The 60,948-nt window shown below is 38.9% G+C and overlaps 3 protein-coding genes across 3 annotated transcripts; 1 reads left to right on the top strand and 2 right to left on the bottom strand.

Annotated features, from left to right (window-relative positions):
- Positions 1 to 9,156: 9,156 nt before the first annotated feature.
- LOC131958533 (trace amine-associated receptor 4-like) lies at positions 9,157 to 10,003 on the bottom strand. Its single transcript, XM_059323619.1, has 2 exons — positions 9,392 to 10,003; positions 9,157 to 9,252 (listed from the first exon to the last, which is right to left on the bottom strand). The coding sequence occupies exons 1-2, from the start codon at positions 10,001 to 10,003 to the stop codon at positions 9,157 to 9,159; spliced, it is 708 nt and encodes a 235-aa protein (XP_059179602.1).
- A 996-nt stretch (positions 10,004 to 10,999) lies between these two features.
- LOC131958532 (uncharacterized) lies at positions 11,000 to 12,390 on the top strand. The gene is made up of 2 exons (XM_059323618.1): positions 11,000 to 11,063; positions 11,999 to 12,390. Exons 1-2 carry the CDS (start codon positions 11,000 to 11,002, stop codon positions 12,388 to 12,390), a joined length of 456 nt encoding a protein of 151 aa, XP_059179601.1.
- A 7,644-nt stretch (positions 12,391 to 20,034) lies between these two features.
- LOC131958531 (D(2) dopamine receptor-like) lies at positions 20,035 to 36,377 on the bottom strand. Its single transcript, XM_059323617.1, has 6 exons — positions 36,134 to 36,377; positions 35,551 to 35,665; positions 23,182 to 23,401; positions 21,756 to 21,849; positions 20,450 to 20,504; positions 20,035 to 20,095 (listed from the first exon to the last, which is right to left on the bottom strand). Exons 1-6 carry the CDS (start codon positions 36,375 to 36,377, stop codon positions 20,035 to 20,037), a joined length of 789 nt encoding a protein of 262 aa, XP_059179600.1.
- Positions 36,378 to 60,948: the final 24,571 nt, after the last annotated feature.

Raw genomic sequence — 60,948 nt, 5'->3', positions numbered from 1 at the left:
AGCATGTCTGGTCACTGTCACCAGGAATAACTGTACAAGGGTTGGCTGCTACTGTCTAAACGGAAATTCTGATATTTGCAAAATATCTCGCACTGTCGAAGTTATCTGTGCGCCCCCCCCCCCCCCCCACTTAATTCAACAAAATAAATAAAGGAAAACACACATTCATAATTTAAAAAATCTATTACATAATAAACTTGATGTTTTAAAACCAAATTTTTCATAAGTAGCCCAGGGGCAGTCCATAAACAACGACACACCCTTAGCATTTCAAAAAATATTGTTAGAAACTGAATGCTAAAATTAGCCGTTATTTCTCATTTTTAAAATACTTTTTTTTTTTTTGCAAAATGTAATTAAAATTGATTAACCATATTATCAGAGATGATCGAACTCAGTAAATATTTTTGCAAGAAGTCGCTGGTTATGAAAACCTTGCACTGCAATTTTAAGGGAATCCGAAGCTGATTTGTGACGTCATTTTGGATGTAGGGTTAGGGGTGGTGGTCTAACTTCTTCATTGTGATAATGTTTGTCGATGGGGTGGAGGGGAGGTAAAAGTCATGTAGGAATATTTAAAAAAATTCAGCAACTCTATTTCTACAGCAATAGTTAGTTAATGTCAATGTTTGGATTGTCGCTAGCTACATAGACATGTCTTTTGTTCCTTGAAGGCCAGCTTCAATGTCACTCGGTGAGCGGGTATTCTGCTACAAAATCTTCTCTTCATTCCCTGCATCTTGGAGAAGCAAAAATAAAAACAAAACATTTCTTGAAGTTACTTTTCATGTAATATTACATTCTGTTTTATTGCCAATAAAAATACCACGGAACTTTTCAAAAAGGTGTATTACGAAGCTATTTTAGCCTTCAGTTTAACTGTTACCTTTTATTATGCCAATGTCAACACTAACTCAATAATACAACACCTGCAAACACCCCTATTTTGGAATCGTCCAAGTCGGACATGTGGCCTGTATGAGACTGATATGAACTTTCCCTTATGCCAAGGCGTATAGATATAGCCTTATTCAACTATTGTGGCTATAATAGACTTAGAGTGCTATAGGCCACCATGCAACACCCTTACCATGACAACTTTAGCGTATGATATTCAGTTACCTGTTCGCTAAACTTTGCTTAGGTAAACAAACGGAAGTAAAACGAGGACCTATAGGACATTTAAAAAAAAATCTGCGTGTATTATAGTGGGAGATTTATGCGAAGTGTTAAGATAAAAAAAAATGGGATAAGAAGACATTTGTATAACCTTCTTCCGTCGTATTTCTCCCGGTTTAAAATAGAACTTTCCGGGGAGGCTATGGGAGGTGAGGAGGGCATAGGACTTCAGGGACGAGGGTGGAGGATATGGTTTTATAAGATGCGACGTCACTCTTGAAATTTTTATAATTATTTTTAAAACTGTATATAGGCCCTAATTTACAATTGATTTTGGTTTTGTAAAATGTAATATAATCTTTCAGAGGACAGAAACAGACAGCAGGCAGAAAAGAGAAAATTAACTCTGGCCGTTGCCTATCAACCAGTTTCTTCCAGGCATCTCTTCGGTCTACCGCCCCTCCCCCCCACTAACGAAATGGAATTCATATAGAAAACATATACTTTTACCAGTGTCCGCCCCCCGGAAAATGTAGACCGCCCCCCCCCCCCCGAAAATATCAAGTGCCCTCCTCCCCCCCACCCCCGGAGAAAAAAGTCTGTAAGGGATGATTGATTTAATATAATTTTGACCCAACTCAATATGTTAGAAATAAATTACTATTTAGAAAAATTCAGTTAAAGGAATGGGGGGGGGGGGGGTAAGCTGAAGAAAGACGTGGTTTAGGGGTTCTGACTTTTTATACCGAGGGGGGGGGGGAGGGGGGGGGGGGGGAGGGGAGGGGGAGGGGAGGGGGGCTAACGAAACGTAATGACAACATAGATTTTAAAAGATATCTAAACAAAAGGGAGAGCAGAGGCGTAGCGACCCTTCCCGGCGCCCGGGGCGAACTTTCAATTTGGCGCCCCCCCCCCGCTTATATATATATATATATATATATATATATATATATATATATATATATATATATATATATATATATATATATATATATATATATATATATATATATATATATATATATATATATATATATATATATATGTGTGTGTGTGTGTGTGTGTGTATAATTATGTGTGTGTGATAGTGTGTTTATATATAAGCTTGTGTGTGGGTAAGAGTGTATTTGTGTGTGTAAGCGTGTGTGTAAGCGTGTATGCTACAGTCCGGACAAGGTTTAATAATTACATTGTATGATTTTCATTCCTTAAAACTTTACAACAATTTAATTCCCATTAAGATGCGTTTAACTTTTTTTGCGAAAGATTAGTAATGTCAGTAAAAAAAAATAAGCCTGATCTGTGTTAGAGGGTAGTTTGTAGCTAACGCTAATATGTTTAGACCAGCCTTTTATGTTCTAGTTTTGAACGATCTCTGTTGTGATATGGTACATATTGGATTCGAAGTTTGTTAGAGTAAGGACACACAAGTGACATACAAGAAGAAGTTATCAGAAATATTTATTGTTCACATTGGAATACGACATGGGTATTTCGTTGATTGGTTGATGGTATGACAAAACAAGCTAGAGAAAACAAACTGGAATCCAACGGATGTTAACAGCTCGTAGTCTTGGATTTCGCAGATTTGCCCTGCCTTCTCGCACACAGTTTTTTCCAGGCATCTTTTCGGGGGGTCGAAGCCCCCCGGAAAAATTTTTACGCCCCCCCGAACGAAATGAAATTTATATAATTTATATATAGAAAATATATACTTTTAACAGTGTCCGCCCCCCCCCCCCCCCGAAGAAAGTTTACCGCCTCCCCCCTCCCCCCGAAGATTTCAAGTGCCCCCCCGGAGAAAAAAGTCTGGAAGAAACACTGATCAAAAGTATCTGATCTCTCACGTTGAAGTTGAGAGAATCGTAAGAATCTTACAAAGAACTAGTCGCGTCTTTTTTTTTAACAAAACTGGCTATTGAAATTGTACATTACGCGTTAATACACTTGGTTTCTTTACTAAGTGTTAAGAGAGTTATCTACTCACCAATCCAGTACAAATACTTGCGATTTTTGTTAGCGAAAAAAGCGCCCCCCCCCCCACCCCCACACACACTCATCACAACCATCTTGGACAAAGTTTGTAGAGCGGTTTTTAACGTAACTAACTTTTTTTTTAAAAATGTTACACAATTATACAATGCACAGTACAATTCGTTTCTTTCTGAGAGCTAAAGGTTGTTTACTCAGAATCCTGTGTAATTTTGCTATTTTATTTAGCCTAAAAGCGCCCCCCTGCACCATCTTGATAAAAGTCACTAACGTATTTTACAGTTCAACAATCGTACAATACGTTTTAATACAATTGGTTTCTTTTAATAGTGGTAACGTTTATCGACTCAACAATCTAGTGTAAATTCTTCCGTTTTAAGTCTCGAAAAAGCGCCCCCCCCCCCATCTAGGAAAAGCTTCAAAGCGGTTTTGCCGGTCACTGTTTCTTAAGAGTATATGTTTTACATTAAGAAATCAAGATAGAAAACAGTTAAATCAGTATGTAAATGCGTGTAGCCATTATATTTCTTAACTTAGACAGTTTATAATTCAAAACTGCAGCATAAAATCAGCTTTAAAAAAATTTTCCCACCCCTTTTGGCGCCCCCATAGGGTCGGCGCCCGGGGCGGCCGCCCCCCCCCGCCCCCCCCTAGCTACGCCTCTGAGGGAGAGTGAGATAAATAGAGAGAGAGAGTGTGTGTGTGTGTGTATGTGTGTGTGTCTTGGTAACTGGTTCTGTATTACTCAGGCCATCGAAACAATAAAATAAATGTTTACCATACAACGCAAAAAAAAGGAAGGGTCACATACGGAGTAGGCCTAACGATATGTGCAACCTTAGTACTAGTCGTAGAGTTATTATTGTTTAGTGTCTCGTTGGAAAAGATAAATAGCTGTTAATGAACACAGTTCACTATAGTAATACGTGGTTATGTTTGTTTATTAACTTATAAAAAGCCGCGAATTTAATAAACTAGCTCATGCTACAAAGGGCTTTGTAGATTCACAATTTAATAAATAGCAAAGCATTTAAAAATGATCAACCCCATCCTATTTTATTTTTAGCCTTTTTGAGGTCAGAAAGAGGCTAGCCGGGTCTTTGTGGTCCAAAATGCCGCTCACTGCTGAAATGTAAAAAACACGATTTTTAATTTTGTCTGCATTGATTTAAGTACGAGTTAAACGACATAAGTCTATTCGGAACTGTAAAGCTATGAATGACTAGCCCTTACGTTGAAAATGTATAAGTTATAATATTTTTTAGAATTTCACAAATGACCTATTTGTAGGTCATGACCTACAAATGCGCAGCGACTGGAAAACATTCGAATCTTTAAATAAAATGGCGAACTGGTTATAACGTGTTTGTAACGGAAGGTCACCGCTACAAAGCTAGCGTTATACCTAGGCCTACCAAAAAATTCACGAGAATGAGAATTATTTCCATACTTTGTTTGTAGATTTAGCAAGAAGTAGAGCTTCAACTAGGATAATCACTCGTTAGTAAAGACATATTCGTCATAAACGATCGAGTAGGCCTATAGTGAACTAGCTGCATCCCGTGCTCCGCCACGGTAAATCTTTTTAAAATGTACCAACTTGGGAACAGAACAAAACTAAACACAACACAAACGAACGCAAAAAAAAAAAAAAAAAAAAAAAAAAAACGAACAAACAAACACAACACTCATAACATAGACACAATTTAAATGCATTCATACAGGCATATTGCTCACAGTCTAGCCCGTAGCGCCAAATCGCGCCCTTTCCGGTGATTTGCATCCCCCTCAAACTTTCGATTTGCACTCCTTCCCCCCCCTCCCTAAAACTTTCGATTTCCACCCCCACCCCCCCTCGCACATTTTTTCCAACCCACTTTGGCGCCCCCTAAGGTCGGCACCCGGGGACATATGCCCTCCCCTCGCTACGCCTCTCCTATAAAACCCCTAACTTGTCCTCAAACCGAAAGATAGAATAATAATTAGTAAACAGTATAAATAATAGGCAGTATTTAAAATATCCGTGTTTCACCTAAATATTTCACTTTATCCATTCACGCATTTTTTCCCCCAGTACTTTAAATTTTAAAAATTTACAATAGAGTTTCATAACTAAAACCATTGCGCACCATCCACCCAATGAAGGTGATGACGCGCCTATAATATTGCGGAATAGTCGATTAAAAATTATAAATAGTAAACAGTAAATTCAGTGAATGAAATAAATAAAAGATTGCCTTTTATCAATCCATGCTAATTATAATTTTCTAACAATCCGCATCCGCACAATTTGCATTCACATTTTGCTAATTATATTATTGCAACACTAATTCCTTCTAGTACGTCCGTACATTTGCATTCACATTTTTTTTATTAGCGTGAGTTAAATTTATTTTTGAATTACCTCCCTTGTCAAAATTAGAAAAAAGAGTTAAATTAATTTGATTTTTCTAGCCTACTGTTATTACATTATTAAAATGTTTCCACCTTTCTCAGGCATAAAAAAGAAAACAATATTTGACATTGATCCTTTTAATATGTTTTAGCAATGTGCGTGTATTTAATATTCTCTTTACGTTATGCAAAATTGTACAAACAGTGGAAATTATAAAATAGCTCTATGCCGCTATATAAACAAACCCTACTCTAATACTTATAATAAGACACTGCGGTGCACTGAAAAGCACAGCATGGTGCGTAGCTTACTTTTATAGTCCCAAAATCCATAGCGATGACGGACGGAAGGACACGCTCAGCCCGATTATATTATAGACTAGCTGCATCCCGTGCTCCGCCACGGTAAATCTTTTTTAAATGTACCAACTTTGGAACAGAACAAAACAAACAAAAATATAACACAAACACAAACAAAACACAACCACAACACAACACAACCACAACACAACACAACAAAACAAACAAAAACATAACACAAACACAAACAAAACACAATCACAACACAACACAACCACAACCACAACCACAACCACAACACAACCACAACCACAACGACAACACAACCACAACATAACCACAACACAACACAACCACAAACACAACCACAACACAACCACAACATAACCACAACACAACACAACCACAACATAACCACAACACAACCACAAACACAACCACAACACAACCACAACACAACCACAACATAACCACAACACAACACAACCACAACACAACCACAACACAACACAACCACAACACAACCACAATACAACCACAACACAACACAACCACAACACATCCACAACACAACCACAACCACAACCACAACACAACCACAACACAACCACAACACAACACAACCACAACACAACCACAACAATAGAATCACCAACGAACAACACGCTTTTCTTAGGCATCCGCGCCCAGAGAGAGCCTTTCCAGCATTCTCTATACTATAATTCTAAATTTTCACCATCTGTTAACACCGAAAAACAAAAACAAAAAAATAGTGATTTTGAGAGATCATAGTCTAATTAGAAAATAATGTAAATAATCTTAACATTTTTTCTATTTTACTTAACATATAATAATCAATGTGGAAGTAATAAAAAAAATTAACTTAATTTATTGAGAGTGAGTTGAATATTTAAAAAAAAAAACATTTTCCCATACGTCCGCGCACAGAGAGAGCCTTTCCATTATTCTCAAAAAGTCTAATTTCACCATCTGTTTTCATAACACCGAAAAACAAAAGCAAAAATATAGTGATTTTAGAGAAATCATAGACTAATTAGAAAAAAAATAAATAATATAAATAATCTTAACATTTTTCTCTTTTAATTATGAACATTAACATATACTAATCAATGCGGTAGTAATACAAAAAAAGATTAGCTTAAATTATTGTTGAGATAAATATATTTTCAAATTACCTCCCTTGAAAAAAATTACCACAAAAAAAAGTTGAATTAATTAGTTTTTTCGACCTACTTTTATGGAAATGTATCCATTTTTTCTAGGAATATAAACTAAAATGATATTTGACATTGATCTTTTTAATATGTTTTAGCAATGTGCGAATATTTAATATTTTCATAACGTTATGCAAAAAAGTAAACACAGTGTCATTTATAAAATAGCTCTATGCCGCTATATAAACAAACCCTACTCTAACACTTATAATAAGACACTGCGGTGCACTGAAAAGCACAGCATGGTGCGTAGTTTACTTTTATAGTCCCAAAATCTATAGCGATGACGGACGGACGGACGGACAGAAGGAAGGAAGGACAAGCACAGCCCGCTTATATTATAGATATAGAATCTATATTACTATATTGGGTTTGATTTGCTCGAGTAATTACTTTTTAGAAAGAAAAGCTTAGCTATTTACAATATGTCAAATTTTATATAACAAACATATTAAACTAGTTTAAAAAAAAAAATTAATAAATAATCAATCTACGTTATTGGTCTGAATTTTATTTAAAAACATTTATGTAAATACTAAGAAAAATAACTGGTATAATGTTCTGAAGTCTTAAGAATCATGTGTTACTTCCCCTTTCTCTTTTTATACGCGCTTAATTAAAAAAAAATACAAACAGTAAAAATTGCAATGAATGTTTCATATGCTGCAACTATAATGTAACAGGCAGTTTTTGTCACATAAAGAGCCCCATATGATTGTCAATATATTAGGGGTAATCCGTTTATGGCACAAAAAACATATTTGAAATTTAGACACCTATTTAGCATTAAATTAGTCGGATAATATTTTAAAAAAAATGTTTTTCAGAATTCGAGAAAATTCCCCATGTTTACATTCCATCGTGTTGATTTAATTACAATAATACTTCTTCACAATAATAGTTAACACTTGCGAGGGAGGGGGGTGTGTTGACAAGATCCCCTTATACTTATGACCAAGAGGACTACGTCTGGCTTTAAGTTTAAGGAAGTCATCTCCGTTTATTCTCTGACTTGAGTTATCTGTCTTGATCCAGGCCAATTCTCCACTAACAAACTAAATACGTACTTTCTCTATCAACACCACCGCTTTCATATAATGCACTTTTATTGAGCACTTGATTTTTGATGATTATTTTGTAGTGACAACTTTTCCGTTCATTCTTCGATTTTTTCCCCAATTAAAAACGAATTTTTGGAAAACACTTGGGTGTTGTGATTTTGTGAAATAGGATGAAAAATTTAAATCTATTCCTAACACCTAAAGTTACTAATTCAACCCGTAAAGGGAGAAAACAAATACATCTACACAAATATTTATAGCTTCTCTTTGATAGGAGAGTTGTCGATCTTTATATATATTTTAAAAAAAAAACTTACGTTCTACAGACATTAACAATAACATGTTAAATCAATCAACGGCTATTCAGTGCATACTATTTCGATCATCTGTCAACATAAACAAATCAGACCCGGACAGATGAGGCTCGTTAGATAGGCGTAGACTGACTGTGTCCAAGCGGCCTGGGAAATAAATAAAATCGGTCCCTGCCGACTAAATTATTCACAGTGCATATTTTTTCATCAAAGACTGGGGTCCGATGCCTATCCATAGTCGTTGGTCACTTAACAATTTGCTATATAAAAAAATAACAAAACCACTCATATGTAGCGTTAATTAAATATAACCAGTTGCGTAGCGAGGGAGGGGGCGGGGGGGGGAGTGGTACATATGTCCCCGGGCGCCGACTTTAGGGGGTGCCAAAATGGGTTGGAAAAATAAATTGAAAGATCGAGGGGGGTGCAAATCGAAAGATTGAGGGGGGGGGGGGTGCAAATCGAAATCTCGAGGGGGGGGGGGGGTGGGGTGCAAATCGAAATCTCGAGGGGGGGGGGGGTGCAAATCGAAAGTTTGAGGGGGGTTGCAAACAAATCGAAATCTCGAGGGGGGGGGGGGGGGTGCAAATCGAAAAGTTTGTCCCCGGGCGCCGGGAAGGGTCACTACGCATCTGAATATAACGCATTTCAAACGTAATATAACACCGATCCTGGAGGCCCACAGCGATTCCCCCCCCCCCCCGGTGTCCCGGCGGCCAGCCCACTCCCGACAACAACCCATCAAGGAGAGACAACTGCAAAATCAAACAACTGCTGCAGCGCAGATTTTTCTTTGAGGACAAAGGCTATGGAAGCAAACACTGAAGGAAAATCAGGCTGGATTAGTAGTCAACGGAGCATAATACTTAATTTTGTTGGAGGAATGCACCTTCGATATTACAATTAAGAAGATTAAATAAAAATCTAGAATATAATGCAAAGTTTGAATGTGTTTGTCTACGTAGCGTCGTCATACACTTGGCGAAGCGTGATTGGCCAGACTTGCTTTAGAAGCGCGAGTTCTTTTTCTCGTGACGACCGCCTTGAAAGCTTTGCGAAACTCGGGGCTGCTGAAGTTGTAGAGAAAAGGATTGAGGGTGGAGTTGAAGTAGGTCAGCCAAAAGGCGAATTTGTAGGCGAAATCCGGGACGATCTGGTCGCCGAAGGACGAGATGTCGAAGACTAAATGGAATGGCACCCAGCAGACTAGATAACCGACGATGATGTGGGTCAAGGTCGCGAAGACTTTTTTTTCGCGGTTGTTACGCTGTTCCTCTTGGGATTTGACCGGTGGTTTTTGAACTTTTTGCGACGCTGTCACCGGCACTTTTAAAAAAGGATTTGTTTTTAAGTTTGATGCCGGTTTGTTCGCGACCGTCAGGGAGGATTCATCCTGAGGTCTATTCTGGATTAACGCGTGGTCCTGCGCTACAGTAGATACAGATAGTATAAGGCTAGGAGCCTGCTGGACGTTTTGCTGCGGTGTTGCTGTTGGCATGACGAACCTTGATGCTGCTGTGATCGATGGTGCTGCCGATGTTGCTGCGTTTGATGAAGCGTCCTCAAACTGTTCATTATCTGACTCCATTTTCGTTGTGTTAGCCGAAACCTCTGTAATGAGAAACCAAAACAAATTAAACAATGTATTTACACGTCGGTGTTTCTTTCAGGCCTTTTTCTCCGATAAGGGAGGGGGCACTTGAAATTTTTGGAAGAGGGGGGGGGGCGGGCATTAATTTCCGGAGGTGGGTGGGGAACTGTTTCAAGTGTGTATTTCTATACACATTATTTTATTTTTCTATTTCGTTAGGGGGTGGGGGAGGTGTCTAGCAATACAATTAAAAAAAAAAGAAGAAGAAAAAGAACCAGTTGTTTCCATGCGTGGGCGTGTTCAATAAATTAAAATATAATTTTTTTTATAGCAAGCAATGCATTTGAAATAGAATTGTAAAGAAATAAGTTTATATAATTTCCTCCCATCTTTTGATTATCGAAATCAAGGGAAACAACTTATTATTTAAATGCCAAACTCGTCGAAAACGAAAACAGTACAAAAATCACAAAACTCTTAATGAATATAGTGACTTTTGATAGAATTAAAAGTTTTACATTTATTTTTACAGCCAGAAAGCACATTTACTAAACTGGTATAAACTGATATAGATATATACCTTTAGTTTTAAAAAGCATTTTAAAACATATAGCAAATTGAGGCTGTATTTTCTAGACTATTGAAAAAAACTTTTTGGTTAATATTCAGTTCTCATTTTAGACTAAACCATTGGGACTTCCACATGTTGAACTTTAGGTCGCAGTACTAATTTTAAATAAAGACAACTTTAGATTCTACAATAAACATCACGAAAAGTAAAGTACATGTCTGTCAAACAAAAAATGAATGAAGAGTCTATACTTAGAAGTAGCGATTTCTTTTTTCAAGGCTTCCTAACACTGTAGTAGTCGCACACATACAGAATATATATATATATATATATATATATATATATATATATATATATATATATATATATATATATATATATATATATAATTTCTGTATATATAATAAACATAAGAGACAAGCATGAAATATCGATACAAGCCTCTGGCTGTAGCAAATATTTTGACCAATGGACGCAGTAAACCTGGTTGGGTCATTGGGTGCACCCCCTCCAGTTATTTTGTTGATGAATTATTATGGGAGTTCATTCCTCATTATTCAGTTTTGTTGTTCAGTATGGAGTTGAGTTAAAACCCGGGTTATAGGACTTTAAACTTGATATTTATTGCTTTATACCAGGGCTTTATACTACGGCCCGCGGGCCAGATGCGGCCCGCGAGGTCCTCTCATCCGGCCCTCGTAGATATTTTTGTCCACGGAAAAAAGCGTTTGTTGGTAATGGCTGAGGGACTTTGACCAGAAAAATTAAAGACATGCCAGGAAGAAACTGGCCCTAGAACTGAAATTTTATAGTTAATGCGGCCCTCGGACTGAAAAGTTTGGAGACCCCTGCTTTATACTATAGCCTAGGGAAAGCTACTCACTTTTCGTCTCGGGTTAAATTTTGATGATCTGCTCTTGTTAAAAGCCAGCACTCTCTTTAATCAAACTTTAATGTAAAGTACGGGTATGCTATTTTATAAATTAATAGCTAATTAATTATGAATTTATTTTTATGAAGTTTTGATAATGACATATCTTTGTGCAATATTAGTCTATCTAGTTATTCTAAGAGGGAAAATCTTCATCGCAGCGACGTATAGTACATTGGTCCCATACAGTGCATTCACCATGATCTTAAGCGCTTTGACAACTTATTGATTGGTTGTTATTGATTAGCCACACCCACTTGATCGTATATTCAATATAATGGTAACGTAGCTTGCTCAGGGCTAGGATTAGGATTGGGTGAGCGTTTGGATTAGTCAATGAGATATAGGAGGGTGCCTGGATTAGTCATGAGATAGAGGAGGGTGCCTGGATTAGTCATGAGATAGAGGAGGGTGCCTGGATTAGTCTTGAGATAGAGGAGGGTGCCTGGATTAGTCATAGAGCAGGGTGCCTGGATTAGTCATAATATAGAGGAGGGTGCCTGGATTAGTCATGAGATAGAGGAGGGTGCCTGGATTAGTCATGAGATAGAGGAGGGTGCCTGGATTAGTCATGAGATAGAGGAGGGTGTCTGGATTAGTCATGAGATAGAGGAGGGTGCCTGGATTAGTCATGAGATAGAGGAGGGTGTCTGGATTAGTCATGAGATAGAGGAGGGTGCCTGGATTAGTCATGAGATAGAGGAGGGTGCCTGGATTAGTCATGAGATAGAGAAGGGTGCCTGGATTAGTCATGAGATAGAGGAGGGTGCCTGGATTAGTCATGAGATAGAGGAGGGTGCCTGGATTAGTCATGAGATAGAGGAGGGTGCCTGGATTAGTCATGAGATAGAGGAGGGTGCCTGGATAGGTCATGGTTTGTAAAAGGTTGTGTGGCAGGGTTCATGGGCTGTTGTTTGATATGTGGTTAGGGTTCATGGGCTGTTGTTTGATATGTGGTTAGGGTTCATTGGCTGTTGTTGGATATGTACTTAGGGTTCATTGGCTGTTGTTGGATACGTGGTTAGGGTTCATGGGCTGTTGTTGGATATGTGGTTAGGGTTCATTGGCTATTTTTTAATGTGTGGTTAGGGTTCATGGGCTATGGGTGGGTCTTTGGTTAGTAGTTATAGGATACGGGTGTATGTGTGGTTTAGGTTCGTAAAGAAATTATATTTACCCCCCCCCCCCCTTTCCATTCCAACGGTCACTTATTACACGAAGCCAGATCCCCCCCCCCCCCAAACTACGTGACAAAGATTTTGCCTCTCCCCCTTCCTCAATCATGGTAACGAAAATTCTGGACAACGTTTGATTTTTGTAGAAATAAAATTACAAAAAATAGAGAGAAACCTTGGGTCATGCCTACCAGCGTGCAATTCAAATCACCGGCTTTGAACTTAACATAGACAATGGAAAATTAAAAAGAAAAAAAATACGATAAAACCATGCTATCAGATACAATATTTTGAAAATGCTATCGAAAAATTAGCGAAATCGATCGGTGAAGAAATCAATAGTTCAGCTTTCATGTAAGGTTCGAAGTAGTTTTCGGTGTAATTTTTGGTTTAATGTTTGGTGTAATGTTTGGTGTAATGTTTGGTGTAATGTTTGGTGTAATGTTCGGTGTAATGTTTCGTGTAATCTTTGGTGTAATGTTTGGTGTATATAAAGTTTATACTTGCTATGGTGCTGACCAAATATAAAGTTTATACTTGCTCTGGTGCTGACCAAATATAAAGTTTATACTTGCTATGGTGTTGACCAAATCATAAACACGTTTTTTAAAGCAAAAATTTGCTATATTGTATTTGAAGTCGACTAAAACGTAACATTCGTGTCAGGTAAATAGTACCTGCGTTATAATTTCTTGACATGTTTAGTAATTACATTATCAATAGTTATACAAACGTGTTATGTGTTTTAATAAGTACACTCCTTCCCATTCCTCGCTATAATTTATTTCTTCACGAATAATGGGTTTCCTAAATATACATACATATTTTGTTTTCCATATATATTCAATAGGTTTTTGTATTATTGCTTTCATAAGACGGACAGGTTTCTTAAAATAAAAACAATTAACTCCTACAGCTGTAGGGTTTGTGTTCAGAGGCGTAGCGACCCTTCCTGGCTTTTCGATTTGCACCCCCCCCCCCCCCCTCAAGATTTCGATTTGCATCCCACTTCAAACTTTCGATTTGCACACCCCCCCCCTCAAGATTTTGATTTGCACCCCCCCCCCTCAAGCTTTCGATTTGCACCCCCCTCAACCTTTCAATTTATTTTTCCAACCCATTTTGGCGCCCCCTAAGGTCCGCGCCCGGGGACATATGTCCCCCCCCACCCCCCTCGCTACGCTACTGTTTGTGTTCAGATATTCTTTCGCGTACCTCCAAGGCTGTGGCGTAGGCAAGGGGGGGGGTGGGTTAGTTGGTTATAACCCCTCCCATGGACTCACACACCTATATATATATATATATATATATATATATATATATATATATATATATATATATATATATATATATATATATATGATTTTATACATATGGAAAAATATTTGAACCCCTCCCATGACCAATTCCTGGCTACGCCACTACTCCAAGGGGAGGGCGCGGGTGGGCGGGGCAAGTCACTATCCTTCGCCTGAAATTTTCAAGTCCCCTACCCGGAGAAAAATATCTAAATGTTTGTATGGATTTTTAAAACTTCCCTTATTTAGACGTCATTGGCTGAACCTAATCAAAGTCGGAAGAACTAAAGCGTGGGAGAGTTCAGCTATATCTTTTACAAACAATGAGATCTGTCAAGCACATCCTGCAGCTTATCAACAAGACGTTTCTATCGTTTGCTATCACAAGAAAGGACCGGATAAAGTCTGGAGTTGGGTTTCAGTTCGAGGCATCAAACAACTTGTCATATGTTAAAATAATTGCAAGGAAAGATGAGCAATCTCTTTTGGTGTTGTATAAAAAGGCAACATGCATTGAATTAGCGGTAGGCTGAATCTTTATCAATTGCCAGGGCCTCAGGTTCTAACTAGAAATACATCGTGGATTTTGTGACAATGTTGAAATACGTTCACTTGAAGCCAGAGAAATGTAATATAGATAAAACTAATTTGTCAACATTTGAACGAGTGGAGGCAATATTTAACTCAACAACTAAGCCCGTAGAGCTAAAATATATTGCAACTTGAAAGATGATACAAAGACCAATAACTGTATACACATCAACATATTAGAGCTAACAAATTACCTTCATACCCCCATATTACCATATACTTATTCAATGATGTTATTCCATGATTTACATCATTCATCATCATCTTTTCCCGTTCGTGCCCAAGACAAAATGGGGCAGATGAAGTAGAGTTAATCTGTTTCAGAGGCTTCAGCGTATGAAGGGGCAGTGTGGTCAGCACTAAGCCCTGCCGCCTTATCTTCCCTTAAGGTGAGTTAGGTACCCATCAGAGCTGGATGGACTCATGGAATCCGATTTCGAACTCGAGACTTTCGGGTTAGCATTCTAGCTCTCTGCCGCTAGGCCACCCCGTCCCATTTAGCTTCATTGGTAGTACGATTTTGGACCCCTGTTCGAGTAGGCAGAAATTACTTTTTTAATTTCTGTTACCTGATTAATGTGCTCTTCTTTTATAAAAACCAATCATCGAAGTCAGGATTTTGTTTTTTTGTTGTGGTTGACAACGTAGATTTCTTCAAAGTAAAAGTAAAATTCTTTTTTGTTTTTTCAAAAGTATTTTAAAAAATTAATTATTGTGTTAGGGGGTACACACAGAGGCGTAGTGAGGGGGGGGGGGGGGGGGGTGGACCGCACCGAGTGACACCATTTAGGGGGGGGGGGTGACATCAAGGCAAAAAATAGCAAAATATATAGAGAAAAGTGATAATTCCACTTATTTAGGTGATTAATTCGAGTTTTAAATCGTATTTTAAGAGGTGCAAACCGAAAAGTTTGAGGGGGGGGGGGGGGTTGCAAATCAAAAGTTTGAGGGGGGGGGGGGGGTGCAAATCGAAAATTGAAAGTTTGTCCCCGGGAAGGGTCGCTACGCCTCTGGGGGGTGACACCATTAAGTGCCGCACCGGGTGACACCCGACCTCGCTACGCCACTGGGTACACATTACTCACATTCTCCATACTACCACCAATGATCTACACCCCTCCCCCTCCTTTCACGTAGCACATTCTAATAAATATAATACACCCATCTCCAAGGCATGGTACGTTATTTATGGACTATTCTAATTGGTAATACTTGCTAATTAGAATATGCAATCCCTGCTAATCGACAAGCACTAACTAATTAGAAATGTATTAATTAGGTTACAATTAATTAACCCACGAAGGACCAATTGAATAACTGTCAAGCTTAAATTAAGCCTAAAAGTTAATTTTATTATAAGCCTAATTGGCCTTACGATACGTGGGCGTATTTATAGTTAGGAATTTTCGAACAACGATAATCATAATGTTTAGTTTCATGACAGGGATATAAATCAAATTCTTAATTAAATAATCACGGAACGCTAGAAATATGTGAATTAATGACGGGTAAGGTTACTTAAATTTCGAACGTTTAATTAGTAATGGCTCATTAATTAAGTACACTACCAGTAATGATGTCATTAAAGTTGGTTGCACCCTCATGATTGAGGCATCTGATGAGCTATCAAAAACAAATTAATTAAGAAACCGGATACGTAGAAACGTTAATTAAATACATAATTTACCGATTACGCTTAATGATTGTAATTATTTTAAATTTCTAGATCGTTTCTTTAATTAGTTATATAAATTTGCTAAAGTTAGGAATACATTTTAATTTTTTTTTCCATTTTGTACCAAGTCACACAACCCGTTAAGTAAAAAAGAAAAGATACAAAAATAATTTTAAAGTTACTCGAAGGGCACTGCATGGATTTTTAATTAAGATAAAAAAAAAATAAGTTAATTTATTTCAAACTCGTTATGCCCTAGGTTACGTTACTTTAAGTTAACTAACACCGTCGCATAAACGTTTCGCCAATAATTTGTTGACTTTTTATAATACAACGAACGTCCAACTGTACTGAGTGTTGCCAATAATTTTAAAAAGTTTTAACCAATTTTATTTATATTTTAAAAAAATGCTGACATTTCACACTGCACCGATTGACCTTTGAACACCAAGGTTTAATTTTTTGTTTTATTAGCTCCAATTTACAGCCACTAAAAACAATTTAGTGCGACCCTAGGTGATTTCGTTTAGAAAAGACCAATTTCGTTATTTCGTTCGATTATTGGTTAAAAAATAAATATGGCAGAACCATTTAGTTGTTGTTAACTTCCGAAGTCAGAGAGTGAAAATAGGGGAATTAACTGGTCATGTTGCGTCTTATAATGACATCTATTTATAGAAAAAAGTTTATCCCATCACATTTATTAAGAAAAAATGTTACATATTGGCACTAACAAATTGCTATTTTTTGTGTCAATTAAAAAAAAAAAAGCTAAATCGTACCACACCTAACAAATAGTAATTTATTTATTGGAAAGTTAATTCAGTGCACCCATACCGACAAGCCTGTTAAATTAGTTTATTGGAGTTTTTAAGTGCTCTAAAAAAAAATACTGAGGGGAGTAACAGAGGCCGGGGTAAGGGGCCGGGGGTGGGGGAGGTTGTGAATAGCAGGGAATTAGTAGCTGTAGCTTGAATGACGACGTGTGTGATGCTTATAGTTATAGCAGACAGAAACAGAGGGGCTGGATCCTGGTCTGTGGTGCAAGTACATGTGGCGTCGCTAGGTCGGATGTCACCCGGTGCAGCACCTCATGGTGTTACCCCCCCCCTCTTAACTTGCAGTTGGTGTCACCCCCCACCCCCGGTAAAAGCTTTAACACTAATGATGTTTATCTATAGTCAGTTGTTAATACATTTTGGTATAGCATTTGTTTTCTCTATAGTTTGCTTGTTTACGTCATGGTGTCACCACCCCCTCCCCTGTCGGGATCATAATTGTGTACTTAAAATACTTTTTAGCTCTAATTAACCATTCATTGAACTGGCAAAAAAAAATATTTATTCTATAAATCTTGCAGTTCTTTTTGTCTTGGTGTCACCCCAAAAAAATTGTGTCACCCGGTGCGGTCCGCACCCCCCCCCCCCACCCCTCGCCTCGCCTCTTTTGCTCGAGCTGGTATAAGAGTAGCAAAAAGAGACAGACAGCGTGAGTCAGAGAGAAACAGAGTGAGAGAGAACGTGAGAGAGAGAGAGACAGAGAGAAATAGAGAAAAAAACTGTGGTAGAGGAAGGGGACAGATTTATATACAGAGAGCAAAATAGAGATAAAACCAAGCTGAAGGCTGAAGGAGGGGTTGGGCCCAGAGTTTCTTCCAGGCATCTCTTCGGGGGTGGGGGTGGGGGGGGGGGGCGGAGTCCCTCCGAAGAAAGTCTACTGCCCCCCCCCCGAACGTAATGGATTTCATATAGTAAACATACACTTTTACCAGTGTCCGCCGCCCCGAAAAATGTTGACCGCCCCCCCCCCCCGATAATATCAAGTGCCCCCCCCCCCCCCCCCCACCGGAGAAAAAAGTCTGGAAGAAACACTGGTTGGGCCGAGTTGAAAGAAACACTCGAGATAGTGACTAAGATAGATACAGAGAAAGAGTGATAGCACCACATGCAAATAGATATCTCTGTATCTGTCATAGATCAGATCACTGAATAACACACAGATTTAGCAGCAGTGAGTTCGATTATAGTTTGAATAATTCAATGATCCCACGGCTATTTATAAACCTTTACTCCGACTCGGGGCATTTAAAAAATCTAAAATCTGGATAATGAAGGAAAAGAAACAAAATTTTAAACTTATTTCCGCCATTTTAAAAAAAAAACAAATTTAGTATTTAGCCTGCAGTTCACGACACATCGCACTCTGAGCGTGGCATAGGAATTGAAATTGAATGTTTTAGGTTTAATGCATAGATCCAGTGCTCTTGTTTAGTAATTATTGCATTCATATAAAATAATAAAGTATTACCCAAATATTAGGCTAGGTCTAAATATATATTTTGTCATAATGCCTCCTAAAAGAAAGTTTGAAAAATTTGTAGAAGCGGAGGTAAGAAAGTATAATTTAGTTTAAGTTACTAGAGTCTAGATTTAAATCTAAACCTATATCTAGTTGAAAACGTAGACAAACTAAACAACATTTTTAAAAATATTAGGTCTTAAGTACGCCATAGTATATAGGCCTAAACTACATAGATATGAAATCTTATATTTTATTATTTACTAGGCCTACTTTAAATGCGTTAATCATCATTCCTTATGGTTTGTGAAGCTTGTGGACAGTGATACTCACCACATCTCTTCATTGTACTTGGCTTTAGTTAAACTTATTACTATTTATTAGTGTTAATAGCCTAATTCTAAATTTTAACTTGCTGATTAATTTAAAATAGCAATTCATGTCATATTGATTCATAGGACTATTTTCTTTAAATTAAAATACTGGGCCTATTGAAGTTTAATTGCTTAGTTACTAAAGGTAAGCCTAATTGCATTATATTTATGAACACATCCTCTATAATTTAATATGTTACAGGAAATACCCGTTATAGTACGCTGCAGTGTTGCAGGGGGTCGTCTAAAAAGAGTCTACCCACTAAAAAGAAGTATAAAAAAAGGATCAAACAGATATGTCAAATCTGATACATTTGTTGGAGACTCATATGATTGGGATTGGAACCTTACTAGATCTACTATTACTACAAGATGTATTGATTCGGAAGAGAAAGAAACTGTCCTGGAATCCACTTACAGTAGTAAGTATTTATAAATTTGATAAACTGTCTTGTAAAATTTAAATTGCAATTACTACCGTAAGCAAATAATTTGTGGATATTTTCTTTTACTTTTGAAATTTATATCAATATTAGATGGTGAATTTTGAAATTTTGAACAGTTCCAGAATTTCTTTTCTCTTTTGTTTTTTGCAGATCAATCTGTTGAAGCATTGATTCCTGGGCAGGAATCTGCTGCTGGGATGGACATGAAAGATTCCAGAGAATCCAAAATTAAAGCTGTGATTCCTAATATTGTTGCAACTAACAGCAAGCAAGGTAATTTCTAGTTATCTTTTTTAACATGACACTCTTTAAAAATGAGACAGCGAATAGATTTTGTGGTAATAAGTAATTGTTTGCAATTTACTAAAAATTTTATACTTGAATAGGCCTATAATGGGGAACAATGGATTTTAACTATTATTTTTTTTTAACATTATGGTCTTGGTGGAAACATGAAGGATGAAAATGTAATCTTTCATATTGTTCATGAACACAGATGGTAGTTGCAGTCAAGTTTATGCAAATAGTAATAGTATTCTCACAAGAATGTACTATGGCATTCTTTTTAAATATGCCTGCTTTGTAAATATAAATGATTATTTTTTAATACAATAAAGTATGTAATTAATGAGCCCTGAGTTTAATAGAGTAGTTGAGGGATAGAGGAGATTATAATTTCAGGACATGAGTCAGCAGGACATCCATGAGTTTACTTAAATTTCTGGAGACCCTAATTGGGGAAAGTAAAGATAACTGAACACAGCTCTTATTCCAAGGTCTTAGACAGAACCTCTTAAATGTTTATGAAGAAAGTGTTATTTTAGTAGATTATTTGTATGAGTTTCAAAAAAACTGTTTGGTTTTAATAACATATATTATACACCTAAAAAAGTCTTTGTTGATGAAATGATAAAAAAATATACAACAAGCTAAAAGTAATTCTAAAGTAAAGGTAATTTCTTTTTTTTCTTTCTAGCTTACCTCAAAAGTAACTGATTATTGTTTAAAATTCATTAAAGCCTTGTAATTTTATTTTCTTCAGGTAAAAGATACACAATAGAAGAAAAAAAAACAAAGTATTAACCTAACCATGGCAGAAACCATGGGCATCAAAAGAACATCAGAGGAGTGTGCTGTTGCTGAATAAACAATTTTGAAATGGAAAAAATAAATAAAACTAAACTATCACCTGTCTTCTGTTTATGACTAACTACCGATATTATCTATATTAATGTTAGGGACAATATTATTCTTTCAATTAATACTAAGGACCATACTATTCTTTCAATTAATGTTAGAGACAATACTATTCTTTCAATTAATGTTAGAGACAATACTATTCTTTCAATTAATGTTAGAGACAATACTATTCTTTCAATTAATGTTAGAGACAATACTATTCTTTCAATTAATGTTAGAGACAATACTATTCTTTCAATTAATGTTAGAGACAATACTATTCTTTCAATGCAATATAAATGTCTCCAGTGAGACTGCCAGCCTTTCTGTCTGCCTACCAGTGTTTCTTCCAGACTTTTTTCCCCGGGGGGGGGGGGGGGTGTAGTAGACTTTCTTTGGGGGAGGGGGGCTTAGCCCAACCGGACGAGATGCCTGGAAGAAACTCTACTGCCTACTTATCTACCTACCTACCTGCATAACTGACAACTTCCCACCTGCCTGCCTACTTTACCTACATACCTGCCATTTTCCTGCCAAATTGCTTGCCTCCCAGTCAGCCTGCACAACTCTCTGCCTGCGTAGCTGCCTACTATCAGCCTGTGTTTCTCCCTGCCTTCATATCTACATACCTTACCCACTTACCTGTACACCTGACAACCTGCATACCTACCAGCCTACTTACCTTTCTATGTGCCTGCCGTCTGGCACGCCTAAACCTACCTACCTGCTTGCTAACATTCCCTCTAAGGGGAAAAAGGCTAGTGTGCAACTTGCATTTTGTGTGCGCGGTGTTCTAAGAGTCTTATATAAGTATATACGTATTTTACAAAAGGACTGTGGCAGGTTCAAAACTACTGCGCGGCCGCGCAATCGCGCAGGTTAGAGGGAACACTGCTGCCTATCTACCTGCCTGGCCTACCTGCCTACCTACTTTACTCATACCTTTCCGTATAGACCCCAAGTCAAGCTGACGTATTCACAAAATTTTAAGTAACAAAACGCGCTATATAAATATAACTATTATTTTCTAAAATACCATTTTAAATATCCCTGAAAATTGTTATCAATTCGATAAATTACGCTGAACGCTTTGTTAAATATACTACTTTGATTACATTTTTCTTGTATGATAAAGTCTGTCTATAGGGAGAGAGACCAAGAGTTAGAAAGCGAGAGAGAGAGAGAGTGAGAGAGAAGATGGGATAGCTTACCAGATGTTGCAGGGAATTCTGCAGAAGATTCCATAGCGTCTGCGAATTTGAGTTGTTCGTTGTTGTTCTGTGGTGCTGGCCACACCTTGGAGTTCTGGAACAGGAAGCACATATGAGTAGGTGAGAACATAAACAGGAAGCAAATATGTGGAGGTGAGCACTTATATCAGCATACAGAGTTGGTGTTGTCACCAACCTTCCCTGTAAGGGGAAAAGCTTGTGGTTTGTGTGCGCGTTGTTATCAAAGTCTTATACAAGGATTTAAGTATTTTACAAAATGACATGTAACTGTCAAACTGATCTTCTGATTTGTCACTGTCACAGTGATCTTCTGGCATGTTAAAGTGATCTTCTGACATGCTATATAGTGGCGTCACTAGGTCGGGTGGAACCTGGCTTAGTACCTCAGAGTGTCACCCCCGTCCATAAACGACTATATTATCTGCTCTACTAAAACAATAGGGAATTCGGTGTCACCCCAATCCCTGGAGGGTGTCACCCCCATCCCGGATTGTAACATCCCGTGTCTTCTGGTGGATAACGTTTTTAAAATATATTACACTAAATAAAGAGCATGCTTTCTCATTTAAATATGGTATTTGTCACTTTGGTGTCACCCTTTTGTGTGGTGCCGCCCGGTGCGGCACACCCCCCCGGCACCCACCTTGTGACGCCACTAATGTCACCAAAAACATAAATCTTTCCGACATGTCACAAAAAATCTGATATTTAATCTTAACAAATTACAAATGAAGAAAAAAAGCATGTCTAAATTCGTTTCATGCTTACTTTCTGTAGTTTATGGTAAGAACAATCCTGCGCTAAATGCTAGACGCTACAATGTTGCAACATATACACAAAGATAAAACTATAATAAAAACATTTTTATAACACATAATTTTGTTAGCTATTAATGTTAATACAATAAAGCTAAAATTACCCCCCTCGCTATAATTATACTACAATAGCAATGAAACCATAGAGATCTACATTTCTGCTTCGCTTAAACCATAACCGATAGTCAGTCAATTTGATTATAAACAAAATTGGCACAGAGGCATTACATTGTCATGTTGTCAATTCTTTTCCGATGTAAAAAAATAAATAAAAATAAGCCTAGCCGATCATGCGTAAAACGGCCCATTTCTGTTTTTAAACTGATCGTTATGGTTCGTTATCCAAGGGAAAGCAAATCCGAAGCCACATAGTTACGCTTCAACGTAGGATAATAATCGGATTTAACAAGGCGGAAAAAATAAAAAAACATTTCATTAATGATGCTGTTAATTTAGAATTAAAATTAGATACGGGAGATTAATAAAACAAAAAAAAATATATTTTTAATTAAAATTAAAAATATTTTAAATTAAAAAAAAAAACAACTAAATTTAAAAAATAAATAAAAATAAATAGAAATCGAATATACCTGTGTTATCGGTTTCACCTTGACCCTGGTCTTCAAACAAAAGAAGACGCCGACGTAGAAGAAGAGCATGGTGAAGCAGGGCCCGTGGTGGCCGACAATGGCGATGACCACCACAAACTCACGGTTTTCCGCGGGGTCCCACATGCAGGTACCCGGGGGCTGGATGTGGTGGATCCTGTCCAGGGTCAGGCCCGGCACCCACAGGCACAGCATCAAGATCCTGTCGTGAGAGGGGGTTGAGTTAGGTTTTTTTTTGTTTGGCGTATTCGCCTACTCAGGGGCGTAACGTCCCCTTCCAGGCGAACTAGCAATATCGCGCAAAACCAGTTTATATAGTTATTAGAAATAGAGAAAAAGCGCCCTCACCTCCATTCGCAACGGTCCGTGGTGCTTTTTATCAGTCACTGTCTCTTAACCTTTATTTATTTTTTTGTCACACAATTGAAGTAGAAGACAGTTAAATAAGCCCGTAAAGCCAAGTAGTAGTATATTTTCTTAACTTCGACTGAGTATAATTCAGTAATGCAGCTCAGAGTAAGCTATTTAATTTTTTTACCCCCGTTTGGCGCCCTATGGTCGGTGCCCGTGTCGGTCGCCCTCGGCTAGTTACGCCTCTGCGGCTATCTGGAGTTAGGGTTACGAGAGTTATATCCACGTTTGACATTTCTTCCTGGCAAATCACTGGATCTTTAGGTGATCACAGGTTTTTTTTAAAGAATGACCTTGACCTTCTTCCAAGCCAATATGCTGTTTATCTCCCACGATCTGTCAACATCTCACGCAGTAGGTTATTGATCAAAAGTCTAGCCCGGGCTCAATCGCTTCATTAACTTACGTGATTAAAATTATTAATTTCTTCACTTGAGTTGATGAGATAGTCTGAGCTTATTACAGATTTACAAAAAAAAAAAAAAAAAAAAAAAAAAAAAAAATCAACGACATAAAAATGAACAAAATCAGTAGTATTTCTAAAAGTATTTTTCAAAGTATGCAATGCAATATAAACAACGCAGATTAAGGTTTAGAATCTTCTTCTTCTTCGTTCTTAACTTTTAGTGTTGGAAGGGATCGAGCCTTTATCTGCCAGAGGGTTTGAACTCGAGACTTTTTCGAATTTATCAACCAAGTGCTTTTTGCCGACTCGACCACGCCTCCATCACGGTTGGGGGCCATTGACTCCGATTTCAGCCTGCTTTTCTTTTTGGATATGCTTCCATAGCCTTTGTCCAACCAAGAACAAACTACAAGGCAGCAGTTGTTTGATTTTGGGGTTGTCTCTTCTAGAAGAGTGGCTGTCCCCAGATAACAAACCTCATCTGCCCGAGGGTTCGAACTCGAGACTTTTCGGATTAGCAACCATGAGCTTTACCATGTCGAACCCCGAAGGTTTAGAATGTTCTACAGGTATTTACATTTAGGTAGTTATTATAAATAACTGTTTACTGCCAATATTGAATTCAAAACGGTTTGACAAGGTACCCAACACAGCAGTTTGTCAAAGGACAGGACAAGGAAAGGACAGGGTGCAAAAAGTTCGTCAAAGAAGGTGTAGCTGATAGGGCATAGGTTGAGGAAACAGGCAACACGTATTTCTAGACAATTTAACCCATAAATAATTTGTATGAAAAGGTCTGTATTTTGGTACCTTTACTTTAACCATAACCATAACACTAACACCAACCCTCACCTCAAACCCAACCCCAACCCTAACCCTAATGGCCGATAAGGAATTGTTTTTATTACTGCGTGTGTTTAAATATTCAAATGTCTAGACATAAGAAATATGTACCAAGTGGCGGGGGTTAACTTTTAGCCAGAGCACTTTTTACACCTAACCTTATCTGGACAAGACCCAAACTAAAAATAACAGAGGACAGAAAAGTATGGGTGATGTAAATAGACTATGCTAAACTGGGAACTTTAAAAAGTCGAAGAAGAAGAATTATAAATGTATTAGATTATTAATTAAGTTATTAATTTTAGGTCTAGTGTTTTTAGTTTTAAAACAGCAACTAATTTCTGTCGTGCGTAAGGAAATTTAAACTATTTTAACCCTTGAAATCGATGTAATCGGTGATGTATCGCCGTGTCATCTTGTTACCAATAATTACTAGCTAGATGGTCTTAAAGAAAGTATCAATTAAAGAAAGAAGACCAATAATCATTAGATATGACAGGCTATAGCAGTAGAAGCTGCCAGCACTAATGGGGTGGGGTGGGGTGGAGAGGTGCGACAGATGTACCAAGAGAACCCCATATATATATACATATGTATATATATATATATATATATATATATATATATATATATATATATATATATATATATATATATATATATATATATATACACACGCACATTTTACCTATGAGCATTTTAATTAACCCTATGAATTCATTATCTTGTGACAAACCAACGCTTCTACCCAGAAGAGAAATGGACAAAAACAAAGTCTCTACTTTATTTTGAATTGAAATATAGCATCCCAGTTTCCCAATTCGTCAATTATACAAATACGTTTTATGACTGGAATAAAAGATCGGCTGAAAGGCTTCTTCGACACGTTACCCTCCCAGACAAATAATCAACGTAATCAATAATTTTTTTAATTGTAGGTCACGCCATCCCCCATGTTTAGAAACGGTGTTTTGATGTTATAGAAAACTAAAGTACGTTTCACGACTCCATATTTCATATGCAGGCGATGTTTGTGATATAATAGTTATTTCAGCGTCTAACAAGACACACGTACATATAAGTTCAGGATCCGTTCCTAACGACACCGAATATTTGTATCGCCAGCAGACACCAAGGTAGACGTACTAGCGATCTGCCTAATCAGCTTCCAATTAAATGAAGAGTTTATGCTGAGATTATTTCCCCTTGATACACCGACGTAAAAGGTTGAGCTTTCATCTCTAAGATGTTAACTGTTCCCCACGATCTTTATACCAACAAAAGCACTTCTTCGAGTTTCCATTGCGCTTATTATTGAGTGGAGTCTAAAGGATCGCCACTTAGGTCTAGATGGTTCTTAACACAATTATGATACGTGATGTATCAGTACGAAGAACAAAAAGTATAACTTGTGTAGTAAGATATTTCGTTTATGAGCAAGATGTAGTGGCGTCACTAGGTCGGGTGTCACCCGGTGCGGTAACGAATGGTGTCAACCCATCCCTCTTATCTCTTATAATTTAGCATTTTCGGTTTGGTGTCATCCCCCCCCCCTTATTGGGCAGATAAAGTGGAGTTCATATGTTTCTTGACCTCGGCAAAATAATATGGTCAGCGCTATGCCCAGCCGCCTTTTACTGTATCATTTTCACTAGAACAACAAATTGTTTTGACTGTAAATTTTATGCTTTAAGTGGTGCCCCCCCCCCCCCAATATGATGGAACCCGGTGCGGACCTAACCCCCCCCCCCTTACACACACTCCCACGCCTTGTGACGTGACTGACAAGATAAGGGCAGGTTTCTCCAAATTTTAAAAATATTCTTCTCTAATGGAATATTAGGAGTATTCTTTAATATCGGTTAGTAGTTCCCTTGTATTATTATATAGGGTTTAATATTAGGACTAAGATTAGGGTTAAGGCTGTAGGTCTTCAAAGCACGAAGAGATAGCAAGGTCAGCCAACTTTGGTTTTCCGACTTAACTCAGGTACCATTTAAAGCTGAGTGGACTCATTGACGGCCTACATACTAGATCTCGTGTGAACCGAGCTCAAGACATTAATATTTAGTATTCGTGAGTTCTACCACACAACCTCGCCGCCCCATTTAGTACAAGACCAATATAAATATTTAAAACTATCATGTCGGACGTGAAGCGAGGCAAGTTAGATAACTCGCCGCATCATAGCCATAAAACAAAATAAAAAACCAACAATTAATGTTATGATGTGAAAAGTGAAGGTAGGCAAGTTAGATAACTCACCACAAATATTTAAAGCTATTAGTATAAGATGAAAAGTAAAGACAGCTAAGGAAGATACCCCACCGTAGAAGTTTAAAAATATAGAGTAAAAAAAATGAACAAAGGCAAGTTAGACAACTGAGTACAAATATTTAAAGCCATAAGATGAAAGATAAAGGAAGCTAAGATAGGTAAATCACCATATAAGATTAAAACTATAGAGTATAGAGTGAAAACAGAAGAGAGAAAGTAAGTTAGGTAACTCTATATATAAAGTGAAAAATGGAGGAAGGCAAGTTGGATAACTCTGCGCACATATTTAAATCTATTACATAAAAATGGATGAAAGTATGTTATATAAGTAACCACATCACAACAATGAAACGAAAAACAAAACACAAATATTTAATGCTACAAACGAAGGAAGGGTAGATAACTCACCACACCACCGCAATCATGGTTAAAGATTTTTTCTTCTTGTTCAAAGATCGATAACTCATGCTCCAGAAAACCGACCAGAACCTGAGGGAAGAGACAACAAAAACAATCGGTGGGGCTGATACACTCACTGGATAGATACAACAGCTCTGACTATGTGCATGTTACACTTAATATCTCAAGGTCATCAGGTCATTGTGTTTTATGTCTGAGAAGTTTAGAGATAGCTTGTTAGTGAACGCAAGTTGTTGTGGCATTGCTGTGTAATGGTTGTCGTGTTTGGCTAAGCAGTTTTTTTTAAAGTTGATATACTATTGTAAAGAGGTTGTGGTTAGAATGTTAGAGCGTTTTCAAAAAGGTTTATAGGTGGCCAAGCTTTTTTTTGTTAACGCAGTTGGCCAGGCTGTAAGCAAAGGTGGCCAGATTCCCCTAAAAGTGGCCAAGTTGCCAGCAAAGAAAACTGTACTCCCTTGTCAACATAGATGGCCAGACAAAACTAACACGAATGGCCAAACTCTTTACAGAGTTGGCCAGACTCAACTGTAAACGGAGTTGAACTGTCAACAACAGATATTGTCAGACACCTATCAGAAGAGGTGGCCAGATTCACATGCAGATGTCCAGACTCACATTTTAATAACAGAGATGGCGAGACTCACCTGTTTGCACATATGGTCAAAGTAACTTCTCAACTGATATGGCCATATATATATATATATATATATATATATATATATATATATATATATATATATATATATATATATATATATATATATATGTAACGAGTCCCCGAGTCTATCCTGCCGACAACGCCAAATGTAACGAGTCTCTGGCTACCCTGCCGACAACGCCAAATGTGACCTTCCCGAGTCTAACCACTCATTCCACACAACATTGACCACAGCATAGATACTCGAAGATGCAGGTTCATTATTGATCCTTTTATTACATGAATCAAAGAATGCTTCACAATAATATAATGAATCAAGAGAGATGTTTCACAATAATAGTCTGAATCAACGGACCCCCAACAGTCCTCACTAGGCTTCATCTAACTGAATACACATGTCTAACGTCCTTCTTAACACAATACAACCAACTTGATACTGCCACACCGACTCACTGATCGAAAGCGAGCGAGAGAGAGAGACTGAGAGAGAGACTGCGAGCTCAGCCGTCGCCTTCCCTATTTATCCCCTTCATATCCATAATCATATTCGGTCCTATCATAGTTATGTTCCATCCGAATATCTCGCCTTCCGATTACTACGCAGTTGTCTCGTACCAGTCTTTTATTAAACTTGTTATCAGTCCGATCAATAGAACACCTGCACTGTGACGTCAGCCAATTCATGTCAAAGTTGACAGCGGCTTGTCGTATCGCTTTCCAACTACGCCTTGGCTTCGTGATCGTTATCAGCCCAACATCTGCACTATTGCATCAGACTGTAATACGTTGTTAACCATAGTATGGTAACTACACCTAGTTACATCCACCGCCGCCTTTTTTGTGTGTTTTCAACCACAAACAACGCTTGGTAGGTGCACTTCCTAAATGTCCATCGCACCATCGTAAAAAAAAAATTTATTGTTCCACTCACTGTCAATGTCGTCACATTCGTAAAAGATTGACAGTTATCCCCATTTCACATATCCAATGTGTCTACATCATCTTCCTCAGACACAAAACAGTTCTAGAATTCACATCCACCTTTTTTCGTCTGGTGCCTTCACCAGTTCACTTTTATGACTTTTTGAACAGTCTGTTCTCATACCAGCGCGACCATGAAAGAATTGATGATTGCTGACAAAAAATTTCGTATTCTTTCTGTTTCTCAAACTTCTCCGCGGACCACTTATGTGATGGTCTACTGTCTCTCTGCTTTTGGAGGGACCGGGATCCTCCTTGTTGCCGGTATCCTCCCCTTGTGTATCGCTGTTGCGCTGTTGATGGTGACATGGTTCCGGGATGGGTATGTGAATTTCCGTTATAGTTTCCGGTTCCCTAATTGTCTTGGGTTTCCTTGTGTGTAACTGCTCTTCTTGACTATGACAATATTTCTTTAATTGAGCAATATTCGCCCACCGATCCGGTTTGGCGTGATCGATGGGTCTTATCTTAAAGGGGCCACCTGCTACTTTAGGCATCTCCACGACTTGCCATATCTCCTGTCCCCAGAGATCGTGGATTTTGTTTCTGCCTAACGGGTGGCTACGCAGTAATACCCTGTCGTTCAGTTTGAGTGGCGGGTCCTTTGTCTGTACCGGCGGTTCCCTTCGCCGTGCTTCATGTTCTAGTCTTTCCTGTACTACCCTGTACATTTCTCTAATTCGTCTCATATGTTCATTCACATATTCCAGTGCAGTGTATGAGCCAGTCATACTCTCCTTTTTTCCTAGGAACAAGTCAAGGGGCAATCGAGCCTCCCGTCCGAACAGCAACATGTGTGGCGAAAAGCCGGTTGTGGCATGGGGTGTGCAGTTGTATAGATATACCAACTCTGGGAGAAAATCAGGCCAACGTTTTTTCTGTTCAGGTTCTAGGGTACGCAGCAAATCATGCATGCTGCGGTTGAACCGCTCGCACTGTCCGTTTCCTTTCGGATTAAATGTGGTTGTTCTAGATTTGTTGATCCCGTAGTGGCTGCACAGTTGGTTAATTACTTCTGACTCGAAGGCCCTTCCTTGGTCAGAGTGTAATTGTCTTGGTATGCCATATTTGATGAACCAATGTTCTATTAAGACCTTTGCCACTGTTTTGGCAGTCTGATCTCGTGTGGGCACCGCCACAGTCCATTTGGTGAAAACATCAGTCATTACCAACACATGTTCCGTCCCATCCGATGATTGCTCCAACGACGTAAAGTCCATAGCCACAATCTCTAGTGGTTTTGTCGCTAATAGGTGTCCCGATGGCTGTCTCATTTTGACAACTGGCATTTTCGCATGCTGACACCTCACACAAGCCTCACAATGGCGTTTGACCTCCATTTCCATATTGGGCCAGTAACACCTCCGTCGTAATATTTTGTGCGTCCTGTCCTGACCCTGGTGTCCTGCCCTGTCATGTGCCAACCTTAGCACTTCTTCTCGTAATTGTCCAGGCACCACCACCTGGTGTATTGTCCCATCAATTTGGTCATGAATTCTCCGCATGAGAACACCATCCTTTATACTGAGACGGTCCCACTGACTCAGTATTTTCTTTGTTTCTCGACCAAATTGTTCTCTTTTCCTTCTTCCTGGGAATTTTTGTTCCTGGACGTGTTTCAACAGCGGCTGTAAGCCACTATCCGTTCTCTGGGCATTTCTTATCTCTTTGTGATTAAGGCAACTAAAATCACCAATGTCCCTATGTCCGGGCTCTGTGGAAATGTGCTCCACCCCGGTCTGTCCGTTCTGCCTCACTTGCACCCCGTGAGGGATATCTGTTGACGCTCTGACCTCACATATTCCTGTCAGCGTTTCTTCCTCATCGCCCGGTCTCTCGTAAGGATTTCTTGATAAGGCGTCCGCATTGCCATTGGACCGCCCCGGGCGAAATTTTATCTCTAGGTCAAAGAGTGCCAATTCTGCTGCCCATCGCTGTTCGATGGATCCCAACTTTGCTGTCTTTAGGTGACTCAAGGGGTTATTGTCAGTGTATACCACACATTTAGCACCTAATAGATAGTCCCTGAATTTTTCAGTCACAGCCCATTTTAGTGTCAAAAGTTCTAGTTTCATGGCGCTGTAATTTGTCATGTTCTTCTCTGATTCCTTCAGAGCTCGACTGGCATAAGCAATAACCCTGAAACCTTGCTTTTGTTGTTGTGATAGCACAGCTCCCAGACCTTTAGAGCTGGCGTCAATTTCTAGCCGAAATGGTTTGTCAAAGTCTGCGTATCCTAATATCGGCGCCTCTGTCAAAGCCTTTTTCAATAGCTTAAACGAGTTCAGGCATTCATCAGTCCATAATTCACCTATCAGTTGTGTTTTACCTTTCTTTTTCTCCTTACTGTGTTTCTTTGTCATTTTGTTTACCAAGTCATGCAATGGTGCGGCAATTTTTGCAAAACCAGGCACAAATTTTCTATAATAGGAAGCAAAGCCCAAGAATGATCTGACCTCTACTGTAGTTGTTGGCTGTTTCCATTCTTTAACAGCTGCAATTTTATCTGGGTCAGTGGCGATGCCATCCGACGAAATCACGTAACCCAAAAAATGTACCGATTTCAGACCGAAGCAGCATTTGTCTGGGTTCAGCTTTACTCCTATCTCCCTAAGACGGAGAAACACTTGTTCTAATCTTTCTAGATGGTCCTCCCAAGTTTTTGAATAAACTAGTATATCATCCAAGTACACCAACATTATTTGAAATAGAAAGTCACTCATAGCACTCTGCATTACTCGCTGGAATGTAGCAGGTGCATTAGTTAGACCAAACGGCATACGGGTCCACTCGTACAGTCCCAGTGGAGAAATAAATGCAGTCTTATGTTGATCGTTGGGGTGCATGGCCACTTGGTGGTAGCCACTAGCCAAATCCAAGGTAGAAAAAAATCTTGCTCCCCCCAACGCATCAAGACATTCATCAATACGAGGCAAGGGGAATGCATCCCTTCTTGTGATATTGTTCAATTTCCGGTAATCACAACACAGTCTTATCTCCCCTGACTTCTTTTTTACCACTACTATCGGTGCCGCATACGGGCTCGTGCTGGTTGTAATAATTCCCTTTTTTAGTAGATCGTTCAGGTGTGCCTTCACCGCAGAGTAGTGACTCGGTGGTAATCTTCGATAAGGTTGCGCCACCGGCTTGTCTTGTAGTAAGGGTATCTGGTGTTTTATTACTTCCGTGTAACCCAAATCACCCTCGTACGAGGCAAATATATCCCTGTACTTATTCAGCAATTCATTTAGTTTTGGGTCCTCAGTTTCCGGGAATGTATATGATCGGCCATCCTTTTTCTTCACCTCGGCCGTCACATTAACCGACCTAATTGTTACTTCATTACTGCTGGTATTGCTCAGTTCGATGCACTGTGCCGACCTTAGTACCTCGACGTTCTGTGGTACTCCTACCAGAGTATTAGGCGGTATAAAAATTTCCTCATCCAAAACATTTGCCACTAATCCTTGAACTAGTCCCTTCTCCGCTGATGTGTATGTCCGCAGTAACACGACGCCTGCCCTCAGTGCGGCGCCACATGGTTCTATCATCACATCACCATTCACGCTTCTATCACCAATTTGTAATGTGATTGCCTTGACCGTGTTTGCCGGGACTGATATCCTTCCTCTGGTCTTGGCAAACCTGGCCAACTTGGATCCCCGACCTGGTGTGGTCGATCCGACAATATTTGTAAGAAATTCTGGCAACTGGCCAAGAATATTCATGCCCAACAGGCAAGGTATATTTGACACATTTGTCTCTAGGTTGTGTTTCGTAACGAACACCCCAACCTGCTTCAACCTATGTCCCGCCACCACGACATCCGCCAGAAAATAACCACAGTATGGAATGGTTAGTCCATTAGCTGCCGTCAGGCGCATGCATGTGTCAGACCTCAACCTATGGTCTTTTCCTTTCATCCATTTGGTGTAAAAATTTTCCGTGATTGTCGTCACCTGGGAGCCTGTATCCACAATCGCCTTCACCGCGATGTCCCCAATCGTAATCACCATTTCGGGACAGACTCCCATCATTTTGCTTCTTGGGCCATAACCTCGCCCCTCTGTAGCCTGGCCCTGCCTTACAGAGGACGACCGTTTCCCTGGCAGTACCGTGAACAGGACAAGCAAATTGGTCGACCGTCAGCCGTCCACCGGAGCGATGGACCGGCGGGTCGCGGCCGTCCAACCTGTCTCTGTTTTGTCCCGTTCTTTTCCTGATTCTCAGCTGTTGACCTGCTTTCTAACCTCTCCAATCTTTGGTCAACCTTATCCAGGTGGGCCAACAGTTGAGCCATCATGGTTTCCACCGTGCCGGTCCCCGTGGGTGGGGATTGTTTCTGTTCCGGCACAGAGACTTTGTCCACCGAACAGTTCGATTGGTCCTCATCCTCGGACCTGCGGATCGCTGAGTTCCTGACCTGAAGGAAGGTCAACTGCGGGTCTTTGTGGACCTCCTCTTTCAACTCTCTCCTTAAGATCGGGGTTGCTAGCCCCTCGATGAACTGGTCCCTCAGTAGGCGTACATCAATGTCAGGTGTTTTGCCCTTTACCGAATCAAAGGCCCTGTTTATTCGGTGTGAATACTCCATCACACTCTCCGCCATTCTCTGCTTTAAGCCTACGAACCCCGATAGCAGTTGCGATCCCGACCGTCTCTCCCCAAAGGTCTCCATAATTAGATCCAGCACCTTATCTGGATCTGATTGGACGGTTTTATCGTGGCATTTGACCTCTGCCCTAACCGTCTCTCCTATACTGCCCATCAACAGTCTTAATCTTTCCTCTGGTGACATGTTTCTCGAGGCCCAGGCCGCTTTGACCTCTTCACTGAACCTGTTGGTTAAAGTTGGATTACCGTCCCCGTAAAATTTGTTAATGTGGGACTCTCTGGGCAGGACCACAATATGGGTCTGCTTCTCGTCCAGAGTAGACATTTTATTCCTTTAGTAAAAAAAAAGAGTTCTTTCTTACCGTGTGTGTATGAAAAAATTTTTCCTCGTTCCTCAATTTTCACTGTTCCTGAATGTCCGAATTCACACACACACTAAACACAGTTATGAACTAGGTTGACTATGGGTGCCTAAAGCGGCAAGTCTCGTTGAATTCATCCTGATCGCAGCGCCAAATGTAACGAGTCCCCGAGTCTATCCTGCCGACAACGCCAAATGTAACGAGTCTCTGGCTACCCTGCCGACAACGCCAAATGTGACCTTCCCGAGTCTAACCACTCATTCCACACAACATTGACCACAGCATAGATACTCGAAGATGCAGGTTCATTATTGATCCTTTTATTACATGAATCAAGGAATGCTTCACAATAATATAATGAATCAAGAGAGATGTTTCACAATAATAGTCTGAATCAACGGACCCCCAACAGTCCTCACTAGGCTTCATCTAACTGAATACACATGTCTAACGTCCTTCTTAACACAATACAACCAACTTGATACTGCCACACCGACTCACTGATCGAAAGCGAGCGAGAGAGAGAGACTGAGAGAGAGACTGCGAGCTCAGCCGTCGCCTTCCCTATTTATCCCCTTCATATCCGTAATCATATTCGGTCCTATCATAGTTATGTTCCATCCGAATATCTCGCCTTCCGATTACTACGCAGTTGTCTCGTACCAGTCTTTTATTAAACTTGTTATCAGTCCGATCAATAGAACACCTGCACTGTGACGTCAGCCAATTCATGTCAAAGTTGACAGCGGCTTGTCGTATCGCTTTCCAACTACGCCTTGGCTTCGTGATCGTTATCAGCCCAACATCTGCACTATTGCATCAGACTGTAATACGTTGTTAACCATAGTATGGTAACTACACCTAGTTACATCTATATATATATATATATATATATATATATATATATATATATATATATATCAACAGGGATGGTCAGACAGCTATCAGTAGAGGTGGCCAGATTCATCTACAGATGGCCAGACTGACCTATCAACTACAGAGATGGCCAAACTCACCTATCAACTACAGAGATGGCCAAACTCACCTATCAATTACAGAGATGGCCAAACTCACCTATCAACTACAGAGATGGCCAAACTCACCTATCAACTACAGAGATGGCCAAACTTACCTATCAACTACAGAGATGGCCAAACTTACCTATCAACTACAGAGATGGCCAAACTCATCTACAGATGGCCAGACTGACCTATCAACTACAGAGAAGGCCAGACTGACCTAGAGATGGCCAGACTGACCTAGAGATGGCCAGATTGACCTATAGATGGCCAGACTGACCTATAGATGGCCAGACTGACCTAGAGATGGCCAGACTGACCTAGAGATGGCCAGACTGACCTAGAGATGGCCAAACTCACCTGTCTGCAGAGATGGCCACTAGAGAGAAGACCGAGGCGAAGGTCATGCCGTAGTCGCAGAAGATCCAGATGGTGCACATGACGCGTCCAAACGGCCAGTAGCCCAGCATCATGTCTGCAAGCAAATAGAAGACAAGTTTAAAATTTTGACATGGAGAGGGTGTGGGGTGGGAGGGGGTGTCAGAAGTCACATTGAAAAAAAAACCTGATGTGAAGCGTGTGTTGTAGACGTCGGACCTGTAGCATAGAACTAATTAGACTCACCTAGAACAGTGGCATCGCTAGGTTGGTTGTCACCCGGTGCGGCACTTCGTGGTGTCACCCCCCCCCCAAAAAAAAACAACAACAAACAAACAACAATGTGTCACTCCCACCCCCTTGTAATAACTGTCGATTTGTACTTCAAAAACTATTTAACTTTAATTAATTATTAATGGAACTGGTAAAAAAGCATTTTTCTTCTGTACATTTTGCAATTTTTTGCCTTGGGGTCACCCTCTTAAATGGTGTAACCCGGTGCGGCCCGCACCCCCCTCCGCCCCGCCGTCGCTACGCTTCTGGCATAGAACAAAACTAGACTCACCTGTCGCATAGAAGGACATTGCCGTGGCCGCCACCCCCATGTCCGTGACAGCGAGGTTGACGATGAGGAAGTTGAAGGCCGTCTGGAGCGCCCTCTCCTTGTAGACTGCCAGCAGAACCAGCAGGTTCCCAAAGAAAGTCACCAGAACCAGGATGTAGAGCACGACCCCCAGGGCTATCTTCTGCCAGTCTAACCCAGGGGGGTCAGGGGTGATGGGGTCGGAGGGAGTCGTGGTGTTGTTCATGTTGGTGGTTAGGAGTTTTTTTTTTGTACAGGTCTAAAGCAAGGTGAGTGGGTGGGGGTGGTCTTAGATTAATGTTCCATTATCTGTGTGGTCTCTCATTAGTGGTCCATTATCTGTGTGGTTTTAGATTAGTGGTCCATTATCTGAGTGGTCTCTCATTAGTGGTCCATCATATGAGTGGTCTTACGTTAGTGGTCCAATATATGGGTGGTCTATCATTAGTGGTCCATTATCTAAGTGGTCTTATGTAAGTGGTTCAGTATCTGAGTGGTCCATCATATAAGTGGTCTCATGTTAGTGGTCCAATATCTGAGTGGTCTCATGTTAGTGGTCCATCATATGAGTGGTCTCAGTCTCATATTAGTGGTCCAATATCTGAGTGGTCTCATATTAGTGGGCCATTATCTGTGTGGTTTTATGTTAGTGGTCCCTCGTGTAAGTTGCATAGTTCATGTTATTGGTCCACGGTCTGAAAGGATCAGCTCTAGTCACACAAGTCACCCAACACATAATGTACGTGCGATCTCATGACACATATGTGCGGTCCAGTGCGTACATAATGTGATTCCCCGCATCAGAGGTCACGTGATAGTCTCCAATCAACCGTGACATCTATAACCTCACGTGCCCAGACGATACAAAAAATGGTATCAATGTAAACAGGAAGTGGATGTATCGGATTTCTAAACTACATCGGAAATCTGGAAAAAATAGACAAAAAAAAAAAAATACAGAAAAAATAAATATAAATCTAAGTATTTTATTAAATGAAAAAAATTAGTACATAATGTTACTAACACACAGTATGTAATTGATTTTTAGCTTTTTGTAAAATAATTTAAGGGAAACACAATAAACTATCGTCCATTATTAACGTTTAAAATGTTCTGCATTCTAGGAGGAATGGTTAGGGCGCTGGGAAGTGGGGTTGGTAGAGGGGTCAGATAAGGTTGGGGTAGGGGTCAGATAAGGTTGGGGTCAGGTAAGGTTGGGGTAGGGGTCAGATAAGGTTGGGGTAGGGGTCAGATAAGGTTGGGGTAGGGGTCATATAAGGTTGGGGTAGGGGTCAGATAAGGTTGGGGTAGGGGTCAGATAAGGTTGGGGTAGGGGTCAGATAAGGTTGGGGTAGGGGTCAGATAAGGTTGGGGTAGGGGTCAGATAAGGTTGGGGTAGGGGTCAGATAAGGTTGGGGTAGGGGTCAGATAAGGTTGGGGTAGGGGTCAGATAAGGTTGGGGTAGGGGTCAGATAAGGTTGGGGTAGGGGTCAGATAAGGTTGGGGTAGGGGTCAGATCGAGGTAGACGGGGATCAACTATCGAACAAAGGGTCAACTATTGCTAATAGAGGAGTTTGATAGGGTTGGTTTAGAGAGTAAGAGGGTTGGAAAAGGGGGTCAGATAAGGTTGAACAGGGATCAACTGTTAGACGAGGGGTCAAATAGAGTAGGGAGAGAGGTCAGTTAGTGTTGGGGGGGGGGGGGTCAGCTAGAGTTCATGGACTGCACTGAGTTTGATATAAAAACTGTGGAATTATTGGAAAAATCGATAATGAGATATTTTCATTTAATAAAAAAAGATCTAAATAAAATAATAAGGCTGAATTGAAATATACATAATTTCAAAAGGCTGTTGCTTTAGATATTCGACCCAGCACTGAGATCAACAACAGTCCAAATCGATCTTTGATTGAACTATTGTGTTTTGATCTGCAAGACAGCATCATACAATCATCTCTCGCTACTGCACTAGGCTATGTAGTTATATACATTCAATTTGTAAAGGATTGGTTTCTATATGAGAAATACTGCATCGTATGAATACAGTTGGAAAAATAAATTGGTCTGAATTGTATACCTTTAATTGGAAATAAGAGTATGTTTTCTCCCTTGATATTTCTAAAAGATGAAACTTGTATGGAGCGTTTTCAGAGAAAAACTATAGAGATATTGAAGGAGTGTTTAGAAATAGGAAAAAAGAAAAAAAAAGAACTTAGAACTTTGGGGTCGTCCGTAAATGAAGCCACTCGCTGAGGGTGAGGGGGGGGGGGGGTATATTTTTATAACTTTATGAGATAGAGGGGGAGAATAACAACTTACATGATTTAAACGTGTTGTAAACGTTGTAATATTGAAGGTGTGTTTGTCAGTGTGTGTGGGGCTTTTGATACTTATTCTGTTTGGTCTGTAGGTATTTGTGACAATGATGTGATGATGTTGGTGATAATAATGTGGCAATGTGATTATGATGATATGGTGATGATATTGTGATGAAATTATGATGATATTGTGATAATGATGTTGTTATAATGTGGTTATTTTTATGAGGCTATGATGTGGCGATGTTATGTGGACTGTGATGTGGTGATTTGGTGATGATGATGTGTTGATATGTGATGATGATGTGTTAATATGGTGATGATGATGTGGTGATATGGTGATGATGATGTGGTGATATGGTGGTGATGATGTGGTGATATGGTGATGATGATGTGGTGATATAGTGATGATGATGTGGTGATATGGTGATGATGATGTGGTGATATTGTGATGATGATGTGGTGATATGGTGATGATGATGTGGTGATATGGTGAAGATGATGTGGTGATATGGTGAAGATGATGTGGTGATATGGTGAAGATGATGTGGTGATATGGTGATGATGATGTGGTGATATGGTAATGATGATGTGGTGATATGGTGATGATGATGTGGTGATATGGTGATGATGATGTGGTGATATGGTGATGATGATGTGGTGATATGGTGATGATGATGTGGTGATATGATGATGATGATGTGGTGATATGATGATGATGATGTGGTGATATGGTGATGATGATGTGGTGATATGGTGATGATGATGTGGTGATATGGTGATGATGATGTGGTGATATGGTGATGATGATGTGGTGATATGGTGATGATGATGTGGTGATATGGTGATGATGATGTGGTGATATGGTGATGATGATGTGGTGATATGGTGATGATGATGTGGTGATATGGTGATGATGATGTGGTGATATGGTGATGATGATGTGGTGATATGGTGATGATGATGTGGTGATATGGTGATGATGATGTGGTGATATGGTGATGATGATGTGGTGATATGGTGATGATGATGTGGTGATATGGTGATGATGATGTGGTGATATGGTGATGATGATGTGGTGATACGGTGATGATGATGTGGTGATACGGTGATGATGATGTGGTGGTATGGTGATGATGATGTGGTGGTATGGTGATGATGATGCGGTGGTATGGTGATGATGATGTGGTGGTATGGTGATGATGATGTGGTGGTATGGTGATGATGATGTGGTGGTATGGTGATGATGATGTGGTGGTATGGTGATGATGATGCGGTGGTATGGTGATGATGATGTGGTGGTATGGTGATGATGATGTGGTGGTATGGTGATGATGATGTGGTGATATGGTGATGATGATGTGGTGATGATGATGTGGTGATATGGTGATGATGATGTGGTGGTATGGTGATGATGATGTGGTGATATGGTGATGATGATGTGGTGATGATGTAGTGGTGATATGGTGATGATGTGGTGATATGATGATGATGTGGTGATATGGTGATGATGTGGTGATATGATGATGATGATGTGGTGGTATGGTGATGATGATGTGGTGATATGGTGATGATGATATGGTGATGATGTAGTGGTGATATGATGATGATGTGGTGATATGATGATGATGTGGTGATATGGTGATGATGTGGTGATATGGTGATGATGATGTGGTGATATGATGATGATGATGTGGTGATATGGTGATGATGATGTGGTGATATCGTGATGATGATGTGGTGGTATGGTGATGATGATGTGGTGATATGGTGATGATAATGTGGTGATAGGGTGATGATAATGCGGTGATATGGTGATGATGATGTGGTGATATGGTGATGATGATGTGGTGGTATGGTGATGATGATGTGGTGATATGGTGATGATGATGTGGTGATATGGTGATGATGATGTGGTGATATGGTGATGATGATGTGGGGATATGGTGATGATGATGTGGTGATATGGTAATGATGATGTGGTGATACGGTGATGATGATGTGGTGATATGGTAATGATGATGTGGAGATATGGTGATGATGAAATGGTGATATGGTGATGATGAAATGGTGATATGGTGATGATGATGTAGTGATAACGAGGAGTAAATATAATCTGATCATCTGTGGACGACTACTAATTCACAAAAGTACACAATCGGTTTCAAACTAAATCACTTCTCTAACCATCCTCTTTTGTGTAACAGTCTTTTAAAATTCCGTATTAAATTTTTTTTATTCTTTACAAGTTTGTACTTCGGCCACACTATCTCTGGGCAGTTGGGTTTATGATCAAATCTTGTTACTTCATTTTCACCTATTCTAATGTAAACATTTTTAAAAATTCTCCAGACAAATTAGTCTCCGGTTAAATATTAAATCAGTAATTAAAAATTAATGTAAAGATAACTATATTCTTTATCTTAATGAGAAATAACAAGATTAAGTACCAGCAGCCGATCGACCAGATAGGCGACAGAGGTTACTTGTATTCAAGGGCGTTAATAAGTGGCAGGTAATTGTCGTTTTGATTTAAAAAACGCAGGCTCCTGATCGGATTTGAAGGGATAGAGATCTATTTTTTTTTATTTGTGTTAGGGTTTGTCTCAATTAAAAGCGAATGGAATGAAAAGATGCAGCACTAATTGTTTTAAAAACGTAAATATCGATATATTTTTTTCAATTTAAAAAAATTCTTAATCCCTAAAAAGTAGAACATAAAACTAATATGAAAAACCTTTATAATAGCAAGCTTTTGAATGATCATTAAAATATTGGAGATTTCACGATCTAAGAAAAAAATATAAAAAAACTGTTATAATAACAAACTTTTGAATGGACTAAAATATGGAGATAAAATAAAACTTTCTGTATATTTTTTTTTTTTAAATTAAAAGCGTTGGTCGGTAAAATATCGGAGATTTTACGATGAACCAGCGCTTCCAAAGAAAGTTTGAGTTTTGTTTAATGTTGATAAATGATTAGAGTTTGCTTCAATACTGTTAGTTATAGAAAGCAACGTTTTAAACTTGACCGTGTACAACACAACATAGGGTGGAGAGAGCTAAAATCTTCAGTCATTCACACATTTGGAGGCTGGAAGGGGGAAAGGGGGGGGGGGGGTAACAAGTGAGGAGTTCAAATAAAAAATGAAAAAAAAATATTGCATACATTTTTTAAAACAAATACTTACCTTCGGCAAATAACAAATCACTTTGTTGTAAATAAAGAAAAAAAAACAATAATTAAAACAAGAATCAAGAGTATTTAAAAAAAATTAACATCTCTAATTTATAAATGAATAACTTATATAAAAAAAACACATACACACCTCTAAATAATTCAACCATCAGTTTTAATGATTGATGTTAGTCTGTTGCACAACTGACAAAGACACATTGAAAAAAATAAAAAAATAAACGAGATACAAATCAGATTTTAACAACAGTTTTTTTATTACTATCATTTTAGTATATCACACACGGCAATTACCCAAAGGTTTACATAAGCAGTTCTTTTTACCGCAAAATAATTGTTTTATAAATAAAATTTAATGGCACCTGCCATCGTTTGGAATTGATTTGGTGGGCTATTCCTGGCTAGGTCCCGCCCTTCTGATTTTAAATCTTTGAAAATACCGTAAGATAACCAGTTCTGACGTCACTGTCGTCTGCTTGTTTCAAGGACGAATTAAAAAAAAAACATGCCCATTGTGTACCGCCATTTTAGAAAATAAATTTCTCATTTTTAATTTAAAAAAAAAATTGATTAGCCGTACCCACATATATGTCTAGTCGGGATTGAGGTTGTTATATTTTAAGACTTAGCTTACATGTCGCGGCAAGGTGAAAGGGTTAAGGTTAAAGGTTAGGGTAGGGTTTACAGCTTAAGTTTTAGTTTGTAGCAGAAGTATCTTCCTGTATGAGTGTGAGGTACTCACTCTAAGAGACATGGCGAGAAAAACAATCATGCGTGACATGGAAACAGGGCCGGCGCTACCTATAAGGCGAACTAGGTGGTCGCCTAGGGCGCCATCCCTAGGGGGGCGCAAAAGTTTTAATCGCTATTATCAAAAAAGTACCTTATAATTAACAACTTTTATGAAGGAGTAGCTATCTATTTCGGCACTCAGGACGAACTATCAATTTTGCGCCCCCACCCCAAAATTAGTTCTACTTAAGCCTATATTTATTCGCAATGGTGAAAATGCAACTCCGCCTCCCTAATTTGGAAAGGTCGGGGCGCTTTTTACCAGTCACTTTGCGTTTTTAATTTGGTGTCACATAATTGATGTAGAAGTTCGTAATTTAAATTTCGAACATTTCAAATGGATATCTAATTTTAATAGGGTTTGTAAGTCTCGTTTTTTTCTGACTTTGAATTAGAAATCTGTCCTGGTGTATAGAGTTTTGTAATGACGGGGTGTTCAACGTATTAAACTTGTTTGGTAAGTTTTGATGAATCGTTTAGGTTATGGGAGTAACGGCGGAAGGCTGTTGCCGATATGGTATAAAGTATCGAAGTGTTTAAGTGTCATAATTTTTATTTGGCTGTTTTGTAGTTGAAGGTCTAGTGGAATCTGATTGGTAATAGAGAAATAAGAATGCAGGTGATGAAGTATGTAGTTTTGGAGTTCGTAAATATTCATTCTTGTGGTATTAAGGTATCCAATAATTTTGACTGAAAGTGTAGTAGTAGGTCCAGTGAAATCGTTGTTGATTGGGAGTACCGTTTGTAGAACTTGGTGTCGTAGTTCTAGAGCATCGAGTCTAGTTATGTTTAAGTATCGAAGATTGATATGTGTTGTGAATGTAGTAGAGTATATTGAGTAGTCGAGTTTATCGTACGTAAGATGATTTCAATTCAGTACGGAACACACTACTAAAAAAGTTAGGGATCCTCTAGCTGAAAAATCTTGTTTTTTAGGAATCTATATTATCACTCTAAAAGTATTAATATATAATATTAAACAGGATGGAGTTTATAACTAACCGTAAACTTTGTTTTTTCAAAAAAAAAATAATTTTTAAAATATTTAATCAATAATTCTAGAATTGTCTGAAACAGGTACACCTGCTTGATATTTTGAAAGGCGTCCCTTTATTTAGGGGATCCAAAATTTCTAACTCATGTATGAATAAATATGTACAATTTCTTGACTGTCATCAAAATTGAATAGAAGTATGTTATGTAAAAGCTACCGTTTTTGAAGTTTCAAACAAAATCTACAGTTAAGTATTCAATAACTAGAAGATATTGTTTTCACAATCTTACATAGTTAATATAAAAGATTTGTTATAAACATTACGTAATAAAATTTATATCGTTTATTGTGTTTTTCAAGCATGTCTTAGTTATAGTTGGTTAATTTAGCTATTCTCGTTAAAGTTATTTCCCTTGAATGAAATTTCGGTCCTTGAGTTTTTAAATGAGAGATAATTCGTTGCTTAACTTTACACTTATTTCAAATTCATGCACCTTATATTGACCACTTACATATAAATACAACTTTAAGTTATTATTTGCCATTGTAAAAATTATATAGAGCTTAAATTCTAAACAAAATAGTTTGGTAGGTTTTTTAGCATTATCAAGTTGAAAAACAAATACATCAGTAGCAGTTGTATATTGCAATACTTAATGTTAGTAGACATACAGTCTTAGTCGTAAATTAAACATCTAATTAATTGTCTTTTCATATTTTTCACCCTCTCCTAAATGATTTATATATAACAATTTTAGGCTGGAATCTATAACATTTATAACCTTTTATTTTTTAAAACAAAAAAAATCGTTACATAATCACACATTTTTCAATGATAACCAAAGAAGTCAAGCTTAAAACAGGTAATATCCGTTTTGGAACTCACTTTGGGAGAACTGCAGTGAGCCCAACACTACAAGAACTGTGTTTTTTATTTTATTTTTTATTCCAGCATTTTTTTCTCTCGGGGGGGGGGGGGGGGAAGAGAAACACTTACAATTTTTTAAAGGGGGGGGGGGGGGGTTGGCGGCTATGTCGTAAAGTTTTAGTAATTAATTTGTGTGAAAGGGGGCGTTTTAATAAGTTTTGCCTAGGGCGCTAAATAACCTGGCGCCGGCACTGGTTGGAAGCTTACTAAAGAATAAGTTACCACAAAGAAAGTGTGTGTGGGGCGGGGAAATTGGGTGGGGGGGGGGTGGCAGTTTTAGAAACAATGCCAGGAGAGAGTTGTCTGAATAGATGTTGTCCGACATTTATCTACCGGGGGGGGGGGGGGGACAGGCGTGATGTGAATACACGGACACGCCTTATGGGTGATCCGGTGCGTCGCGCAACATATAAGACGAACAACCACAAACGGGTTACAGAACAAGACTGAATGAATCGAAGGCTCGTTGAAAACTAAACCTAACACAATCTATTCTAAACACAAAATGCACAAGCTAGTAAAACTATGATACAGTGGCTAGAAAAACTAGTATAGACCTAACATATTACTAACCTTGGAGATCTGGATGAAACTGAGGCAATCACACGTTTTCACACACCTTATATACCCTTACATGAACAGGTACAAACCGGACTATTACAACTCACGGCACGAGGACTGAACAAGAACGAACAGAACAGGGTACCAAGTACCAACAACATTCACCCCCATTCATTCGTATCAGTCGTTCACCACCGAGGGTAATATCCGGTATGGTACACACTCTACCAGCAACTACATGTACGATAAAGTAAAAATACAGAGACTTTGGTGTCACCCCCTCTATTCTGATTAGTGTGCCCCTGTGTCTAATAATGTAAGTAACTGTAATAAGTAATTACTCTAACTGAAAAAAATGAGACTTTCTCATTAACGTTAGTTAAATTTTGTTTTGGCGTCCCCCCCCCGCCCCCGGGTAGGTGTCACCCGACACTGTATCCCCAAATTCCCCTCTTTTGTGACGTAAACTACTAGCCCTATACGTACTCAACCGACCGACACTAGAGATCTGTCTTTTTTTCAACTTTCACTTAGTTTAAATAGTTTAAATTACATTTTTTTTTTAAAAAGCATTTAAAAAAAGAAATTCAATCTTAAACAGAAACGGTCAATTTGACCGCTCTAAGTCTCGAACTGCGCTAAATGACGCGAAGATCCAACACAACAACAAAGAAGAGCTCTAATGAAAACGGAAGTGACACTTGTTCCCTAGAGATGGCGGATACTAGTCCAACTATCGTGACACTACATAAAGGTCTTACATAGCTTCAGCCGTGTCTATAGACGCCGATAGGTTTTTATTGTAGGAAATAATTAACGGGAATTTTCTTCCGCTTTCACTTGATTAAAAAGGATCCAAATTAAACTTTAAACCGTTTTGGAATGTACAGTATTTTTAGCTTTAGTAAAAAAAAAAAGGCTGATCGGGCATTTGTAAATAAAAAGTAATAAAATTACGTAATTTGTAACTAGGCCCTTTTGTACTAGTCCTTTGGAAAAAAAAACATTTTTAAAATTCTTTTCAAAACAAGCACAGAGAATTCAGAATGAACCCCGGGGCGTATGAAATCTGTATGATAGTTTCACTGTACACACATTGGTATGAAATCGTTCTTGTTTTAACTAGACAAAACTTTTTGTCAAAACTTTTTTTTAAACTTTGTATAATGTAGCTTCTGATTTGAGGCGAGCCTTAGGGTTTAGGTTGAGTTAAGATTATCAGCGATGTTAACGGATCAAGGCTACTGCGATTTGGAAAATGTGCAATTTAAACATCTTTTCGTTGCTCCTATGTAGGTCGCGTAGTTAACATCTTACTTTAATCGACTCAGTGATCTGAGTTAGGTGATTCATAATTTATCAGATTCCTTAAGTCAGTTATCGACTAAATTCCCAGTCTACTCGTCATTGAATTGATATCATCATGCTAATTATTGATTAGAAATCACTTATCTATCTTAGCTTTTTTTTTTTCCCCATCATTTTTAAAAAAATTTTCTGTCACCAACTTAAGCTGAACTCAACTTCGACCACCGGACGAACGAATGCTAAATTTACTTGGTTTACCAATAACTTATCTATACATTTTAGTTAAATGAGTTTTGATTAAAAGATTCTCTGCATCTAATCATAACATCTATTTTTATTTTTCCTTGTTGACCAAAACTGTAGCAGTATAAAAATTACTTTACCTGACTACACAAGCCTTGTCGGCTAGTAAGGGGCGAAACCTACATTATCGTTACTTCCCTTTATTGATTTTAAATTTAATTTTTCAAAATTCTGTTTCAATATAAAATATTGGATCATGGGGGCAGACAAAATGTCCATCATCTCATCTCGTAGTACGAGATTTTCCGAGGTTTCAAGTCTATGATGGCGATTTAATCTAATTAGTTCAGGATTAAGTCATAGTTCAGGATTAAGCTAAGCCCGGCTTAGTCCCTAAATCTGTCTGCTTGACGGGTAAATAAGATTAGAGATGATAATGATGATGATAATGTCGCAGACGGTTTTAAATAGATCAAAACATTTTTCTTAATGTTTGTTAAAACTGCTTATTATATCATAATCGTGAGTTGAGAGAAGGATATTAACTCCCTGTCAATTACTTCCACGCATTTTTTCTCATGGTTGGGGTGAGGGAGCGGGGATTAAAGTATATATTTTCGACTTAAATTGTATATTTTTCAATATCGTCGGGGTGGGGTTTGTGTGGAATGGGGGATGGGGAGGTGGAGTACACTGCCCTTCCCCCGGAAAGATGCCTGAAAAAAACCTGCCAATTACTCCAGGTATCACACCCCATGTCTATTACCGCAGGGAGCTCAACCGCATGTCTATTACCAGGCTGCAGCATTTAACAATGTAAAATTTCACAATGTTCTATAGGTGTAAATTCTTGATGCTCATGAATACAAGAGACATTCTCGAAAGGGAGGGAGAGGGGGATGGTAATTGATCTGTGGGAAATGGCTAGAGGGTATTAAAGAGGGGGTAATCTCCGTAGTTAACAAATCCTATATTTTAAGTTGTCTAAACTAAACCTAAATCTAACATGAAGTCTAACTTAACATAAAACACAAAGTTAAACTCAAAACAGCATCCAATACTAACTAAAGCCGAACTATCATTGCACATAACCCGAAACTTAATCATATATTAATACTTGTTCTGTCCTATACCACGCCTATCAAATAAAAAAAGACCCATGTTTTTTCATCCTCTTTATAGTGTATCCAAAACACATCTCGCTAAACCTGGTGCTTTTTTTCATTAACTACGAAAAGGGCTGACACCCCCCCCCCCCCCTTGGCACCACCTTAGCCACGCAACTCTCTCATAAACCAACACAATATAACAACACAATTCTTGTATCTTCGATTTGTCTCTAACAATGCTCTTCCTCCTGAAACAATTGCGGTAGCAACACGCTGCGGGCTGTAACAGAGACGCAGCGTGATGCCTATACAGGCTAAAAATAGATCACAAGGTTTGTTCAAGAAGCCGTGATCATACCTTGGGATAATCTTTGTTTATTAGCAAACGATTGATGTTTTAATTAATTAAATTAACTTGGATTAGAACGTCACATGTCTACACGTGTGCCTGCTTTTTAGGGCAAGTTGGTCGTCTGAGCTCTTTTGGATTTTTTAACTGCTAAGTAAAGTAAAAGTAAAGAACCCTCTTTAGTCCTAGCGGTCCATTGGGCAGATGAAGTAGTTTGTATGTTTCTTGACTTTGGCATATGAAGAGAAGGTGTGGTCAGTACCTTTGTCCAGTCGCGTTTACTTCCCCTAATATGACTTAGGTACCCATCAGAGCTGAGTGGACTCAGGGACGTTCTACTGACTTTGACCCGGATTCGAACTCGAGACTTTCTGTTAGCAGCCAAGCGCTCTACTTGCTTAGACGACGCTGACCCATAAACAGCCAAATAGTAGTCAGACGAATATTATAATTGACACGGTTTAGACTCTTGTGCTATGAAATATTTGATTTCCTAATTCGGGAACGTCCTCTGTTTTTGTGTGTATAAAGCACTTGGCTATCTCATGCATAGTATGACCGCGACGTGCAAGAAAATAATTACTTCCATCATACGTTTGCCAAACATGTGTAGCAATTGTCAAGTTATATTATACATTTATATTTACAATTTAGGGGTGAGGGAAGACCGTAACGTTGACAATCTTGTTTTGCCACAATGTTTGAAGATTGGGGGGGGGGGGGGGGGGTTAAAAATAACGCGATGTCTCATATAGACGATATGTCACACATACACGACCTCTGTTGAATATTTAAATAAAAAATCAAAACTTCGGATCAGCGATTGCGTTAAAAGATAATTACCTTACACTAGGTCAAGGGTTCTGTTGTAAACAAAATTATTTTGTACGCCATTACGTTTCGAGCAAAGACAAACATTGTCGTTGCCGTTCGCTTATTTATTTTTAATAGAGTAGAATCAAAGCAAGTTGTATAAAGATAAAAGAAAAACTTTACCTAAACAACTTGTATTGATCAGGAACAAAAGAAGGTCAGGAAAAAAATAGCTTTCCAAAAATTACTAAATTAAAAATAAATAAATGAAAAGTTTTAGAGTGGTCTAAAAATATACGGGAGAAACATTGCGGTTTAGTTTTTAACAAATGATGTTGTAAATGTGAAAAGCCGGCTTTTAGCGTAAATATTTACACACTGCATGTCAATAAAACAAAGGGTTATTATTGAGCCTGGCAGAGAGTCGCTGAATGCATGCATCCATTTAATTCGACAAACGACGCTAATTTGTCATCGGGAAAAAGGTTGGGGTTAATTACATTGTATTGACTTGCCACACAAACAGCTCTTTTATGTGGGGGAATGTCTAGTAGATATCTGTAGATATACAGAGAGGGTTTATATGAATGATTTTACACGTTGGGTGGGGATGGGAGTGGGAGGTGTGGATGGGGGGGGTATGGGGGGGGGAAGGTCGAGTGTGAGTGTAGATATACAGAGAGGGTTTATGTGAGTGATGTTTCGCGCTGGTTGGGGGTGGCAAAAGGAGGTATGGGTGGGAGACAGGTGGGGGAGGGGGAATGGAAGGTTCGAGTATCTAAATGGACGATCTGTAAAATGTTCCAGTATTGTTCAAGACTTTGGCTAAAAAGCGCGGTTGCTTTAAAAGCAAAAGCAATCCTAATAAGTGAATGATTATAGTAGACAATCGTATCCGCAGTGTATCGTACTCCTTAAAACGAACGTAGGCGCAGATCATTAAACGTGACGTTGGGGTGGGGATGTAAGGGTAAGGACAATGGACCGACAACTTATACTGAGCTGGTATACATCTGAGGTTTTGAAAGAAGATCCCTCCAACGTATTCTCAGGATAAAGTGGGACCACAAAATCTCGAACATGGAAATACGACGAAGGACAGGCTTAAACAACATTGTCTTAGAAATACGAACGAGAAAATGGCGATGGCTGGGTCATGTCCTTCGCATGAACAGAAGAAGACTTCCGAACATAGCGCTAAAATGGACTGTATCGAACGGGATAGAAAAAGTTTTTTTTAATTATGTAGAAAATATATACTTATCACCGTGTCCACCCCAACCCATAAATAATTAGTCATTTCACCCGAAATTTGTCATATGATTTGAGCATTTTGCCACTTGGCTTTACTCACCTATCTAAGATATACCCAGAAGCCATCTCGATGGTTAACGTGATCACATGATTTATAAGACCAGACATCTTCTACATCAAAGGTAGGAAGACACCAATATATACGCCAGGAAATCAAACGTAAAGAAAAAACCGCAGACAAAAGGTCATTGACCAAGTGTATACATATTTCATTCGTGCGTCGTTCTAAGTATTTTTTTTACTTATCCGTTCAGATGTTTGAAAAAAAAAGTATTTTAAAAGCCTCTGACCTTAACAAATGGGTGCTTGAGTAAGTTTTAAATTGTTAAACTCAAACAAAGACAGGTCCATCAGTGTAGAGTTTTTTAAAGTGTCGCGATAAGAACGGTCTATATAGATGTGAGGAAACTGTATAAGAATTGATAGGACGAAAGGGAAAAAGTCTGAGGATGACGTCACATGACATTGTAGGAGCCCCAGGGGATAAAAATTAAAAGTTCCCGCTTTCAGACCTAATAGTGCAGATGAAGTAGAATTCACCTATTTCTTGACCAAGCTGTTAAGTGGAATACAAAAAATACAGAAAGAAAGCAACAAAAATAATATACAGGCCACCTATCGTATATTTGTTGAAGACATACGTACATCCTGTTGTGATTGTTACTGAAACCTAACAGAAATCTAGAAGTCCTAAATTGAAAACAAAATTTGAACGCTTTAAATCAAGCTTTAAAGTAAGATTAACATCTAAATAAATTGGGTTTTTATAATTTCTATGGTCTTTTACGTTATTGGTGGACCGTTCGCTAATGGAATATCAACAAAAAATACATTTATTAGATAGATGAGGTGAATTGTGCTAATTATGCTACGGTGAAGCGTCACCGGTCAGGGCGCAGAATTTCCTAGATGAACTTCAACGGTCATACGCTCGTGACCAAGGCGAGCCACCTAGATGGAGGCATCCAGCCTTGTCAGACATGGGGTGGGGTGGGCGCCGCCCTGCGACACAGCCATAGACACACCAATATGTTGTGCTTCCACTACCCCCCACACCAACCAGAGGCGTAGCGATCAATTCCGGCGCTCGGGGCGAACTATCAACTTTGCGCCCCCCCCCCATTTATATATTTATTCACATTCGTTAAAAGGCCCCCACCCCCTAGTTGTATAGTTATTCATATTGGCAGACTTTCCCTCCTAGTCATTGTCCCTTAACGGTTTTTATGTTGGTGTCGAATAACTGATGTAGAAAGCAATCAAGTCCGTGAAGCTAAGTAGCAGTCTATTTACATTTTTTTCCTAACTCGTTCGGCGCCCCCTTAAGGTCGGCGCCCGGGGCGGCCGCCCCACCCGTCCTCCCCTAGCTACGTCTCTGCCCCCAACGGTTAAGGAATGTAAAAAAAAAATTATACATTTATTTTTATGCTATGGTAACTGTTACATGATATGCAGGTGATATGTAAAAATAATAAACACAACCAGTATATCATTAGCAGAACAGTTGGAGCATATAAATATAATTATAACTTATTCGAATTTTAAATTACTAATGAGATAAATATAATTTATAGTGAGACAACACCCTCTTATTACGAAAAGGGATCACATCTAAAAATACATAAGGAAATTTAATATCGTATTCTATTTTAATAACTTCTTACCATTTCTAGATATTCATCACATCGGTGAATTATTAAAAATAATCCAAGATCAATTACTTAAACGAAATGTCAACGTATAATATGCACACAAAAATAACTGGCATAAAAACCAGGCTCTGAAAATTGCTAGTTTTTATCTTATGCTATAGACCAGGGCATTAGAAAACCATTTGATGTTTCTTTAGTCAAGGAGAGAAGAGAGACAACTCCATGCTAAGAACAGTAACTCTGATTTGTTTTTTTTAAAGACTATTGACAGGCAGCGAGTGAAAAGGGCGTTGATGACAGTATATTTAACTTACAGCTAAAGAGTAGATACTTTTTTATATGTAGAATTATAGTATAAGCACTATTGTAGTGATATTAACCGCTGCTATAAAATACATTATTTAAAAATATAAATCTAGACAATTACAATTATTTTTAATAATATAATTACCATAATAGCTGATAAAAAGGGACGCACTTTTAAATAAATGCAATGGAATTACCAGTTATTCGTGTTGACTTCACATTGGAGAACATGATAGAAGAATAAAAGAAGAGAAAGCTTAATAGTTTGTTTTAGACACAACCAAGCCTATTGTTTAACAAAAGATAAAGCACCAATAAGGAGTATAGTTCAACAAAATTGACCCCAAAATAAAGACTGTAGTTAAATAACAAGTATCCGTCAACAAAGCTTTTATGTTGTAGTAAAACAAAATACAATATACAACACAATATATAAAAAATCGGGCGTAGGTATGTTTTTAGAGCACATTTCTTCATCTGGTGAGTATTACTTATCAGGGGTGAAACAAAGATAAAAATCAAATCACTTATCTGATCTGACCTAATGAACGTGGTAAATTTAATTAGAATTATTAATTACAAAAAGATCAGTGGGCATGTACGATTAACAAGTGCGCATGTAATAAAACTCTAAGCATTCTCTTTTTGGAGATTGAACGAGTAGTCAGCCTAAACGAGTACCCAGCAACAAATGGGATTTAAAAAAAAAATAAAGGGCCGACATTTTTTCTAGACCCACAACTTGAATTAATACATAATAAAATGGGCTCTACCACCAGTATTTCACCAAGGTCAAGGTTGGATATAATTCTTACCTTTATTAATCAGTCCAATTTCAGAAACATTAAAAAAAAAAAATTACAACTTAAAAAAATATACGTTAAAAAAAATCAGACAAAACTGAAACTCCAGCACCGCTCACGAAAACCAGCAAGCGGTTTCGATAAAACTTCGATAAGGTTCAGCATTCCGCATGGAGACGCCGCTTTTAAATAGGCGATTATTATCGATTAGCGTTGGCCATATGCGAGAGAGGTATTTTCTCGATGATAAATGGTTATAGAAAACTGAATGTGACTATGATTCTTCACGGCAGTATGGTTGCAGTTAAAAATTCTGTAATACGTTGCGATTGAATATATAAGGATTAAAACAGCTAATATAAAAATATATGCATTCATACATTTTTACTATTAGCAGCATGATATTAACAATAACAATAATAATAATAGCTCCCCCGCCCTTTGCCCGAACGAACTATAATTTATATAGAAAATATAATAACTTTTACCAGCATCCGCACCCCCGGGAAATTTAGTCCACCTTACAGAAAGATCAAAGTGTCCCCCTCCCACCCCCTCCCCCCGCGGAGAAACAAAATCTGAATGAAACATTGGGAAAGATGTTACTCAAGTATAAAGCCCCTGATAGGCGGAGAGGCGTCACCAGTACAAGTTATTGCATAATAATTCTACAAGTAACATCAAGCAATAAGTAACATCAAGCTTCCGTGTCCTTATACTTAGTCACTTATATTTCCAAGAGGGTGTTGACACTTATTGAAGACCATATTTTATTTTCTACACACATTCTTTTTTGGTATGGGGACGGGGGACGGGGGACGGGGGGGGACGGAGCGGTAGACCGTCCATTATTTCAATTAAGAACGAAGAAGAAGAAGACGAATAACTGGAGTCCAAAAAGTCAAACACAATGGATTATTTAAAAAAAATACAAGCATACTTTAAAATTTCATTATCAACATCGAATAAAATTAGAAACAAATTGATTATTATTTTCGTCATCAGATCGTCACCGTTATCATCGGGTTATTGATTTTTCTTTCATTCTTCAAATGTCAGACATAAGAGGTTAACAACAGCGGTGCTTGAAATCTTTAGTTACAATCTTTGGCTCTCAACAACATCGACGATCGAATCAACTTCAAAAGTCGTGTCACTTCAGAAAACAAAAAGTTAACTCGGATTTCATCATGAAACTTGTGTAGTGTGTTTTAATATACAGTTGTTTGACTTAAGTTGTTTTGTTTTCACTTCTTTAGTTTTGACTTGTATAGTTTTGACTTGTATAGATTAGACTTGTATATCTTAGACTTGTATAGATTAGACTTGTATAGTTTTGAATTTTAAAGATTAGACTTGTATAGATTTGAATTGTATAGGCTAAAATTGTATAGATTAGACTTGTATAGTTGTCACTTGTATAGATTAGACTTGTATAGTTGTCACTTGTATTAGACTTGTATAGTTTTGACTTGTATAGTTTTGACTTAATGTGTTTTGGCTACTATACTTTTAAGCTGCATAGTTTTGACCTTACAACCTCGAGATGGAGCACTACTAACACTAGAATTCTACATAATTTAATGGTTACTATTTTCTTGTGGTGCATTCCTAACATAGACTACTTTGTATATTACATATACTAAGATATTTATCATTCTAGAATTTCTTACTAAAAATCTTAAACATTTTCTTTTTAATATTTAAAATGATTTTCATGTCGATCAAATAACCTAGATTTAGCCATAAATAACAACACTTATTATTTCCCCTTGGTAGTTCACTTTTCAAGGGCGACAATATAATATTAATTGCCATCGTTGTTTAAAAAATAAAACAAACCCAAATACACCCTATTGCTTAGTGTAAAATAAGTAGATAAATGCATTAAGTACATGTTTGTGTGAGAAAACGTAGATAGATAGCAAGGTAAGATAGAATTAATTATAAGTTTTTCTATATTAATGGTGGGTCGAAAAGGTTAGCTTTATAACATATTGATAATTAAAAATATGGTGCATTTTCTTTTGAAATCAATTCCTCCAGTTTCTGACGATTGGGCCAATTGGTTTTCTCCATTAAATTACTATATATGCAATTGATGTTCATGTCTTTGATGCTGTGTAAAATCATTAAATAAATTATTATTACAATTTTCAATGTTTAAAAACAATTGAATTGATAAAAAAAATAATAAAAAATATAATTTAAAGAAACTGTTTGAGGACTGCTATTGATATAGATGTTTGAAAGGGAAGAATGTTTGATTTGGTGTGTCTCATTGTAATAACAAAACTTTTCAGGTTGCTTAAAATGTCTATCATTTTAATTCTCTGTAATCCCAAATTTATTTCAGCTCTACTTAAAAATACAAAAATGAATGAAAGTAGGCTACAAGTAAGAAAGAAATACTAATATTGTAAATAGGTATCAGTCCTCACAAGCCGAAAACTGTAATACTAAAGCGAACATACAAGGCAAACTGACGCTGTAAATTACATGTCTGAGGCGAAAAAAGAGAGAAAAAACAATTGAATTATCCTACAAACTTTTGCATACAAACACACATACTGATGAAATTATTGAAATCATGTAAAGGATGTAGATGTGCTGTACTTTGTGTTAATTATAAAAATAAAATTTAAAATATAAACAAAAAAGATTTTTAAAAATAAAACAAATAAATCTTTTATTTCCTGCGACAAACTTAGCCAAGAAGTACGATGCCTTTCCTTGCAACTTACTCACTGATCGGTCAAATTCCTTGAGTTCTAGAACCGGGTTTGAACATGTATGGCTAGTTCCAGGACCAATGACGCACAGTGTTTCTTCCAGACTTTTTTCTCCGGGGGGGGGGGGGGCACTTGAAATTTTCGGGGGGGGGGGCGGTAAACTTTCTTCAGGGGGGCGGACACTGTTAAAAGTATATATTGTCTATATAAATTATATAAATTTCATTTCGTTCGGGGGGGGGGGGCGGTAAAATTTTTTCGGGGGGGGGGGGGGCTTTGCATAATGGTACAAGGGTCGTTATGGGTTGTGTTTGTATACAGGAGGTAGACATTGGAGGTAAGGGAAGAGTTTCATCTTGTAAGGTTGGAAGAAGTTTGCATTTGAAATGTTTGTTTCAGATGTTTGGCTATTCCAGAAAAGTTCGAGAGAACAACCAGCAAAGTTTGTGAGCGACGACAAGGTCGAGAGAGTGACGGAAAAGGTCGAGAGAGTGATCAGCAAAGGTCGAGAGAGTGACGGAAAAGGTCGAGAGAGCGACCAGCAAAGGTCGAGAGAGTGACGGAAAAGGTCGAGAGAGTGATCAGCAAAGGTCGAGAGAGTGACGGAAAAGGTCGTGAGAGTGACGGCAAAGGTCGAGAGAGTGACGGCAAAGGTCGAGAGAGTGACGGCAAAGGTCGAGTGAGTGACGGCAAAGGTCGAGAGAGTGACCGGCAAAGGTCGAGAGAGTGACCAGCAAAGGTCGAGAGAGTGAAGAGCAAAGGTCGAGGGAGTGAAGAGCAAAGGTCGAGGGAGTGAAGAGCAAAGGTCGAGGGAGTGAAGAGCAAAGGTCGAGGGAGTGAAGAGCAAAGGTCGAGGGAGTGAAGAGCAAAGGTCGAGAGAGCGACCAGCAAAGGTCGAGAGAGTGACGGAAAAGGTCGAGAGAGTGACCAGCAAAGGTCGAGAGAGTGACCAGCAAAGGTCGAGAGAGTGACCAGCAAAGGTCGAGAGAGTGACCAGCAAAGGTCGAGAGAGTGACGGAAAAGGTCGAGAGAGTGAAGAGCAAAGGTCGAGAGAGTGACCAGCAAAGGTCGAGAGAGTGACGGAAAAGGTCGAGAGAGTGACCAGCAAAGGTCGAGAGAGTGACCAGCAAAGGTCGAGAGAGTGACCAGCAAAGGTCGAGAGAGTGACCAGCAAAGGTCGAGAGAGTGACGGAAAAGGTCGAGAGAGTGACCAGCAAAGGTCGAGAGAATGACCAGCAAAGGTCGAAAGAGTGACGGAAAAGGTCGAGAGAGTGACCAGCAAAGGTCGAGAGAGTGACCAGCAAAGGTCGAGAGAGTGACCAGCAAAGGTCGAGAGAGTGACCAGCAAAGGTCGAGAGAGTGAAGAGCAAAGGTCGAGAGAGCGACGGAAAAGGTCGAGAGAGCGACGGAAAAGGTCGAGAGAGCAACCAGCAAAGGTTGAGAGAGCGACGGAAAAGGTCGAGAGAGCGACCAGCAAAGGTCGAGAGAGTGACCAGCAAAGGTCGAGAGAGTGATCAGCAGAGGTCGAAAGAGTGACGCAAAAGGTCGAGAGAGCGACGACAAGGTCGAGAGAGTGAAGAGCAAAGGTCGAGAGAGTGACCAGCAAAGGTCGAGAGAGTGACCAGCAAAGGTCGAGAGAGTGACCAGCAAAGGTCGAGAGAGTGACGGAAAAGGTCGAGAGAGTGAAGAGCAAAGGTCGAGAGAGTGACCAGCAAAGGTCGAGAGAGTGACGGAAAAGGTCGAGAGAGTGACCAGCAAAGGTCGAGAGATTGACCAGCAAAGGTCGAGAGAGTGACCAGCAAAGGTCGAGAGAGTGACCAGCAAAGGTCGAGAGAGTGACGGAAAAGGTCGAGAGAGTGACCAGCAAAGGTCGAGAGAGTGACCAGCAAAGGTCGAGAGAGTGACCAGCAAAGGTCGAGAGAGTGACCAGCAAAGGTCGAGAGAGTGACGGAAAAGGTCGAGAGAGTGAAGAGCAAAGGTCGAGAGAGTGACCAGCAAAGGTCGAGAGAGTGACGGAAAAGGTCGAGAGAGTGACCAGCAAAGGTCGAGAGAGTGACCAGCAAAGGTCGAGAGAGTGACCAGCAAAGGTCGAGAGAGTGACCAGCAAAGGTCGAGAGAGTGACGGAAAAGGTCGAGAGAGTGACCAGCAAAGGTCGAGAGAATGACCAGCAAAGGTCGAAAGAGTGACGGAAAAGGTCGAGAGAGTGACCAGCAAAGGTCGAGAGAGTGACCAGCAAAGGTCGAGAGAGTGACCAGCAAAGGTCGAGAGAGTGACCAGCAAAGGTCGAGAGAGTGAAGAGCAAAGGTCGAGAGAGTGACGGAAAAGGTCGAGAGAGTGACGGAAAAGGTCGAGAGAGTCACCAGCAAAGGTCGAGAGAGCGACGGAAAAGGTCAAGAGAGTGACCAGCAAAGGTCAAGAGAGTGACGACAAAGGTCGAGAGAGTGACGACAAAGGTCGAGAGAGTGACGGAAAAGGTCGAGAGAGTGACCAGCAAAGGTCGAGAGAGTCACCAGCAAAGGTCGAGAGAGCGACGGAAAAGGTCGAGAGAGTGAACAGCAAAGGTCGAGAGAGTGACCAGCAAAGGTCGAGAGAGTGACCAGCAAAGGTCGAGAGAGTGACCAGCAAAGGTCGAGAGAGTGACGAAAAAGGTCGAGAGAGTGACCAGCAAAGGTCGAGAGAGTGACGGAAAAGGTCGTGAGAGTGACGGAAAAGGTCGTGAGAGTGACGGAAAAGGTCGTGAGTGACGGAAAAGGTCGTGAGAGTGACGGAAAAGGTCGTGAGAGTGACGGAAAAGGTCGTGAGAGTGACGGAAAAGGTCGTGAGAGTGACGACAAAGGTCGAGAGAGTGACCAGCAAAGGTCGAAAGAGTGATCACTATTAACTTGTGCCCTTGTACGAACCCCTAGGTTACTAGTTCCATCGTCTCCCAAGGGCTAAATGAAACCATAAAATTAGTTTACACAAAATTAAAGTCTTATGCACAGTAAAAAATCCTTAAATAAATGACGCCTAGCACTTCATGGGATAACATCGTTCAAAGAAATCGGACCATGAAAACCATCACACCTTTTCACCACCCCTGTAATGTATCCAGTTAAGAATTTTTTTTAGTAGTGCTGATTTAAGGGGACGAAATCAGGCTCAGCTTATTTTGTCTAAAAAAACTGAGTTATCACCCTTTAAAAACAGAATAAAATGAAGATTTGTTACACGCGAAATAGAGTGCTTATTTTCACATTACACCGAATCAGAGTTTCTTCCAGGCATCTCTTCGGGGGGGGGGGGGGGGGGCAAAGCCCCCCCCCGAAATTTTTTTACCGCCCCCCCGAACGAAATGAAATTTATATAATTTATATAGAAAATATATACTTTTAACAGTGTCCGCCCCCCCCGAAGAAAGTTTACCGCCCCCCCCCCCCCCTGAAAATTTCAATAGCCCCCCCCCCCCCGGAGAAAAAAGTCTGGAAGAAACACTGCACCGAATGCGTTTTCTGGAAAAGTACGAAATGACTCGAATAATAATTTTAATTTCATAATTTTTCTCTTAGGAATTCTATAAAATCAAAGCAAACTACAAAACAGTAGAAAGCGTCAAAATTAATAGAGGTTTAATTTAAAAATTAAAAAAATGAACGAACAGTAGAGAAAGCTTGCTTATATTTTAAAACAACAAAATATCTAAAACGGAAACAAAATTCCAACTCTAATCATAGGTAATGTTTAACGCTAATCTTAATAAGATTAGTGTTATGTTTAGTAAATATTTAGCGTGAACTACAACTCATCAGACCATGTGAGGGGGGTGGGGGGGGAGGGGGGTAGCGATAGAGAGGAAGAGAGGGGACTGCAAGGCGCGCTTTTGCAGCTTGTTTTCTAACGTCTCCCAGAAGAGAATTATATATATAGATATTATAAATATATTATAAATATTATAAATGCTATAAAAAAATTAAGAGGCCATTTCCAAATTTAGATATCCCGGTATACGGTTGTAATGCATGAAATCTGACAAGAAATAAAATGAAAGAATATACAAGGCAACATATTTCTCTGACAGTATGTTATAAAATATTTGCCGGTACCTGCTATGCCCACGTGCATTTAAATGCCAACGGATATTGAGAACCAGTGTTTTATCTGTCGATGACAATCGATGGTCTTTGAGAATGTTGTTCAAGAGCGGAAGGTCTGTTCTGGCGAGGGCCATATTCAGGCGGGTGCAGTATTGATTGACACCTACATTCTGTTATGGTCATGTGACTCCCACGGGAGCCTCCGTTTTGTTGTAGGGTACACCGTGCAGGAGAGGATGGCCATGCTTTCGATTGTTTGGGGCGAAGAGGTGCTGGTTTGTGAAGACTGTTCTGTAGTCCACAGTGTCGTGATGGTTGTTTGATCCTCTCACTTGTTACATTAAAAGATGCAAAAAAAAAGAGTTATACTTAGATAAATTTTACAAGAAAGTTAATGTAATTTGTGAAACAAACTTTTCGATAAATATTCTATTGTCATCCAAAACAAAGCTTCCCTGAAAATTGCAGCGCGCTAGCTAACTGGGAAGTGCCAGAAATTTCGATCGCAAGATTTGATTGGAAAGACAGCGACGAAAGCAAGTTAAAGAAAACGTGGGAAAATTTTATGAAAAAAATACTAAAATTTTGATGTTACAAATACAGCTAGTAGAGCCACTAGCCAACAGCTACAGTAATTTAATAGTTAATATACACTAACCTAAAATTATATATTTACTACTGCCAACACTTATAGCTAGTTAGTATAGCCGCTAGCTAACAACAGCGAATATAATCTAATAATCACAGCTAGTATAGCTACTAACAACAGCTAATCTATCTATATACTACTAAAAGTCAAGTTTGTTTACATGTTTGAATATTTATTTTTTTGTATGTTTTTTTGTTTGTTTGTTTGTTTGCCTGATCAACTATTGTGATATGTTCGACTCAATCTGGATAGCTGTAAAATAGTATGTAGGTAGAGAATAATTTTTTAATGCAGACAGACTGTTAATCACAAATTTATTTAAAGACGTTAATTAATTTATTGATTTATTCATAGTTAAATTAACCGTATTTTTTAAAAAATGTTAATACTCTGAATAAACTTTGTGGGGATAGTGACGTCCCTTGATATGTTAACTTTTTGGTACGATAAAAATGGCGGACTTCATCATAGACTTTGTGGCCCATTCAAAAGTTTAACGCGTTACAAAGCTAATTTTCTGCCGGCTATAACTTAAACAATACGTCCGTTTGCTGTATTTATTACGTTCCAACACTTATATCAATTTTCAACTGTCTTTTTCATTTAGTTTTACGATAAATTTCTCTAGATCTAAAGATCAGCTATCGAAGGAA

Source organism: Physella acuta, unplaced genomic scaffold (genome assembly GCF_028476545.2).
Source record: "Physella acuta isolate Inbredline_101_S28 unplaced genomic scaffold, ASM2847654v3 ptg001333l, whole genome shotgun sequence".
Lineage (NCBI taxonomy): Eukaryota > Metazoa > Mollusca > Gastropoda > Physidae > Physella > Physella acuta.
Note: the sequence above shows the minus strand (reverse complement) of the source record. Positions and strands in the feature narration are given on the sequence as shown.

Coding starts and splice junctions, on each gene's coding strand:
- LOC131958533 (XM_059323619.1), bottom strand. CDS start 10,003: ATGGAGTCAGATAATGAACAGTTTGAGGACGCTTCATCAAACGCAGCA. Junction 9,253..9,391: donor CCAATCACGCTTCGCCAAGT/GTATGACGACGC, acceptor CTACTAATCCAG/CCTGATTTTCCTTCAGTGTT.
- LOC131958532 (XM_059323618.1), top strand. CDS start 11,000: ATGAAATATCGATACAAGCCTCTGGCTGTAGCAAATATTTTGACCAAT. Junction 11,064..11,998: donor CAATGGACGCAGTAAACCTG/GTTGGGTCATTG, acceptor GTCATAATATAG/AGGAGGGTGCCTGGATTAGT.
- LOC131958531 (XM_059323617.1), bottom strand. CDS start 36,377: ATGAACAACACCACGACTCCCTCCGACCCCATCACCCCTGACCCCCCT. Junction 23,402..35,550: donor GTGGCCATCTCTGCAGACAG/GTGAGTTTGGCC, acceptor CTCTCACGACAG/GATCTTGATGCTGTGCCTGT. Junction 21,850..23,181: donor AGGTGAAACCGATAACACAG/GTATATTCGATT, acceptor TTCCTGTTCCAG/AACTCCAAGGTGTGGCCAGC.